This window comes from Parasteatoda tepidariorum, chromosome 8 (genome assembly GCF_982258835.1).
Source record: "Parasteatoda tepidariorum strain Cologne lab strain chromosome 8, Ptep-v5.0, whole genome shotgun sequence".
NCBI classification, from domain to species: Eukaryota; Metazoa; Arthropoda; class Arachnida; order Araneae; family Theridiidae; genus Parasteatoda; species Parasteatoda tepidariorum.
The window spans coordinates 55427130-55499218 of record NC_141762.1 but is presented as its reverse complement, the minus strand read 5'-3'; the positions used below and the strand labels follow the sequence as shown (position 1 = coordinate 55499218).

General features: G+C 30.0%; 4 protein-coding genes across 4 annotated transcripts in view; all 4 read left to right on the top strand.

Annotated features, from left to right (window-relative positions):
• LOC107436559 (cuticle protein 10.9) overlaps nt 1-2971 on the top strand; it is a 7692-nt gene extending 4721 nt beyond the window's left edge. Inside the window, exon 3 of the mRNA XM_016048322.4 lies at nt 2234-2971. Coding sequence (XP_015903808.1) covers nt 2234-2569 — 336 coding nt within the window. The 3' untranslated portion in view covers nt 2570-2971. The remainder of the gene's footprint in view (nt 1-2233) is intronic.
• An 11018-nt stretch (nt 2972-13989) lies between these two features.
• Nucleotides 13990-21468, top strand: LOC122270808 (cuticle protein 10.9). Its single transcript, XM_043049629.3, has 3 exons — nt 13990-14127; nt 17768-17821; nt 20841-21468. Exons 1-3 carry the CDS (start codon nt 14122-14124, stop codon nt 21228-21230), a joined length of 450 nt encoding a protein of 149 aa, XP_042905563.1. The 5' UTR covers nt 13990-14121; the 3' UTR covers nt 21231-21468.
• Nucleotides 21469-40708: 19240 nt separating this feature from the next.
• LOC107436560 (cuticle protein 10.9) lies at nt 40709-49261 on the top strand. Its single transcript, XM_043049628.3, has 3 exons — nt 40709-40863; nt 44836-44886; nt 48727-49261. The coding sequence occupies exons 1-3, from the start codon at nt 40858-40860 to the stop codon at nt 49099-49101; spliced, it is 432 nt and encodes a 143-aa protein (XP_042905562.1). The 5' UTR covers nt 40709-40857; the 3' UTR covers nt 49102-49261.
• A 5177-nt stretch (nt 49262-54438) lies between these two features.
• On the top strand, nt 54439-63739 carry LOC122270807 (cuticle protein 10.9). The gene is made up of 3 exons (XM_043049627.3): nt 54439-54651; nt 59686-59739; nt 62302-63739. Exons 1-3 carry the CDS (start codon nt 54646-54648, stop codon nt 62668-62670), a joined length of 429 nt encoding a protein of 142 aa, XP_042905561.1. The 5' UTR covers nt 54439-54645; the 3' UTR covers nt 62671-63739.
• Nucleotides 63740-72089: the final 8350 nt, after the last annotated feature.

The window sequence follows — 72089 nt, the reverse complement described above, 5'->3', positions numbered from 1 at the left end:
GCGAAAATTTCAAATATGAAATTAGTTTTGATCTGAAAGCTACAGATAGATGTCAAAATTATATTTTTAGTTTAGTTAATTTTTTCTGTTTATAAAGAACGTATAGGTTTATATACATACATATACACTTGTTTGCTTATGTGAAAATAAAACTTAACAACTCTATGGTCTTAATGCATCAGAACTGAAATTCAGAGATGTCAACTTGCTCCGCTTTGTAAAAAAGTATTTTCTTGCGGCAACGAAATTTAAATCATTTTTAATTTAGTATCTTTAATTCTAAGTCATTTTTCCACTGCTACATATCAAAAACTCGAACTATCACATGAAATACAACTTGGTTGCGTTTATCTCGGGATTACCCTTTTTAAAGTAAGCGTAATTATTTCTATTCCACAATTGCTACTATCTAACTCTCTTTCAATTTATTAAAACTTTTCCAGAAAGCGTAGCAGTTAGCATCCCTGCTGAAATGCTTCCTACCACTCCCTACGTAGCAGAAAAGTGGGAACACTAAGTATTTTTAAAAATCCTGATCCATAGAAACTGCATCTTATAAAGAGAAACCGATTGCATATCTGAAATCAGCGGGGCGAAACTATTTTATGTTTCACGGTGAGAGGGGGTGATTAATTTGACCCCCTCTGTTTATTTATTAATTTTACCCCCTCAGTATTATTTGTATATCAAGGTGGACAAAATCATTTTAAATTTCAATTTACAAACAAAAAATAAATATTAAATATTCATTTTACCACTAATAAAAAATTAAATCCGGCTAAAAATTAAAAGTTAGCACCTATGTACTTTCAACAATATATATTTTTCCGCCGAAATCTTATTTCTCGAAAAATAAATGCAAGATTATTAAATATAAATCTGGTTATGACGCTTTCTCATTCCTATACATTTCATTTAAAACATTACATGTAGTGGTGGCACCAAATGCTTTAAAACACCGACATTTGCTTCATTTTCGCTACAACTTTTAACCCTTTGCCCTCCACTGATACCTATAGCAGAGATGCCATGGGCAACTAAAAATGCATACCTGCCAACTTTCACTCCTTCCTAGAATGGATTTTCAGAGTGGTTGTAAAACAATAAACGAAAAACAGTCTGACTCAAAAATATATTTATATTTTGATCCCGTTGAAATTCGCTTGAGTAAGGATTATTATGCTTTCATATATTTATTGTAATTATTTACATGTAGTGGTGGTCAAACTCATTTATAATTATCATTATAATTCAAAAAGTTAATTGGAATAACCAGTGTATTGCTACCACTTTAAATATGAAAATACAATCTTCAGGAAAATCCGGAAGAGTTGGCAGGTATGAAAATGTAAGAAATGGTAGATACTCTTTTACATTTTCATTTATTTGATCTATTTAATTTTAAAATCAAAACTACCACCATGACTTACACTGCAAATTATTCATATTTAGAGCGTTATTAATATTCTTTTAATAGTAAACCGAAAAAAATATGTTAAAAAATTGCTAATTTTAATATCTTTTAATAGGATTGTCCGCTTTATTAGTCCACACTATTTATATTTTTATCATCTGTCGCATCTATGATATATAGTGACGTCGAATGTATGTGTCAATAAATGCAACTGTACCTCCTTCTCTCTAACGTAACTAGTATGTTTTATTGATAAAAAAAAATTATACTAAAACTAGGCCTCATACAACAAGTTAGATTTAACATTATTTATTTATCGGTACATTTGTTTGGCTTTAAAAATGAAATGCTGACTGGTACACTTTAAAGCTGCTGCTGCTGCTGGTAAAGTAAACTAGAATGACACTAATTATAGTAGTACCGATTGTCAACTCAATCGAGTCCTTCTACTATTTTGAAATTGTAAGCTAAATAAAATTTACGATTTCCAAATTTATTTAGGAGCTGTAAAGAATCTGTCATGCCACTACGTCATGATGACGTCAAGTATAGAGGTAGTTTTTTTTTCTTTTTTGACCGCAAAACGCGTCTGATTAACCTTGGAGATGGCAAGACGTTTATTTTTGTAGGAGTCTGGGACTCCAAGGAATTATTGGTATTTATACTGTGCGGCATCACAGTTGAGAAGACGGATGCGGTTACGAGTATACAGTTGTATTATCTTTTGACCGTTACTTAGTCAATTGCAATGAGTATAACTGACACATAAAATTTAATGCTACTTATGAAACATAAATAAATACAATTCTCTCTTTACAGGGTGATGAAAGTCCAAAGCCATATTCCTTCAGTTACATTGCAACAGGTGACGAAGGCAGCAGCAGTCATTCTGAAACAGCAGATGGATCCGGAACAGTTCGTGGATCTTATTCACTCAGCGACGCAGACGGTCGCAATCGTGTTGTAGAATATGTCGCTGGAATCGATGGCTTTGTTGCTAACATCAGAACAAACGAACCAGGAACAGATAACGCTGCACCCGCTGATGTTACTATTGAATCCACCGCTGATGGAGCCAAGGCTTATGCTGCCGTTGTCAAACCTGAACCCAGACCTCAACGTGTTCGATACGTCCTTGTTCCTGCAACAGATTAATAACGGCAATCTTAGAATAAAGGATCTGAATATTTTCAAGAGCTTTTTATGAAAAAAAATCATTATTTTTAAATGTTTTTGGTTGATTTCGAATTTCTTAAAGAACTATTATATATTTGTGACTAAGTATAAAATAGTTCTTTACAATCTCTTGCCTAGAATCTGGAATTTTTCTGCTTTTCATTTAACAACTATCATTGTTTCTTTGTGATTTTGAATTGTCTTTGGGAATAGGGTGATTAGAAATCTTTGTTTCAATTTTTGAAGCTTTCAAGTTGGAAAAGGTGCATCTTTTTATCCATAAAAATCTTCCATAACATATTTTGTTGTCAAATTTGAGTTCCTGTTTGTGTCTTTGTTACTTTTCGGAATAATAAAATTATATCTATTATTTTACTAGAATTTTGTTGCATCTACATTTAGTAATGAGAAAAAAAACATTTTTACATTTAATGATTTAATAATTTTACCACTTTTCCAAATAATAAAATTATATTTTTTTATTTAAATAATTTGAGTATTGTGAAGGTATATTAATATACATTGCAAACATTTTATCAATCTATTGCACAATTCGAGGAAAGAGTTTTTAAAAAGTATTTTTAAAAAATAAAAATATCTTTAATCATGAAAAACAAATTTAGTAAGCTAGTCATAATTATGAATTATTGTGTTTTGGAAATAAAATTGAAATTACATTACATATTGATATCTATGCTTTTAAAATAATTGCGTAGTATTTTAACAGCCTATTTAGAACACTTAATACGTTGCAATAAATTTGAAAACATAGTGTTTTCTTAAGAGAATCATCTGTTTGGCAACAAAAAAAGTATGCTTTCCATATCTTAACATCCTCTTCCGATTTTTGTTTTATTTTAAAAACTAAATATGAATATCTTTTTCTACAAATAAAGCGGGTGCAATGTCATTCCTATAAGTAAATAGTACGTTACTGCATTGTTGCTGCACTCATTCAATAGCACATGGTTGGTTCATTATTTTTTTTTTATATGGGTTGGGCAAAAATGCAGAAACGCTTCTAATTCAATATAAACAATCCTTCTTTTAACAGAAAATATTTTGGAAGATTTTGACATGGCAAAACTCTGTTATAATTTGAAAGATCACTTGACCCTTATTTGAAATGGTATCATTTTTAACCATGCAAAATCTGGGTCGCGCTAAATGAGCGGAAGCAATTAATAACTTTTTTTTAGCTTCAATACTAGCTATATTTGTCGCCGTTCTCAAGAATTGCGATAATTATGTAAGAAAGCTTTTAATATTATAGTGATATCAAATAAGAAAAAACCTTTTAACTTCCTGCACTCATTTTTATAGATAAAAATTTTGCATAGATAAAAAAAAACGCAATTTCTAAACGCTTCAAGCATGTTCTTTCAAATTGCGCCAACAGTTTTGTCACGTAAAACCTTCCAAAACATTTACTTACTAAAAGAAAGATTTATTTTACATGGAGTTAGTATAGAAGATTTTTCATATTTCTGCCCAAACACTGCATGCATACACAATTTTTAAGAACTCGGAAAAACACAATTTCTTGAGGGAAAAGGCCCAATTCTTTTGTTAATTGTAGACTTATTTAAATGATAAATTCTTCGTCATTTTTAATCTATTGCAGTTTAGCTTTAAAATGAAATAAATAAATTAATAAACCTTCACAGCAATAAAGAAAACTAAAACTGGGTATAAAGAAGTTATAAAATGCATTGAAAAATTCACAATTTAAAGAATCCATATAAAAAAAAAATTCAAATTGCATTTATTTTGCACTTCAATATACCAAAAGAACATTGTTCTTTCGGGGCTGAAAATTAAAATATAAAACTAATCTTATTACTGTCAGTTTCAATTTTAATTTGCTCTAGAAATAGTTATTTATCTTAATATTTTAAAAACAGATATTTAAATTTACATCAATCAGCATTCATCTAACCGGTTTTTTTAGCTTTAAGTAATTAAAATTACTTTTAAGCGATCACTCTCGAGATTTTTCGTGTTTCTTTTTCTAATGATTAATTAATTCTATAATTAAATAATGATTATTTGGTGGATATAATAGTATACTTCCCGTCTTAGCCGGTAATATATGTGTCAATACAAAAATTGTTTTAGTTTGCAAAAATATCCTCAAAACAAATAAAAACAATTCATATTAGGGATATTATAACTGCAACAACTTCATTGAACGTGATTATATACGATATAAAGCAATTTAGGCTGAATTAGAGAGTTCATTTTTACTTGGAAACTTTCTTACGCTTTAGCACTGTGTCATGAGCAGATAACGCATCAAACAACGTAAGAATCTTAAAGCAATTTATATTCCTGAACAATACTTTTTAACTAACTCGTTCTTTTTTTTGAAATTGAAATTGTATAAATTAAACCATAGGTGTAACCTTTACTCATCTTACTCTCTTAACTTTCAGAGTGAAAGTGGTGTAAAGCATTGAAACTAACCACACGTCATTAAACCACTACTCTCACCAGTTACAATACCCCGCAGCATCAGTCTGTGATAAGAAAACTGGTTGAGGTTATTTACGATACCTTGTAAAGGTCAAGCGGTTAAAAGAAAGAGGTTTCGCCCATCTCATAAGAAGTCAATGGGTTAAAATATGTATCCAGCCGTGTCCACACGTTCGTTGAATAGGCGTGTAATACGTGACTAGAACTACGGTAGACTCAGCCATGTTTCGAAACAATTAGTTCCAGACTACAATGTCGATTGAATAAAATGTTATTATTAAACAACTCAATGCTTATAGATGTTTCACACCAGATAATGTGGTGTCGATGTTAAAGAAAATGTAATCGATATAAATTGCGGAAGAAACTTTATCGTGCATAAACCAAAATTTTTATCGCAGCTGAAACAATAAAATTTACAAGTAAACAGATGACAATAAAAAAATTATTTTTTAAACAAAAAACTTTTAAAAGTTAAAATTAATTTTGTCTAGTTTATAATTTTAAAATACTCTCTCGAATGGCCTGGTTTTGGTGTCAGCTTGTAAACGTGCATAAGGAACTATACCTCACCTGTCTAGATAACACTGTCAGGAGCATAAATATGCATGGCGGTTTGCCTCAAGTCAAAGGATTTCACTTATTGCACTCAGGAAATTTATCTCAGAGAAACGAGTCGTTGGTTTTCACAATAATTTTGCATCAATGTAAGCGCCTATATTTTTTATTGTTACGCATACATAAGTGTAATAATAATAAATATGCTTGTGTGCTCGATAAAAAATGCCTATATTTTGATCAGAAATTGGAAGGATGCGATGTATTTAAACAAAAGTTGTAGCCAATATTTCAAAATATCATATTGGACTAAACATAAATTCACTACTACTTTTTATTTTTTTTTAATCAAAATTGCAAATTTTTACCTCTCTACAATATTTAGCATTTTGACAACGGTGGTCTGAAATAGTTTTAAGTAAAAATATTAAACTTTTTTCATACTAGTACTTTCTACTCTAAGATATGTTAATGGTTTTAATATAATTATATTCCTCCCTATAAAAGTCTAAAATTAACTATTTTTACCGGAATTTTCCAGCTAAACAACTGAGATTTCATTCCTTTATATTAGGACGAGGCAAATTTTATACTTTGATATTTGATTTAAAATAGTTTTGATTATCATGAAACATTTCACGCAGACACATAAGAAACTTATGCGCAACTTCTGCTGTTGTTATGCTCTTGGGAAATTGTAATTATTACATTCGCTTAGTGATCATCAGTGATTTATTTCCACTGCAAACGCTATGGAATGTCAGAACTTCCGGGTCGGAAGTTCTGATTTTATAGATTTTTAAGGTAAAATTTCTTAAATAAATGAGTAAAACTGAAAGCTGTAGTACATTTAAAACGGAAAAGTGTACTATAAAAGTATTAATTACTATTTAAAAGAAAATTATTTACTTACAACAGGCAAACAGTGAAAAGTATAAGCAGAAATCTGTAACTGGGTGTCACACAGGCTATTTAAAGCCCTTTAAAAATTCATTATAAAGATATGAGAAGCAGAATGGTCGAAAAACAAAGATGTCTACTGTAGATGTAACTGTTATTAAGATGATTGTTAACTTGTTTAATATTGCTTCGCTTGTATTTAAAACCGCAACTGTGGAATTATCAGGTCTTATATATTTATTTAAATTGTTGATATGTATATAAATGTTCAAAATCGTTAATAATCAAAGTTATAATATGAAAAATACATTTTAAAACATAAATTTTTTACTGTTTTAAATGTTGATGAAAACATTTTCCACCAAAAGCGGGAGACGTTCGCAAGTATGATGAAAAGTGAGGTTAAGTAAATGAAGATAACTCATAAACATTTCAAGATCCATGTACTCGGAAATAAAACTTCAAGATCCATGTAGTAATTAAAAATATTTAGAATATGTGATGAGCTACAATATTCTATATTCAAGAAATATTTAAATTACGTTACATACGTCAAATAGTGAAGAATTTTCACTGTTTGATTGTTTTCTTAAGTTTTTATTTGTAATGGTAGTCATAAATATATCGATTCTCTATCTGAAGTTGAAAAATGATAAAGCAATTTTTATAACATTTTTAATTTGAAAAAGCAATGTCTTAAACTATCAGGACAGCTATCAGGCTATACTAAAGTGACGTCCACTGCATCATTCAAAGGTCGTTAATAGTTCACAACGAAAATAATTCTAACTACCCCATTTTCTCTGCTGAAGATTTTATAAAGAGAAAATAAGCTCAACCATAAAAACAAGTAGAAATTTGGCTTATTTCTCCAGTAAAAAGAAACACAATTTAAGTGAAAAAAATGGCATTTTATATGAACTTATGAATTGAGATGTGAATAATGGTCAAAATAACTGTAATTTAACTTTCTAAACCAAATACCATACAATCATGCCCTCCAACTTGAGAGGCTCTTGCTAAAAAAAATTTCCATTCGCAGTGAACGATAACTAAAATTTTTTAAACAAATTAAATATTCTTGAAATTTCAAAGAGACTTTTACCAAAACATAGGAGCATGATCTTCACACAATCTGACTTTTTATATATATGTTTATATTTCTAATAGTATTGGTGGACAAAGTCCTTTTTAATTCTAATTTATCTAAATTCTGATCCATCTCTTTTGTAACTATTCGAAAAAATTTTTAATTGCATAAATAATTGCATTCCTACATGGCCCTATATCACCCCTTCATATTAACTCATAATATTCAAAATTGGCCAAGTACTATATTACAAGGTACTATAGTAGCATAGCAAAGAAAATTATTTCAGGCTAATTAGGCGGCCCACAATGCGGCACTATATGTAATTACGCACATACATATTTATAATGGCGTGTTAAATAGCGTTAAAATTTAGAAGTTTTTGCTTAATATACTATATTTATACATAGCCCTCCCTTTCATATCTTATCTAAAAGTGGGAAAATTCCGCACTGTTCGAAACTAAACAGTGCGCAAAATAAAAAACACAGTTATGAAATTCGTCTATCCAAAAAAAATTCTATACGAAATATAACTTTTAATGAATACCTATTATTTTATTTAATAATAATAATAATAATAATAAATTGAATTGTAAGGTATACAATTCTTTTTCATCGTTTTAAATAATGTAATTTTTAAATGCAAAATACAAAATTTGAACAAATTCGATCTAACAGTTCCTAGGAAATCGATTTTGAAAATGATCTTATTTCTAAAACTCAATTTCTCAGGAACTATTCGACCGATTTCTCTCAAATCTCGCATTTCGCCATGTAAAACTGCATTCTTTCAAATAATGTAGCAAAATGTTTACCTTTCCATTCAGAATTTTTCGAATACTAATTAATAAAAAATAGCAAGCAATAAATATATACAAAAAATTATTTTTGGCATGAAATTATTAGGATAAAAAAGATATTGTAATTGCGTACAAAAAATTTTCAATTCACTTAAAAAGCTCTCCAAATATGGTGAAATACACAAAAAATAAACCAACATTAAGGGATCCAAATTTTGGGCTGCTGACCAAACTATATTTTGGGGGTCCATATATTTTGGGGGTCGAAAATCCGAATCATGTTTCTGTGAATCAGAATCAATGAAACATGGTCTGATTTCATTCATACGAGTAGATAGATATGCTCTTCTTTGAAATTAAGCATTAAATATATTCCGAAATAATTATAAAAAAAAGTTGTATAAAAAAGAGCTTGGAAGATTTCTCCACTTCTCAAATAATTTGTTTTCTTTTATAAAACAAAAAATAAAAAATATATATAGAAAAAAAGGACAAATAATTATTACAGTTTTATTCTGTCCTCTAGACATTTTGAAAAATGCATTGTCACTTTCAACAAGGATTTTTTGTTTACTTTATTGCTGAAAGAAATAGAATTCGCGTCTTTACAATTAGATAATTCATTATAATGGATTGCCAAAGAAAAAAAGGTGAAAAGGTTAATAGTAAAAGGAAAGTAAGTAGCTTTTCTGGTAAGTGCTTTTTAGAAACTAGATTACTAACAGTCGCTGTAATTATATGGAAAATTATTCTTTTTTGTTATGTTTTAAAAATAAATTCTGAAGTATACATTAAGAGATAAAGCTTTTCAGGAAAAGATATCCTTGTTAAGACCCTTGGCAACAGTTTCCGGTGTCGCCAAATATTGTGCCGATCTCGCAGTGTTCAATTTCTTACAACATTAACAAATAGTAAATAAGAGAGTGAATATGACCTTAAAAATAAAATCAGAATATTTTAAAATGACGTTTTTAGCAATTTTGCAAGTTGAAAATTTCCTTACAATTAAAAAAATAATTCTAAAATTTAAATGTACGTTTTGCAGAAATCCTTAGATGCCAAAATTTTTGCGTTAGGACTTTAATAGGATTAAACGTTAGGATTTGTGTAAGGGCAAAAGTTTAGGATTTAAATTTTGATTTTTTTGCAAAATAAAGTTTGTTTGAAAAATTCTGAGCTTTAAAATCTGTTTACAACCACAATTGTTATTAAAAAGTAAGGAATTTTATTTGGTTTTATTTGTAAAATAAATTTTTTAAATACTACAAACTGCGAAAGGAATCATACATATTATAACTTGGTCACCAATTTTATTCAGACCTACTTCATCACAGCTGAAGTTCAGTTTAAGAACCGGCGTTAAACAGCAGAATGTTCAACTCTGTAGCCTTGTAATTTAAAACCCATTCCAAAAAACAAGGAAACTTCGTGATCAAGCATTGGGAAAAAATTTGCATTATTGGAAGATTTTCTGATGGAACAAACCCGAATTTACGTTGCATGGAGAAGAAAACCATGAAAAAACCCCACGTTCAGCCAGACGGCAATAGGACTCTAACGCATTCTCCGTCTACCAATGAAGACGTTTTACGTCAGTACTGGGGTCAAGACGAGCCGGGTGCGGAATCCGTATCAACCAGCCATCATTAAAATACGAACCTGGGACACCTCATTGGAAGAAGAGCACTCAAGTCCCTGAGCCACCATAGCTCAGATGAAACTATAACAAAAGAAAATCCAGATTATAACTGGAGTGATGAAATATTGTATCATGAACTTTTAAATTTGCTGGTAAATATACTTACCACGGCTTTAGAAAGGGTTAAGTACGGGTGAGCAAAGGTTTGAATCAGATTTTTCCAACCTCTGGCAATATTTGGCTAGATATTTTTGCAGTTATTATTTTTTAATGTTTACCAATTTGATACTGATAAATTTTAAACTTAATCAACCACTTTTTATCTTGAAAAATCTAAATATAAAGCAAATCAATTCATTGCGGTTATCCATATTGATGTATGGGTTAGGGGCCGCTGCGCGCCCCAGGCACCCAATTTTTTGATAATAAATGCAAACGCGGTTATCCATACGACTCAAGACGGATGGGGAAAGGACTGCTAAAGGCCTCAGGCGCCCAGGTAAAATTTGATGATGATGATAGTTTTCCCTACGATGAACAGAATAATCTTTAAACCCATCTCAATAAAATTTTTGATTTCAAATTTAAGCCTAAAAAAAGGAAGGATGATCCCGTAAAGGGTTAATCTCTTCAAATCCAAGGTACACTTTACTGCTACTTAACAAATGATGAGTACTCGCATCCTGAGAAATTAAAGAGTGGTGACGAACAGCTTGAAATATTAAAGTAGGTAAATCGGTTTAAAATTTCATAAAGTTAACTTCAAATTTAGTTTTATAAAAGCAATTTCGAAGCTTTTACACCAACCTAAACGAAAATAGTTTAAGCAGGTATGAATGCTTCAAAAGATGTATAGTTTTCAAAAATTTAGTTACAACTTTAGAAAGGAGAAAAAATATTCCCGGTCCTGCTGACGCCAAATATATCAAGTCTAATAAGGCTAAAGATGAAATATCTGTAACATTTGTTTTTATTGAAATTACATACTTTTGCAGGCTTGGCTATGAACAGATAGAACAGTTTAGAGAAGGACATCACAAAGAATACATCCAGGGATACGGCTGGATTCGAACTTGCCACCTCCATGCTTCGCCGTGCGTTTGGCGGGCGATTCCGCTCTGCCAAGTCACTTTTGAAAAATCCTTCCAAATTTATGATTTTTACGAAAAATACTATCTAGTGGTAAACAATTTTATGATTTGAGATATATTTGGTGCTAAGTTTAAAAATTTTGTTTTAAACTTATACTGGTCATTACAACATAAAGAGTTTTAAAAAAGATATTTAAGAACACTGAAAAGTATGCCCTGCACACAGGACTTCAAGCTCTTAACGCTTTGGAGGAAAAAAATTTCTAGAGGTAGCTAAGCTTAGGTATTAATTTCTGTCTCTTTGTTTTGTAAATTTATTTGAAAGCTATTTTCCACACAATAATCTGAAAATTATTCAAAAGTACATATGGGACGACATTTTGATCGGCTCTCTTGAATCACCCTACTGCATGTAACTATACAGTCAGAAATCAATGATCATCTATCCACATGAATGCTTCATTTGCATTCCACCACCTCATAGAAACACCATAATATTCATGCTAAAGATGAATGGGAAAAGGGCCGCAAGCTGCCTCAGGTGCCCAGACTTTTAATACAGTTCAGTTCAGTGCGGCTCTCTTGTTGGGAGGCTTTTTAAATATTGCATAATTGCCAAAAGTTTTGAAAGCATTAGCTTTTAATTGCGTACCAATCAATGAAATTTTTGAAATTAAAGGTACAGATTGTCAGCTTTAAGGAATAAAAGCCTGGGAGTAGAAAAAAATTGCTAATAACTTGAGGACTTTCACTCAGCTATGAGTTATGACCCATTAAATTAGTGGCTCAATTAATAGTATAATAGTATTAGTAGTGAGGGCTGATGTTTTGGCAAAGAGAGGCACAAGAATTCTCCAAGCTCTTAGTAGCCCAGTCCCCTTCTCAACTTTAAAAAGGATTATTAGATCAAAAATCAATGGGGATTTCCATCATCAATTGTCAGAAAGGGTAAAAACCAAAGTGTGGAGAGATCTTCGACAGAACACCATTCCAGACTGACCGTGCCGCGAAGCGGTGGCACAGTTTCGACTACATACTGGATATGACTAAATATCCGCGCACCTGTTTCGTTTAGGGCTGGCACCTGATCCCTATTGTTCTCTGTGCATGAGCCAAGCTGTTTTGGATGGCAGCCACATCCTGTGCTGCAAGGCCCTCCGCGGGTCGTCGTCTACCGTGCGATATTGGGAAGCAAGAGCGCTCCTGAGGAAATGACTTTTTACTTTCTTGTTTTGTTCCTGTGTTTTTGCTTTTTAACATGTCAATCCACCTCTGCCATTTGAAATAAATAAATAAAATTCCTAGTGATGGTTCGTTAGTTCGTTGTAGTGGAACTGGGCGTCTGAGGCCTTACGGCCCTTTTCCCATCCTAAAATTAGACTAAGAAGCATACATGACAAAAATAAAGTTTGGGTAGCAAAATGGAGCTCATGTGAGGAAAAAAAATGCACTTTGCCATTATTAGGTAATTACAAAATTACAAGTAATAAAAAAGTACGTGAAAAAAGGTAAAATTGAAGTAAAATGTGAAAATTAACACTAACGAATATTTACAGTATTTACAGTTTGGGAATACATACAAAAAGGAGGGTGAGTTAAAGAAATGTGAGGATGTGTGTATATGTGTTAGTAAGTGTGGCTCTGTTAAAATAGAGACCCGGCCGTCCTGGTAATTACCACTCGTGACCGATTGCTCTCTACACTTAAGTTACAGGGATTAGCTTACCCCTGATCAGATCTCGATGGGTTCCTACTGATAGATGACATTTTCAGAGTTGTTATAATCAGGATAAGAAGAAAAAAAAATGTGGCTTCCGAACTATTTTAATATGATTTATTAGAATGCAGGACTAACAATTTTTTGGCTTATTTTATTTAAAACTACTTAATTTCAAATAAAACACATGTAAGCATTCTCAAAACTAATGTGGGTAAGTTATGTTAAAATTAAAGTGAAAGCAAAGAACAATTCTGTTACATTAAACATACACAAATTGATCAGACTATTTTATGTTATTTTTCCCTTAAAAAATATCCTGAAAATATAAATTACCTGCTTTCTCCACTAGGCTCTTCATATTCAACCGTAAATCAATAAATTTTAAATTTAATCCTGCATGATTTTTTTATTTATTTAATTTCTATCTCAATTCAAGTATCATCAATATCTAATCAAGCAAAATCATTCAAAACTTTCAAAAATTTGACCCATATACATGGCTAATGGATACAGACATCACAGTATCAGAAGCATCATTAATCAGCGACAAAATAGATTTTAACTATTCATTTAATTCCTAAAAAAAAATATATATACGCCTTGAGTAAAAGATTTAAATGATGCAATTTTTCTTCTTTCTTCCCTCCCCCGATTTCAAAGCCTTGACAACTGTCCTTAATCAAACGCGCTTAAAAGAACAGTCTCATCCTCAGAACTTTGACGAATGGTTGCATTAATAATAACAAACCAAAAATTGAAACTATTCAGTCAAAATATAAAAAATTGTTGTCGGCCGAAAGTGATTTGTGACCTGCAGTAGTCGGTGTGGTTGACAATAAGCTATATTGCCTTTCGCAAATATGCAGATGCGATACCGAAATCCATAGTGAATTTCATCTGTCATCTACCACAAAGTGACTCTTAGACGTGATCGGAAGTGGCAAGTGACATTTCTTGATACGTATTTTCCCTTTGAAAAGGGAAAAAAAAGAGGGCAATTATAATATGGGAAGATGCACCATTTGACCTCGCCCTATAAGGACGACACATGATTTTTTTTTTATCGAACGACAAAAGGATTATATTTTGTAAAAGTAATTAGTATTCCTGGGTGATTTTTGCTTGTTGACTTCAAGAACATGGGTTGGGTCTCTATTAGTATATAAAGTAGGGATTGAGATTAGTTAAAGCTACAGTCGATAATTTTCTGCTTTCAAGAAGTTTTTGGAATTGTCGTAGGGAATTTTACTATCACCATGAAGGTAATGTTTTCGATATTGATACGTAGTTTACATGCTTTTAAATTTAGGATTTTAAGTAAAATTATAGTTCTGAGTCATTTTATATCACAGGCATTTTTTGACTTTCGCTGAGAAATATTTTTATTGGATTTATTTTATCTTTATAAGCAAAATATTCATTTTTGAATAATCATAAAAATTACATAAGGAAATTTTTATTTTATCTTAAAAATCTATTCAAGTTTTAGCCCTATATTTTAAAAATTATATATACATACAAGTAGTAGTTGAGTTTTTATTAATGCAATTCACAAATGCTTTTAAGGTTTTATTCAAGTTGCTATTTAACTTTCACTCTTTTTAATCTGCATTTAAACAGCATCGATTTTTTTTTTAATTGCTGGATTTAGCACTGTTTCTCTAATTGCAATACCAAAATTAGAAAATTGTAGTAATACTTGGCATAAATTGCAGTAAAAGTTGTTCTGAATATGGTAATTCTTCTCAAATTTTTTGAAATTTCATCTCAGAAAATTATAAACCCGTAATATTGCTTCTTTATCTCCATATTGATATGTTTTATAAAAAAGGGTACAATTGGTATTTTTCATGACCCTTACTAGATTCCTTTGCACGGATCACGTCATTATATATAGCCGCTATATTTCTTATTGGTCGAATATTGGAGGAATCGTACTGGGAGGCTAGAAGCCGAATGAGATTTTTTTTAAATTCTTTTTATTGTTCCCTGTTCTTTGTTTTACTTGTTACATTTTTTTAAGTTCTCTGCCACTAGAAGTAAAAAAAATGCATAGTAAGGGAATTGTAAAAATTGTTTAAACCATAGTTGTTGTACTTGGCACTTTTATTGTACTTTTGATATTGAGCCATAAATCAATTTAGTCACAATTCAAGGCTAGGAATCAAAAGTTTTGTCTAAACAATAACCATTTAAACAATTTCTATATTACCCTTATTGTTTTCTCTTTTTTTTGTCTTTTTTTTAATATTTGATTTTTTCTTTAAATTTTATATTGGAAAAAACGAGTAACGATTTAAATTGGGCTCAAAAACTCAAATAATCGCATTGAAACACTTATTAAGGCTAAATCTGTTAAGAACCGGGTCTCAAAATAAGCAGTATTTAGGTACCATTAAATATTTGTAAACTTAGGATTTGATTAAAAAATATCTATTGTTTTTAATCACTTGTAATTGTCAATTTTCCTGTTATTTTTATGGGTTATCTTTTGTTCCCGAATTTAGTTCGCATTCTTCAGTGAATTATATTGTATTTAGAATTGAAGTTGTAAATATGATTATACCGCAGTAAAGAGTTTCGAATAAGTTGGTTTAAATGTTCAACGAAAAAAGCACCCCAAATAAGTTTCAATTTTGCATATTTTTATAAGAATATGAAAATATTTCTCACCTGTTTAAATTATGCATTTTATTTATGTATATCCTATATATGTATATATATTTCAAAGAATTTAACTTGTATTTAATTATTAATAAGTATATTCTGTTCTTAATGAGCTTAATTAACTTAATTAATTGCATTAACTTAATTAATTGCACTTAATCTAAAAAATATTCTTACAAATTTTCCTTTTAATTATCACCTAAGCAAAGTAACATTTTACAAAATTGTGCATAACATGATTTATAATTTAACTAAACTTTAAACGTGTTTGTTTCCATATAGCGTTTCAAGTTTAGAGTCCTTGTATAGATTTAAGGAGCTTTTAAAATTACTTTGATTCACATAGTATGTCTAGACTAATTGCCAAATCTAGGTAACATTTTAAATTTAACTCCTAATTAACAATTATCCTTTCTAAGGAATAGTATCATTGTAGATGATCTGTTCAAAAATTACAATTTTAAATAATTTATAGCAAAATTTAAACACGAGAAGCATTGACAGCGTGGCATAAATTTAAAATACTAAAAATAATGATAATAATAATTTTTCTATATTAACTTTTTATATAAAAGGGTTTTTAAAAATAAAAAAAAACGCTTTAAAGTTTACGATCAGTAAAAATGGTAATAAAATGTCTTACTTATTATCATCTATCTAAGAGGAACCTAAACATAAGTATATCCAATAAATTATAATAGTATCTAAAATTTGTGAGCTTTATAAACTTAGTGAAGTCTGTATTAATGTAAAAGTCATTGATTTTTAATGTTAATATATTAAGGGAACCGGAAAATAATGTCGTTTCGATGCATTAAATATTCGTTAGTCTTAAAAACCAATTGACGTTTTTCGATCCATTTCGATTCATTTTCAATCCGGCATTGAAAGGTTGCTGCTAACGAAGGTGAATACATTATTGATTAAAAATGAAATCTTGATAACAAATATTAAACGCACAGAAACGACATTACTTACCGGTCCCCCTAATATCTCCAATTGGTCCAATTGGTTCCAATTGGTTTCCTTCTCATATCTTATAACCATGGATTTAAAGCTAGTACTAAAGTGATTATGTGTTTACAGTTAAGGTTAACAGAAATATTTAAACTTTTTCAGCACTTAATTATTAACACCATGAATATTAGACTTCATAAGGGTTGCCACGTTCGACAATAAATGCAAAAAGAGGTGACTAATAAAATTAAAAAATTTATTAAAAAAGATTTAAAATTAGCAACTTTTTATACCACATTTTTTCAGTTTAAAAGTTTGAAAGAGAAAGTGCGGAACTGAACTGTAATGAACATCCGGGCACCTGAGGTCGCTTGCGGCCTTTTCACCATTCATCTTTAACTTGAACTTTGTGTTCTTTCGATGAGGTGGTGTAATGCAAATGTTAATGATTTAACCATGAATAATTTGAGTTGTAAGTCCTAGTAATAGTTTACTATTGAATAATTAAGAGATAATAAATAAACAAAAAAGAATTGAGTTTCTACTTAATATATATAATTCATTCTTAAATAAATATATATAATTTCAAACATCATTCTCAAAAAAAGTAAAGTTTTAGATTTGAAATCCCCTGACCCGAATTAGGTAAGATCAGGTACTTGTGCAAATGCAACAGAAAATTTGTTCCCTAGTGTAATTCTTGCTTACAATTGTAAAATCAAATGTTATATATCTACCATTACAAAAAATATTAACCAGAAAGTGTAAAAGAACAGCAGTTTGGCCTCTCCGATGGTAGAACATTTTGGAACAAAGAGCTATAGGCATCGTGGTCATTCTACACCCGTTTAAGAAAAGGAAATTCTTTAAATCTCTACATTTTCAAAATTTAAAGCACTTGATAAAGTACTTACATTATTATCAAAAATAAATGGTAAAACCGACACCCAGTATTTAAGAAACTTTGTAAAAAGCTTATTAAAAATAGCCCTTTATTATAGACTGGCTACTGTTTAAAATTATTTTAAAAAGTGTTTCAATGAGATAGAAGATGCAAAATGTTTTAAAAATTTCCTACCTACCAAGAGATATTTCTAAATTTTAAAACTGATTAACTGAATTCTTAAAATAAAAGTAATATCAAAGCCTGTAACATTTCAAACAGCTTCGTAAAACAGTTGTCTTAACTTTTTTAAACTTTTCTAGACTGTGGCCACCTGTCTATGACAGTTTGATGATAAATAATATTTTTTTATTCATAAGATTGTTTCTTTATAGTGCTTTATCATATTATCTGTGATGATTGTTGCTATTGGAGCTCAAAGGCTTGTGGTGAGTTTTATTTTATTAAGTTAGTTCGCTTTATAATTAATGACTGTCTTTTTGACAAATTATTTTTAATATGCTAAACTTTACAGAATAGTTTTTTTAAATTTAAAAAACTAACTTTATATCTATGTTACTCACACTGATTTTACCTCTTCAATCTATTTGTGTCCGACTGGGCCCAGTATTCATTAATGGTCCTAAAAAAGACTAATAAGAAAGAATTTTTGTTCTGTATTGTGAAATTGTCAAAAGCTGTTTTCAAAAAATTATGAAACTGCCAAAAGAATTTATTTTTTTAATAAAATAAGATTAATTTTTAAATAAAGGAATGTATAAAAAATAAAAAATTGGAAATAAAAAAATGAAGCTTAAAACTTCTGTATTTCAAAACTCATAATTAAGAGAGAAATAAAGAAATAAAAAAACAAATAAACTACTTGGAAAAGTAAAGTTTCGTGCTTAAAAAAAACTAGTTTTTCACGAAGCACTTAATAAAAGGATGAAATTTATGCATATACTTACAAAGGAGCCGCGTAAAAGAGCCCTCTGTTAAATGCAACTGATAATGATCTGAAAACATATAAAAAAATTTGTTTTTGTGATTTTCACCTGCTTTTAATCAGTTAAGTCTGTTAATTGCACTAATTTATAACCTTTTATAAAATAAAAACATTTAAAAAGATGCATATTTGCCAACTTTTCAGGAATTTGTGTAAGATTTCACTTTAAATTTAAAGTACTTCAATTAATTAAACTTTTCTTTTAAATTCTCGGACTTACAAATTTAATTAAAAATGTCTTTTAATGCATTAACTTATAAATAAAATAAATGCATATAAATACATATATACATTCTTATAATAGTAAGTTTAAGCTCTCAGGTAATTTGGTTTCAATTTTGTCGTTGTCATTTCATTACCTTTTTTGGAAATTCACTAACACACACATACACATTTGGGGAAGTGTAAGAGTGGGCAGGTATGTATTAACGAGTTACAAATTTAACCCAGCTTAACTTTTAAAAATAGTACAACTTCAACTACATCTATAGTGACTACTTGACCCTTGATGACTTAAAATTTTTGCAACAATACGCCACTGTACCAAACAGCAAGCGAATTTCATGACATAGAATTAAACACGACGAAAAAGTAAAGACTTATAGCACAACCAGGTTCACCAAAAAGCCTTCCTGGCCGAGCAGTCTCGCCGCTCTACCGAATCCATTGTAACATAAAAGTAACTGATTTCAATCTACTTTGGATGGATCTTTTTTATGTTCTTTTTTAACATATGTTATAAGTTCTTCAAACTTTGATGGTATATGCTCTGAGCTTACAAGTCTTGCCTTGTGAGGAACACAGGCCGGCATATATGTGTGTAATAGTATATAAATCAGGATTACCAAATATTTAATTTTCAAGTGATCATAACGAGAATTTTTAAGACTAGCTGTTGATCAATTGAAAAAAATTATATCAAGTCGTTAGCCTTAAGTGCTTCTCAAGGGTTTGTGACTTACGAATTTACATTCATTTCACCATTTAAAAACAGCTGTTGATCAATTGAAAAAAATTATATCAAGTCGTTAGCCTTAAATGCTTCTCAAGGGTTTGTGACTTACGAATTTACATTCATTTCACCATTTAAAAAACAGACTCTTCCAAAGCTAATTCTTTTCTGGGTACTCAAATACAACATTTAGTAGTATCAAATAAAATGTTTTTACAGGGTTTGTATGCAAGTGGGAAAAAATAATAACTGGTATCAATTTCATTAGAAAGAAGCTGATTCATTTCTCTACATAAATACAAAATATTCTGGTAGCTACAAATATAATATTAAAAAAAAATTATATTGAAATTATGATAACGCTTAAATTTTTTCCAGATGAGTATGAACCCTGTTTCATAAAAAAAGTGGTAGAACATTTGTTTTTTACCCTTTCTAGTGAACTGTAGCCAGTCTGGCAACACTGATTCAACAATGTTATAGATCACCAGAAATATTTACAGCAATAGTGTTGCTATAAACCACTAACTACATCTAAACGCTTAATAACTTCTAATACTTTACCCTTTCTAGTGCAATGTAGCTAGTATGGCAGCACTAGTTCAATAAATGCTACAAACTACTAGAAAAATAAAACTAATTGTTTTTAAACGTTTCGCTACTACTATTTTGTAAAAAAGAAAGCGATGTTTACCGGTTCTTTTAGAATGTACTGTATAAGGTCACGCAAGTTAATGTCCTAACTGACCCAAATTTTTAATCGAAACTAGCTGCTCTGGAAAGGGTTAAACGAAATTGCTATTTCCTATTGTTAACTTCGCTCATAATTTAACACGTTCACGCCGGGGTGACCCACCGGTGGGTCACGCTAAATTGTCTCATCTTGGCAGCGCACCGGAGTAAAAACTGGTAACAATAAATTTCATTTTTTAGTTTTTTTTCCGGGAATAATAAAAATCCATAACTACCAATTGTTTTTAACGGATGCAATTTTTATATTGAATTGCTTCTTTGCCGTGATAAATTTCCTTACAGTGAATTGTTATTGTTGAGAATAGATTAACTCCTCCCGAATATTACGTAATAATGAAATTGTTCTTCTACCAGTATTTTCTCTTTTCTCGTACCAGTATTTTCACTTTTCCCGGCGTGAACGTGTTAAAAGAAGCTACAGTTAAATGAATTCAGATGGCAAATAAGATATTTATGATTACAATATACTCGAAATTTGGAATTTCGAAAAATTGTAAGCCGAATTTCATAATGAGCGCACAAGTCTGTGTACGTAACAATAAACAAATTTAACATGAATAATTAAAACTCACGTTTACACCAAATTTAAACAATGTGATACAATTCTGGTCTTTCCAATTAAGGGCAAGTTCAAAGCATTGACATCTGATAGGTTAAAACGGACATTCTTACATCAAGGAACAATGTTAAATCATAAATTACAGGAAAAGAAACCAACACTTTCAGAATTTGATATAATATTTCTTTTCTTTTCCAGCAACCAGAACAATATGCACCAATTCCCTACTCTTTTAGCTACGCATCAGATCTCGAAGATGGCGGCAGAAATGCACATCAAGAAGAAGGGGATGGCAATGGACGAGTGTCTGGTTCATACACAGTCCAGGGAGAGGATGGTTTGGGCAGAGTCGTCGATTACATTGCAGATGAAAATGGTTTCAGAGCAACCATCAGAACCAACGAACCAGGAACTGCCAATCAAAATCCAGCTGATGTAGTTATTGAATCCACAGCTGATAACACTCTGCCAGCAGTCAGGACAGCACCCATTGCCAGACCAGTAGTACCCGCTCCAGTTGGCAGGCCAGTCGGTGTCCGATATGTTCTCGTTCCCATAACTGATCCAAGAGCAGCTGGTTACTATTAATGGAGAATCCCTAAAACTAGTTCCTTAATCCCAATAGGCATTTTATAAACTGTTCTACCTTTTAATGGTCATTCATTGTTATTTGTTTCGAATTATATACTCATTTTATTCGTTATCGTCGCTTTACGTTGCAAGTTTATCAATAAAATGATGCAGTTGAAATGGTGATTGTAAAGTTATTGGATTGGTGGCATATATGAAAAAATGAATAAAAAAATTAATATGTGTATGAATTTGGCTTAAGGCATTTTCATTTCTTTTCCAATTATTATTTAATCTTTTAATTATTATATTTTACTATTAATTATTATATATTATTAAATATCATTATATATTGTTACATATTATTATTTTCAATTTAGTAAAATATTTTAGTATACGAAATGCCTAATATAAAATATAAGGTAATAAAATTACAGTAGCAATGGCTACTTTGCTGGAATATAGCCTGGTCGGTAGTAATGTCCAAGGGATCGTGAGTTCGATCCCCGCTGGCTGAAGAGGCTGGCCCGTGTAGTAAATGGTGACTGATTCATATACTATATCATAATTCATAACTATTCATAACTATCATATTCGATGAGAAAATAAAGTTTTTAGAATGTAAGACATAATTACATAGCTCAGCAAACTCCAACCCGACATCTCGCTCACAATAATCACACGCTTTAACCCCTTGGGGACGGGTGATGCATAAAAGCATTCGCACAAAATCAGAATCCGGATGTAAATAAATAAAAAACGGTAGCTTAAATGTAGGCGTTGCTAATTTGACAGACTTACTTTGCGTTGACTTTATTATTGTTAGTTTAACCCCTTGGGGACGGGTGATTCAGAAAAGCATTCGTACAAAATCAGAATCAAGTTGTAATTAAATAAAAAGCGGTAACTTAAATGTAGTCGTTGCTAATTTGACAGACTTACTTTGCTTCTTCTTTAATTATTGTTAGTTTAATCATATATATAATCAATGTTAGCTCAAAGTATAATTAAATAATTTTATTTTGACCTAAAGTTATAGTGAATTAAATAAATCCAACAATTATAACCCACAAATAAACTGCTAAAGAACTACTTTGGTTACCAGTTTTATCTTTTTACCCTGATTGATACGGTTTTATGCTGGCGCATATTTGTGACTGTCGGAGAGAAAGGGTTAAATAACCCATAAAACAGGGTTGCTATAATCAGTGAAAAATTTTAAAGTGGTAAGAAGCAAGTTGAGAAAAATATTAAAGTTAAAAGCTATTTATATCTATCATAAGAAAATCCGATTTAAGGTTAACATATGCGTATGTAAAGGGGATGTTAGTTCAATGCTTATGTGGTAAGTAAATTAGAACGTTTCTCATTAGCTTTAGGTAAACTTAGCTAAACCGCAAATTTCTCTCCCAGGTTACTGCAACCTTGCAAATCACATGCATTACTAAATGTTTGAGCAACTGGTAGAAATGACTAAATGTATATAAATCTATGCAATTAATCTAAAAAATTAACAAAATATCCTCTTCAGAGCCAAGGTCACCTCATCCAATATCGAGCACCCACAACCTGGAAAAACTAAATAGCGTTGACTAACTTTTCTCAAGACTCCTTAAAATTTCAGAAAGTTAACTTCCAGTTCAGTTTCATTAACACGTTCACGCCGGGAAAAATGAAAATACTGGTAGAAGAACTATTTCAATATTAGATAATATTCGGGAGGAGTTAATCTATTCTCAACAATAACAATTTACTGTAAGGAAATTTATCACAGCGAAGAAGCAATTCAATATAAAAATTGCATCTGTTATGGATTTTTATTATTCTCGGAAAAAAAACTAAAAAATTGAAATTTATTGTTACCAGTTTTTACACCGGTGCGCTGCCAAGATGAGACAATCTAACGTGACCCACCGGTGGGTCACCCCGGCGTGAACGTGTTAAATCAGTTATGAACGTTTTACACCATGAAAAACGAAATGAAAATATTTTTTAGCAGATATGAATAGTTCAATGCGTGCGTATTCGTCCAAATTTAGCTACCACTTCAAAACAATTTCTAGGTTGAGCTCAGTCAAAATATTTAAAATTACAGAATGCTTTAATTTGTTTCATAATTATTTAATTCATACTTTACTTTAATAGCCAACTAAATTATAAATATTTTTAAAAAAATTTTAAAAATAAGAAATGAAAAAAATTTCGCTTTTTACTTAAAGTAGTGGTAAAATATCTGCTTTGAAATTCCATTTTTGATGCAATTCATTTTGTTTTAAGAGATTTTTACCCCCCTTTTATGTAAATAAAATAAACATATATAAAAGAGGTGTGATATATAAAGGAGGAAAAAGTAAATATTTATAAAGGAGGAGGGATTTAGATTCAGATATTAAAAATTTTTTGCTCCCAATTATCATAGCAATTGTTCTTTCACTGCCAGTAGGGAAAAAAAGTTTAGCTTCTTTCGTTAATTTATCATTTGACTTAAGAAGAATTTTAAATTGTTCGAGTTGTTTAAGTTGTATGTTCAAGTTGTTTCGTACTATGTGGTTTTAATATATATCTTTTGAACGCTTGTCAAAAAAAGAAGTAAAAAAGTACGCACAATAGGGATCACAGTTTAATATTTAATCGAGTGGATCGATTTCTCGAAATCTAATGAATCACTATTTTATTTTATAACCGTTGTTGAACAGCCGACCCGTTGTTGGGCTTACGACTACTAATGTTCAACTCCTTGTAATATTGAATATTGCCTTGCCTAATGCCTTGTAATATTGAAACAAATCCAGAAGACAAGGGACTTGCTGAATCAATTATTGGGAAAAATTTTACCTTCATGGATAATTACATGAAGAACGAAACCACGAAAACATCCCACTATTATCCTGATTGCAAGGAAATTCTAACCCATAATCCGTCTACCACTGAGAATATTTTACTTCAGCACTATGGTCTTAGCGAGCCGGAAAGGAATCACTATGGAGAAAAGTGGAACTTAAACATCAAGATGTGTTTGATTGACGAAAGAAACAAAGAGGAGTTGAAATGTGATTTGTAGAAACAACGCCAACTTTTATAATAAAAAAAAATTAAACTGTTTTTGATGTTTATCATCCTGCCATCTTTTCTAAACGACTTTTCTAAAAGTTTTTTTTGTTCTTAAATATTAATTTGAAACCCCCAAATGTGTATACTTTTCTGCTTCATCTTTCACAAGGAGTCTAAATATACAGATTAGGATACTTCTGTACATGCATGCAACTTACATGTTTTAATTTTTTATGTAATCGATACAGATACTTAAATCAAAGGATAAGCCTCTTTTAAATCAGAGTAGATACATCACTTAAGTTACCTTCTACTATACTATCAGCATTCCCACCAACTCATCTTGATTTTGCGAGAAAAAAAATTGTTATACCTTATGAGGTGGCAAAATTTATTTACTCGCACTTTATCCTTAGTTGAATAACGTGATTTAAAATGATTTTAACTCCTATAGCATTTAAATAATTTAATCAAATGTACTGTAGGCCAGCTAACTCTCTAAAAGTGCATTTAAGGTAATGTTTCAATAAAACACCAGTTTACAATCTCAATTGGAATAGCATTTCTTTACTCGTAAAAGAAACTTTTCTGAAAAACTTAGAAGTAGGCTGGTATGTCACTGCGTTCTCACCAATGTTAGGGCCTAATTTCACTCATGAACTTTCATCCAAGACTACCGCAGCTCTGCTATGATAACTGAACTCTTTTCCGAACTTTTCTCTGAGTTTCGCTCCGAATTTTCATCATTTCAGTTCAGATCAATTTAATAAAGCCCCATTTTGGAACTGGTGCATATATAAATAATTCACATAGACATAAACGCCACGGCATGTTCAAACCTTCCAACATTTAACACTAGATTGCTCAAGGAAGTCATTCTGGCCTATTTTTTAACTGCTTTTTCATTTGCAAAAAATGTACAAATAATAATGCATAATTTTTTTTCAAAATTAAATTTTAAAAAAATTATTGTTAGCATTTACTAATTACTTGTTATATAACGGTAAATAATATAAAAATATAAAAAATTAATTAAAAAACTTTTCTTTACACATTAATTATTCTTTCACAATGCAGTTATTTTGACTGCTTTTTGTCAATATAGGTATATACTAAGTTTCAGTCTTTCTAGTGTTAATGTTTCAGAGAATTATTTTTTTTTCAGTAGTCGTAAACTAGAGCAAAAAAATAATTAAACAAATAGATTTATTATGCAACTTCTGTTAAAATTTAAGAATATGACGAATTTTTTAGCTGACCTTAGATATTTAATTTATGTCTAAACTAATTATATGCAGTGGTGTATAAGAAAATTTATTTCTAATTTATTAAAATATTAATACATTACTTTTTCTTTCACTAAGAAAAGGAATGTCTAAAATTATGGGATTTCTGCTATGGCTAATATGGGCAATGGGCAAGTAGCAAAAGCTGTTTCACTACTTCTCTATAAAACATCTCGCTCACCAAACACACAGCGCAAAAGCACTTTTCTCGAAATCATTTCGAACAAAGATTCAAAATCACAGATGCTCTATAACTTAAAGTGTCACATCAAAGAAACATAAATCACTTTCCGAGGTCACACTGAAAGAATATTAGAATATTGGGATCATTTGTTTAAGAAAAGAAAAACTAATAGCATTCTTTGAATTCAAAAAGAATTGTGGTCGATTCTTACAATTCTTATCTTCTTCCTTCAAGTAGATATCTAGATATTTTTCAAGGTCTAGGATCGAATTTTTTATTGCATAATTTATTTTTTTATATTTAGTGATCTAGATTCTTATAAAGTTCCTTCTATCCTCCAAGGTTAAGAAGCTCTATCAGAAAATAGACTGTCTGCTATGGGGCTATTCATAAGGGATGTCACTTTCCGAACTCCCTTCACACTTATCAACGCTATATTAAACTTATGCTAGCAGTTCAGAAACGCGTTTAGATAATATTTCAATTTTTATTTTTAAGTTTTACGTTTTCAAATATATTGATCAGTTGTGTGCTTATTTTGGTGAAAAACATAAAAAAAAGATATCAAGCAAACAATGTAAATAAATTTAATATACTCGATTTAAAAATTTTGATCAAATATTAAAATGTCACACATTGAGTTACTTCCTCCTTCTTCTTTGTCCCTCATTGCCGAACACCCTCCATTCTCTTCAAGCGTGGCATCATTTATGAATAGCCCTTATACAATACATGACTTAATATTTTATCTGAATGTACCTTTCGATGTATAAAATCCTTTACACAACTAGAGAATGTAATATGATGTACTATTTATAGATTATATGTTAGATTGATTTTGAAAACATTGGAAAAGTTGAAATGATTTTGTTGCTTTTTATTAGTTTTTTTTTTAAATACGAGTAAATATGTACTTAACGTCATTACAAATTACATTAAATATATAATTAATTAATATATAAATAATATATATAATTACAAAATAAATATCACAAGTTACAAATCTATTACAGCATTTTTTTGTCATAGGGTGTTCAAAAACATTATTTTTCGTTTATAATTTATTGTCTGTCCCTCAAACTTTTGAAAACTTTAAACTTCATTGATATATATGAGAAATCGCACGATCTAATAATTTCTAATAGTTACAAAATAATTCTCTCATTATTTCTGGATAAATCTGAAGAAATTTATTAGTATTGAAGTGTTTCCATTATTTTGTCCAACCTCTGTACATAATTCTTCGATATTTCGGAACTGAAAATGCCATTTTGAAAAACAACTTAGTTTACGAATCAAAACCACACCAGCCAATTTTTACTCTCATCAAAAAGTTTTTCCTAGTGGTAGTTAAATAACTAATGATGATTGACAATTACTTAGTTCACTCTTCCTCATCACCTAGTACACAGAGTTTGCATGCACCTGGAAATAATTAATAACTGAACTGGTATCAATTTTGTCATAAAGAAGAAGAAAATGTCTTAACAAATTGCTGACCGGCAACTTTTCTGAAAATAATCTTATGTGCCCGGCTATTGTTTTGAAAGCCGATGTAGAAGTAAAACAATATAAATAAACTTTAAAAATTTTTAATTTTTAATGCCGTATGATAAAAAGTATAACAATCACCTACGTGTAATGGTACACCTACTAACTATTCAAGTATTTTCGGAGTGCCTATCCTAGGCGGATATCTGCTCCTTCATCGAGTTTAGGTAACAGGAAGGGAATGGAGGTGCGGTACTTAACATTTGTTAAATTGCATACCTGCCAACTTTCACTCTTTGCGAGAATGGATTTTCAGAGTGGTTGTAAAACAATAAACGAAAAACAATCTGACTAAAAAATATAATTACATTTTTAACCCGTTGAAATTCGCTTGCTCAAGGATTATTATTTTTTCACATATTTATTGTAATTATTTATATGTAGTGGTGGTCAAACTCATTTATAATTATCATTATAATTCAAAAAGTTAATTAGAATAACCTGAGTATTGGTACCACTATAAATATGAAAATAAAATCTTCCGGAAAATCCGGAAGAGTTGGCAAGTATGAAATCGCATATAAATACAATTGGGAAATCAAATCTGGGTTAAGTATGTTATATATATGTCACAAAGTGTACAGAAGATGTTAATGGTACCCCTCAAGTTTTGCAAATAATTTCATAAAATTATAATAAATTGGTAGAGAATTAAATAGTAAAACTTGAAAAGTTAGGAAAATTACGCCCACTTTTTAAAATAGTCACCTCGAGATCACTGCTAACATGATTGCTATGACTCGTGACTGGTCATTAACGCTTGCCCACGAAAACATAGGTTCGTTAACTCGTGATCGGTCAGCAATGTGTTAACACTACCTTCCATTATCATAATAAAATTTTATACCCGCCACCTTCGGATCTACTTAAAGATTCGTCTACTTAGAGAAAATAAAATATTCTGGCTGCTGCAAACACAATAATATAAAAAAATTATGGTAGTATTACTACCACTTTTTTTATTTTTTTTCTTAGTGCGTATGAACTCTGTAATGCAATAAGATATAATTTTGAATCAGGCCTGAAAGCGAGACGGAAAAGAGGAAAAAACTGGTAGTAGAACCATTTCAGTAATAAATATTTTTCGAGAGGATTAAATCTGCTCATAACAATAAACAATTAATTCTTATTAATTTTTTGTCGGACTTGGACTAAAGTATTATTCAGAATACCTGTCTGCGAAGCGGACAATTGACTCTGTCAGACGTAATAAAGCAGGTTATGGTAAGAGAATGGCAAAGGTGGTAGCAGTCATAAGGCTAAATATTATGGATGGGGTATTATTTGGTCCGGGCGTCTCACTCCTTCATCTGATGATGTGATATAAAAATTGAGACTAAACGGCTTTGGCAAAGAAAATTATTCGTGTGTTGGCTGTGAAGCCTCTGTTAAATTACAGTCAAATCGGAGTATTTATTTGGTCTTTGCTTTTATTATCCAAAAACTGGTTACATGGGCCGCTCAGCGGCCCATATCCCATACATCATGAAAATTGATTAAAAACATAGTATAAAAACATTTTGTGATGAGCATTATGGTAGCAATTAAAAAAGGGGTTCAGACATTGTTAGGGGGATTTACAGTTGTAGGTTGTATTTACAAAATTAACAATTCTATTGAAAAATAATTCTTGTCAAATAGTACATTAAATATTAAGAAATTTTATTGAGTAAATATTAAGAATTTTTAAAGTTCTTTGAGAGTTCAGAGTTTTGATTATATTTTTCCTTCTGTTCGGTAAACACTATGACGATGCACAATAAATTGATGATTCACAGGATGCGTTGATAAGCTGATGATATTTACAATGATCGATGATTCTATGCACTATGCTATGTTTCAGATGATTTTTATGAAGTTTCGAAAAAGTGACATCAGATGAGATGGAACCAGGGAACTTTGTGACTGTAGGCGGTTTGCTTCTATTGATGATGGTGGTTTATTTGGTCTTGAACTGGTGTTTCTAACGAAGTGCCTGTCCGTGAAGCGGACAATTGACTCCGTCATATGAGCTTGAGCCCGTGGGCGCCTGTAATGGTGACAATTTATTAGGTCCAAAAGGAAGCAATTCAATATATAAATTGTATCCGATTAAAAAAATTGGTAGTTAGAGAAATTTTATTGTTCCCGAAAAAATCTAAAAATAAAATTTTTTTATTAACAGTTTTTACTCTTTTTCGTCTTGATATATATGGACTATCAGCCCTGCTTAAAATTGTTCAGATGTCAGCCTCGCTACCGATCCTGATATTTCCGGTCAAAAGTCCATCAACGATGTTGGAAGCCGAATTCGAGCAAAGTCGGACTCTTGCCTGACCCGTGGCATTCAAAGGTGATGCTCTACTGATGTCCTCTTCTCCCTTGTGATGCCGGTTATGTTGAATTGATGCTGATTATCCTGAACTTTACAAGGTGAGTGATACTGATTTTGATCTCGTCAGATTCTGGAGTCGGGAGAGATAATACTGTCAACTAGCCATTTTGATATCTGGATTTTGAGCCCGCCATTTTGTTTTTTCAAATCATGCCGTATCATAAAACAGCTCGTGGTAGAAAGGTCTCATTCTCTGTTCGTAATTCACCGTCGCATTGCAAAGAATCCACGTCATTAGAAGAAATCATTGCTATCTGTGGGATATCAAAAAAATACTTTCCACCAGTTGAACATGAACATATTGACGATCTCGTAGAGTTTTACACTCAGTTTGATACAGAGGAGCTGATTCGTTTAGATAAATTATTTAGCAAACTGCTCATTCAAATAAGATCAAGTTACCCTGGAGATTACGAATACTCATACTTCCTAAAACTGACAAATGCAGCTTATCACGTCAGATGGAAGAGGAAAATTCAAGCAAAAGAAAACAAGGAGATGAATAAAAAATCCATTCAAGTCGAATCAATAATGTCTGAAACTAATCCAAGCACTGGTGACATAACCATGGAAAATAAAGATGAAAACCTGAATACAACACCAATTACAGAAACTGACACGGACATCAATATTAACAATAATACAGAACCACCAGCAAAGAAAAGAAAGAAGAAGAAAAAGCAAAATGCAGTCAAAACAATTATAGATAACTCTACACTCATGTTTACAAACAGCTGTTCTTCTTCTAGCCAACATATCTCAACACATGACGTCACTATCTTGCCGACAACAAAACCTAAGGAGGATACCGACAAAGTACGGGATCCGCCCAGCAAACCCGAAATAACACCGCAAGTTAGATTTATTAAGGTTTTGGTTCGTGGCCTGCCTGTGGACTTTGATACAGATGCCATCAATACAGAATTACAGAAAAACAACGTTGAAACCTTTAAAATAGTGCAGTTTAAGAAGAGAATGGGAGAAGCCTATCGGCTCCTTCCACTCTTTCTCATAATCCTAACATCAACGACGAATCACCAAAGAATATTCGAAGTCAACAACATACAGCAGATTCCGATCAAAATCGAAAGATTTCGAGGAGGTCGAGGTCCTACACAATGTTACAACTGCCAAAATTATGGACATACGCAAAGCCACTGCAATGCGCCTGCAAGGTGTGTAAAATGCGCTGAAAACCACGGGTCTCATGAATGCAACAAAGATAGAATAAAACCTCCAAAATGCTGTAATTGTTACAAAAACTACACAGCCAACTATACTGGGTGCGAGACCCGCCCCAGCAGAAGGAGCCCTCGAGCAACATCAAATTCAACGCCTAAACTTGCTCACCGATTAGTGTCATTAATCAAAGAATTACAGGAATTGCTCAAAAATGAAGAAGTGCTACGTCTTCTGCGGGATATCATCGGGGAAACATCTTAATCACAGTGAGTTCTATTTTTATTTCCAAGACTCTCAAATTAAATGCACTGAACTTTTCACAGTATATTTTTACTTATGTTAAATTAAATTACATCAAATTTTATTTTCTGAAAATATAGCCAATTAATGCATATGTATTTATCAACTTATGCACGTTAAATTCTTTTGCAAATTCTATTGTATTTAAGGAACAATATTTCTCTAATAAAATATATTTACTGCATTTTCTCCAAATATGTTATTTTATCATGAATCAAGGTATAATTTATCTATATTCATCAATTACGTTTTTCATTTTTCAAAAATCAATTATTGTACATATCAAATCATGTTATATCTTCATTTTAAATTAAAGTCTACAATCAATATTTCTAATGTTATGTAAAAACGTCAATTTGTCATATTGAATTTTTCATTGTTTTATTATTTCACAAGCGAACGGCTTGATTTTTTTTATGGCTACCACAATGTATTCAAATTAACTTCAATGTATGTCATAATTAAATATGTGCTAGTTAAAATATAGAAATTTAATTAGTGAAATATGTATCAATTTATGTTAATATTTATTTATGTCAACTTACGTATATATATGTCAAATTATGTTTATATTTATATATGTCAACTTAGATTCGATGAATCAGATATTCAAATGTTATATTTACTCAAGCAAAGTGCTTGTTTTTCTATTAGCTACCACATCGACTGCTAAATTCAAAATGTTATTACTATAAATTTTCTGTAAATTTCTAGATGTATGGGATAGGGGCCGCTTAGAGGCCCAGGTGCCCAATTTTTGTAAATAAAAGTAAGTAAGTTAAAATTGTTCAGACTACACAGTGCCATCCCTAGTGATTTCTCACTGATTCATCGGTTCTGACATGACTCAAGGAGATAAGATAACGAGCCGATATTCGACACGTTTGTTTAAACTATTTCAATGTAATGGTATTTAAAATTATGTAAATCAATTTTTGCGATTGAGTTAATATAATTTATTATTTTTATTTGATTATTGTAATTTATAATCATTCAAACTTTTCAAAACAAGAATAAATGCAAAAATGTTTCTACCACATTAAATATAAAAAGAAAACCGAGCTGAAAATTTAGAATAATTCTTACATAAACAAAATTAATTTATTTTCGAAATTCCTTAATTAGAATATATTAAGAACTTAGTTAAATGTGAATAACAATATGATCATCTAATTTACTTTGTAGTTACAGCTGACGCTTGCCAGCTTTTATTGAGATTTAAGAGTAGATCCTGAGCCCAAGTCGTCAGAAAATTGAGTTTACAAGTAATATAAAATTTATATAATCTAGTGGTAGTTTTATATCCTTCTTTTTAATATTTGTTTTGTTTAATGACTGTTGATGATGATGTGGGGGGGATCTCTGCTGCTCGCTTTTATCCCCCTTGCATTGTTTAAGGAAAGATAATAATATAAAAAGGAATACTTAAATATATTAAAGAGCTTGTGTCAACCCAATATTAATGGAAACTACGAGAAATTTCGTGGGCCGGGATAGCTTAGTTGGTAGGGCGTAGGGCCCATGTCCTAGAGTTCGTGGGTTCGAACCCCGCCTACCGACGACTCTCCGTGTAGTAAAGTGACTGATGCTCGTTAAATCTGTCGAGTCGCAAAAGTCCTCCATGTTCCCATATCAAATCAATACCTCTGGTTATACTTGGATTGGAGATCGATCGCTCTCTGATTCAGGTCAAAATTACGATCGGTGGATGAATGAATGGATGTATGAATGGGTCCGCCCTATAAACGTGTGCACGTATGGTGTGGCAGAAGTCAAATTCTTGACCATAGATGGCCCCACTGGGAAAACAAGAACAATCGCACCCCCTCTGCCTAAACAGGCATACGTCAACAGCAACAACGAGAATTTTCGTAATGGTGGAAGGGCACAGGATTCACTACATATTGCTCATTTGGTGAAACAATGACGTAACTGATAATTAGAGTAATTATCAGTTACGTCATTGCTTCACCAAATGAGCGATATGAAAGAGAAGCTAAATAATTATTATTTCTGACTTTCTTTTTTTTTTTTTTGTTCAACATGCAGTTCAATGATTTTCAACTGAAACCATTCATTTGAAAGGGCAGTAAAAATGACAATTTAATGCCTTTTATCCTCTTTAAATGTAACAAAAAAAAGAGCAATACAATACTTGTTCAACTGTGTTTTTCAAACTAATTATTTTTATTGTAATGCTCTTTATGGGTCATTCTCACTGAAAAGGTATAAATAGACTAAAAAAAATTCTTAAATTAAAGTAATTAAAAAAGTGATAAAAGTTACATAAATGCCTTTATTTATTTTTGTTATATGTCCTTATAATAATGGTCAAGTTTTTTATTATTTTTTTACAAGATTTAAAATATTTTAAATTCTGCCTTGTCCACGGAGGAGACGTAATAGTCAACGGAGGAGACATTTTATGTTATAAAATATAAAATGTCAATGAAGACTAATTCATTAATTATTGGGTACAACTGATATGAGTTCAACATTAATAAGTAAATAATAAAATATTTTATTATTAGAGATAGAGCTACTTCCGATTAATCATGATGCTATGAAAGGAAACATCCATTTTTAACCTAGGTGTGCAATTTTTTAAGTAACTCTTACTGAATATTAATAAATTAAAATGTAAAGACTATTGAAATAAAAATTCAGACTCCACATGAAAGTTGAGTGGTGAGGGTACTCTTTTATGAATATTTTATGCAAGTTAAACATACTGTCATCCAAATGAAGTTTTTGTTTTTTCTCTTTTCTTCTTGTCATTGTTTCTTTTTTCCCTAGGCACAAACGGCTTGCTCTATCAATTTCTAGAAATTTAAGTACATTTAATCACGATTTTTCTGTTAAATCTTTTTCTGATAGAGATTTTAAAGTTTCTTGCTCTTTTTTTTCTTTTTTTTTTACTTTCTTCAAACAATATAGGGTTTTCTTTTAATTTCTGTCTAGCTTGTCTCATACTAAGTTTTTTCTGTTACCTTCTCTTTTGCATTTGAACATTTGATAGCTTTATTTCTTACATTTTGGTTTTGACATTTTTTTCCTAAAATTTGAAGAGAAAAAAATGTTAAACATCACAGAAATTATTTAGAAAAATTGCCAATATTTACTTCTCCGATAAGAAAAAATTAAACTTATTTTATTTTCTTTAAAAATACAAACAAATTAACACATTTGTTCCATTTTAAAAAATATCAATTAAAAGAAAATAGTGTTTTAATTATTAAAATTCTATTATGGTTATCTAACATATTATCTCTTCCATTGACTGTGTCTTCTCCTCCATGGACTTGTTATGTCCACGGAGGGGACGTCCAGACAAAAACTGGAGTCCGGAGACAAGTCCGGAGACAAAAACTAGTTCTTGAATTTTACTGATTTTTAATTTTAAAGTTACAAAAATGGGGCAGTTCTTTTTATTAAATATACTGTTTTTGCAATCTAAAATTCATCTATCAAGAATAAAATAATTTTCTCTTACCTTCTTTATGATGTCCACGGAGTATACGGTGAGAACTTTGCCAAACCACAGTTGAACACAACAATCCAAAACTGACAACAAAGAGAACAAAAATAACTGATAGTTAACATTAGAAAATGGAATGGTTACCTTTCCTAATAGCTGTCTTATAGGGATTTCGCATATGCTGCCCTTTATTGCATATTTACTGAACTATATTAATTGTCCATGGAGGGAGATTTCATTTTTGATGGACAAAGTTTACTAGTCATTTATTTTATAAAAACAATTTTCTTAAAAAAAATATCAAAGAAAAAGTTACTATAAACATTTAACTAGGTAAAACTACAAAAATCATTAAAATAACATTTAAATTGCCTAACAGCCATTAAAAAATATTTTGTGTCACAGACGTAGGGACGTCCACGGAGGGGATTTTGAAGTTATGTTTATTAAAAAATAAGAATGAAATATTAAATACATTTAGCCGAAATGCATATGATTTGTTAGTTAGAACTTTACGAAAAATGATGAGGAAAAATATTAAGAAATCTGCTGTATTTCCTAATATTTATTACTCAGGGACTTAAAAAATCACCTTTTTGTGAGAATGACCCTTATACTAAAAATATTACAATTATTCACTATATAATTTTATAAAGTTTTCTTAATTTTTCAATTGCAGTATAAATTTAAATCATATTTTGTCAATATTCTGAATATAATTGTATATGAAAGTTACTAAGGGGATCGAATTGTAATGAAATTTTTAGGAAACTCTACAAAAGTTTACTTTTATAAAAATGCGTTTTGTTTCTATTATTCCAACAGAAAGAATTAATTTTATGCTCAATTACCCGGCACGAGGGGTAATTACCAGGACGGCCGGATCTTTACTTTAACAGAGCCACACTTACTTACACATATACGCACATCCTCACATTCCTTTAACTCACTCCCCTTTTGTATGTACTCCCAAACTGTGAATACTGTAAATATTCATTAGCGTTTATTTTCCCATTGTACTTTAATTTTACCTTTTTTCATATACTTTTTAATTACTTGTAATTTTGTTATTACCTAATAATGGCAAAGTGCCACTTTTTCTTTCTTATCTTACGAACTCCATTTTGCTCCCCAAACTTTATTTTTGTCATGTTTGTTTCTTAGTCTAATTTCAGGATGAATGGGAAGAGGGCAGTAAGACCTCAGACTCCCAGTTCTACTACAACGAACGAAAGAACGAATTTTATGCTGTATGTATTACGTAATATATAGTACACAAAAAAAGTAGTAAAGAAGTTAAAGCATTTAGTTAACTATACTTCTGAACATTTTAAGTTAAGAAATCAGACAAAAAAACGTAATTCGCTGAATAATCATTCTTTTTTTTTTCGATTTCAAATCATCAAAATGTAGGGAATTTGCGAAATATGGTCACAATAGTTTTGTTAGGAAAATGGTTCAAAATTTGGGTCCCCAAATTACTCTAAGCGAATTGAAAAAAATTTTGTACTCAAATATAAAATTCATTAATTCAAAGATGATTCCATGCAAAAAAAAATAACGTTCAGTAAATATTTGTTATTTTCTGTTATAATTTTATTTAAAAATTTTTGAATTATAAGGTATACAATTTTCTATATCATTTTAAAGAATAAAATTTTACAAAACAAAATACAAATTTTTAGGAAAAATCGTTTGAATAGTTTCTGAAAAATAGTTTCTGAAATATAAGATTTTTTAAAATTCAATCTTCTGAAACTGCTAACTTAAAATATCAAATGGATTAATTTGTTGTTTCCTTCTCTTCTCAATTGAAAGAATTTGCATTATAATATATTTTATTTATTAAGTTCAAAGATTTATTTCTTATACTATACTCCATTTTGAATGTTCAGTTATAAAAATAAGATTATTAATCTTGATACTGCTAAATTAAAATATCAGATAGATTAATTTGTTTTACAATATTTAGGAAGACTCTAAAAAATGTTTAGGGAAACTCTAACTTAAGGCCCGACTCCCGAAAGTTTGACATTTATGCCCCTTGCTTTTATCTATTTATTTATTTGTCCTTATAAAATTTTCTTTTTCTTTTTCCTTGCTAAAACGTAGCAATTAAATGTTTCAAAAGCACTAAGCTTATTATATCAAAAATATTATGACTAACAGCTTGACATAAAAATAACCACTCGCCACATGGCGAGTCAACAAAATAAAGTAGCGATTGTCTTTTATAATTAATACAAGCCTGCAAACTTTCTACGCTTTTTGGAAACATTTCTTAAAGTAGTAACTAACTTCATGGTTTAATGTATTATTCTTTATTTTATAAGTTTAATTTAAAGTTGTTTTTCGCACTACGACTTGTAAATGATTGAAAATCTTATATTAAAAAAAAAACATTCTGTTACCGTCTTCTCGTGGTGAGACTTTTAAAAAGTTGGCAAAATTTCCAAAATTTCTGAACGCTTTAATTTTTAATTGATTACAACTTAATGCTATATTTTGCAAAATGCTTAGTAGTTGACAGTCCTGATTAATAACACCGACGAACAAATTTTGTGTTGCATTTGATACAAATACTTGACTTAGCGTGATTCGGATGTGGGGATTTCAAATCTGAAATTAGTTTTGCTATGAAACTACAGATTTTCTTTTTAAAAAATTACATTTACAGTCTCTTTTTGGTTGAAATGTAGAAATTTAAAAACGTAATGTGTAATAGAGGATTGGCGTACAGTGGCGCTCACGTACTTAAGGACATGTCTTTATGAGAAGTAAAATCCAAAATTTAATGTTCACGCATAAGTTTCTTGAATTGATAATTACGTATTGGAACAAATGATTTATTTTTAATATATTTTCAGAATGAGAATCATTTACCTAACTGCTATACTTAAATTATGAAACATTTTAGGAAAAATATGCATTCCGCATACTTAAAGGACAACAAAATAAATATTTCTTAATCGTTAATAAAATTAATAACAATGCAAAAAGTGTAACAAAAAATAATGATTTGGAGCTAGTATTTAGTCGGTAAGCCTTTTGTGGCAATTACTGCTTCACATCTACGAGGCATAAAATCTACTAATCTTTGACATCGCTCAGGAGTTAAAGTTGCCCAGCCTTCTTGGACACATTTCCATAAATCACCTAAATTTTTTGGTTTTTGCTGTTTCACATATTTATCCACATCTATCCACAGCATCTCGATCGGGTTGAGATCTGGTGATTGGGAAGGCCGCTGCAAAACCTCAATTTTCTTACTTGACTAGAAGGCCTTCGCAGTTTTGCTCGTGTGCTTTGGATCATTATCGGCTTGCATGATTGGTTTTCTTGAGCGAAGTTTCCTGTAATAAGGCAGAAAAACAGTCTTAATAATGTCCACATACACATGCTGATCCATGATGCCTTTGATTTTGCAAATTGGACCACATCCTGAACGTGTTATGACACCCCACACCATCACCGAGCCGCCTCCACCTTTTATAGTTGATTTTGTACACCGCACATTAAATTCTTCACCGACTCGACGGCTCACATAACTTTTGCCATCTGAGCCCATTCTTTTGAACTTCGACTCGTCTGTAAATATAGCTCGATTCCAGTCAGCCGATGTCCAGTTTCGGTGTCTTTTTGCAAAAGCTAATCGAGCTGCTATATTCTTCTTTGACAACAACGGTTTTTTCCTACATACTCAACCCATAAGCCGAAACTCATTTAAACGCCGTTTGATGGTATTATTGCTTACGTGCTTGCCTGTTAATTCAGCGAATTCTTTTCTGATGTCCGGGGCGGTTTTGTGACGATCAGCTTCAGAAATTCGATGAATAATTCGATCTTCTCGTTCGGTAGTTTTGCGAGGACGTAGGTTTCGGGATGCTTTTTCAATACTTTTGGTCACTTGAATAGATTTCAATGCTTGGAAAACTGCTGTTTTTGATAATTTTACCCACCTACCAATTTCTCTAATGCTTAAATCTTCTTTTCTCAGAGTATCTATTCGACATCTCTGTCTATTGCTAACATTTTTTCCTTTACTCATAATAATGTTGAAATTTGTACTAAAAAAAAAAGAAAAATAATACTAATATAATGTTCTAAAGCATCAAACTAAGATAATGTAGTAAATTACACTTACATTGATCGATAAATTAATTGTAATCATTCAATAACTCATGATTAGACAAACTGTCCTTAAGTACAAGAAACTTAACAAAATACTATATTTTTTAAATAAACTTTTATGAAACACTAGTGAACACGAATGAATAATTTGAGGATTGAAGTTCAACTAAGGTAGAATTCGTCATTATAGATATCTTGATCAAAACATAATATTTATCCAATATAATGACGCATTTATTTTGAAAACACAGTCCTTAAGTAAGTGAGCACCACTGTACATGTTGCTACCAACTTTTAAAAGAGTTAGGGCACATCTTCAGGATAAATATTAATATTGCATAGGAACACATGCAATTCGGAAATGTTGGTGTACGCGGCTAAGAGCTCTTCTTTATTGTGAACTATTTAGATGCACGTGAAGACACGATTCATAATAAGAAAGCCCCTAGCGGCGTATGAGGACATCTCCGGGCATGGGTCTCTATGCACTTTTAATTGTGACGATGTACCCTAAATCCCCTAAAAATTGGTTGCAACATTTGCACAATCCCCTGTTATACATAACTTTTTAAATTTTTACTGCGATAAAAAAATAGACTGTACTTTTAATTTTTAAGAAAAATTTATAGAGTAAGAGCGAAACTAATATCAACTTTGAGATCTCCACAACCGACGTAAGCTAAATCAAGTATCAAGTATTAAATTTGGAAATAAAACACAAAAATGTACTTTCTCTGAATAAACATATAACGTTTTTCACATATCCGTAAATGGAGTAAATTAAGATAACCATAAACTCATTCAAGAAAGCAATACCTAATTTTTCTCCGTTGCTAAGCAGCCAAGTTGTGACAATAAAAAAGAAGGAAATAACTCTACTAGTTCTTCACTGAATATTTTATAATTGCTCGGAAAGGTCATTTTATTAATAGTTAATGTTTCAAGGTAACAGATATTCATTTTTTGGGCTGATTTCTGACCAATTCTTTTTAATCTGTTTTATAAGTAAAATTTGAATCGATTAATAAGTTATTCATGATTTTCTAGGATTTTAGAATTTGAACACGTAATAAACGATAATAAAAACTTCATTAGTTTAAAAAAATGAAGATAGAAATAAAAGTGGACGTGTTTCAAGCGCGCAAAAATAGGCATCCGTTGTCAAGACTTGTCAAGTGAGAATGATTTCTGACGTGAATTTTTGAACACTCCAAACATCTTCTATCATCATCATCTAATTTTTAAAATCAATGAAGTTTTTATTATGTACGAACAAGTAAGCAACTTTCCAATATTTTTCTATTAGCATGGGGACTAAAACAAGCCCCTGTGATTTTTCAGTCAGTATTAACTTATCTAAATAATTATCTTTAACTATACTTTTTCAATGCGCATTAAAATGAATTCATAAATAAGAAAAAAGTTGAATAATGTTTAAATGATATGTTGTGCTATAAATTTATTACTTATTCTTATAAAGTTTTTTAATAAAAAAAATTTTTATAATCGTCAAAATATGATTATATAAATATTGTATTATTGTTTTTGAGAAAATAAATAAAGATATTATTATTTTATATTATTGAAGAATTGTTTCCTGTAAGACTTTATTCCTTTAAAAAAAAAATAGTTCGTTTATCCTCCTATGTATAAATGCCAATAGCATTAGCTGATTGCATTGCTCCAATTCTAATTTTAAATTACAACTTATCAATTAAAGAATATCTTTTTTCTATGCATTCGTTTTGATATATTTTTCTTATTTTTACGCCGAATTTCTCACCAATCATCACAATTACGTGTACGAATTCACTAAGAAGCTGATAGAAACGAGTCTTTTCAGACAATATAAAAAATTTCAAGGAGAGTATCAGGAAAAAAAACTTAATTAAAATCGTTTGGAGACGGAATGAAATAAAAAAAAGGGGGGACTACCCTTACGTTTTCTACAATTACTCCATATTCTTTGTGATAAAAAAAATTTAGTATTCATCCCGAGAGTAATTTATAGATCTTTAAAAAAGTATATAAGCCCTGTGCTTTAATTTAATTTCTACCACTTCTTTAAAGACAGGCTTGGTAGGACAAGAAAAAACTCTGTATCAATCATGAAGGTAAGTATCAATCATAATCATTCTAATCAATCATAATTCCGTATCAATAATAAATAATTTAAGTGTTTTTTGTCGGCAACTAGCCATTATCTTTTAAAAAATTCCAAAAATGCTTATGTTGGCAAACATGAGTAGATTATTAAAATCTTTAACCAAGTTAAACTTAATTTTGAAAAAATTATAAACTATTAAAAATTGATAGTAATAAACGATGAAAAATCACATTTTATAATGTTTTTCAATACTAGTGTATTTTAAAGTCAGCGGTTTCCGAATGGTGTTTCGCGGCACTTTTTTTAAAACCAGTTATGATTTTTAAAACATGGTATTAGATTTATAGCCAATTAATTATACACTATTTATAATATGTTTTTAATATTTTTTTTATAAAAAATTATTTAATTAAAATGCTTGTGAAGAAATTAAATTTTAAAAATGTTTTTTTTCTAATAAATAATAAATGAAGTTAGAATGTATATAAAAAAAAATTGCATCAGTATTTGATTGGAGCTCTACTAGTTAGGACTTTTTTTAGAGAGTTATGATTTTTAAAACCTGGTGTTTGAAGTATAGTCAGTTAGTTATCAGCTATTTCATTATTTCATTTACTCTTTCCATTGTTATATAAAAAAATAATTTTATTTAAATACTTGTGAAGAAGTTAAATTTAAAAAAGGGTTTTTTTTTTCAAAATAAAATAGATGAATTATGAATGTTCATGAAAAATTGCATCAGTTTTTTGCATCGAATTAAAATTACCAATATTCAACAATGAAGTACATATAAGTTAATTTTTGTCCTTTTCTGTTTTTGATTTTAACGGAAACCCTATTTCAGTTCATTCAATATCAACTTAGGCATGCATTATATTAAGTAGTCTAGATGCCTTTCCAGACCTGTAAATTTATCGGTCTGACTCGATTTTTAGACTAATATTGATAAAACGATATGAGGAAAAAATTTCACTCTTCATTCATTAGTGATAATATTTTCAAAACAATTAACAAAATATCGATCAATACAATTTTTAAAATAAATTAAGGGCGCCAAAAATTGCGCTACTTGTGACTTTAACAAACTGCTAGATATCGATTTTATCGAAAACAACAATATTTTAGCCCGTATTTGTAGCCAATATTTACAACAATATTAATTCCTTAGCGACTGCCTTCCCTCAAAACATTTCAATTTTCCTGGACAAACTTTGCACTCTGCACCGATGAAGCCCAGCTACGGGGGGAGGCGAGGGAGTGCTAAGGGAGTCCAACCCATTTGCAAATTTTGTAAATATTTTATGTCCCTTTTCTTTCATTACTGTATTATTATTGTATCAATTGCGACTTATTATAATATTTCACCCGGATTTCAATTTGCTTACACATTTGAACTATCTGATATTTAAGCCTAATGTTAAGCTCAGCACCCCCCTTCCCTTCCTCCAATTTTAATTCTACTGAGATGAAAGAGCAGATATCCTGAATTGGATGGGAACTCTGTAACATTTTGATTAGTTAGTTAGTTAGTTTAAAATAAATATTTATTAAGTTTCGAGATGCTACTAAAAGAAGGTCAAGTATTTAGGAGGGCACAATAAAAAATAATAAAAAATTGAGCACCGCCGCTTCAGTAAATACACTTAGATATACGAAATAGAAGAATTTAATTGTTATGTTAAATCTAATAATAAGAATCATTTGGCTTTTTTAAACCAAAATTCATTCCATTTTTTAAGTTTCTTCCAGTGCGTACAAACCGTTTGTTAAAAATAAAACATTAAATATTTTCTAGAACTGATATGTTTTTTTTTTTTAAATAAACTAAATTCTTCGAATGTTAATAAGAAATTGTAACACTTATGAAATTAGATGAAATAAAACAAGACAATTATACATGAAAATTCAAATTTTTTTTTCAATAGAGCTCTGTAATGTAATGTCGCAAATAAGTCATTAAGAAAAGTTTTAATTATCTCCAAAAAGTAAAGCTCCATATCGTAAACAATTTTCAAAATACTTAATATATTTTAATAATTCATAATTATATTATTATTTAACTGCATCCTATTTTATTTCTTACTTATAACTTATTTAAGAGATTTAAATAAAATATATTATAGGACATCTTACCACCTCCTCGGTCAGTGGAAAATGTTTTATGAAGTGGCAGTGAAATAATAAAATTATAATTAAAGTATAAAGAATTTTAATTAAGCGACTTCTTTGAACTTTAAACATACCAACATTTTAAAACATAAGTATCTAGTTAATAGATTTTATATATATATATGTTTAAATTATTTATTTGTTTTTACGGACGAAAGAATTTTTTTGAAATTTCAAAATCCAAAGTAAATACATTGAAACATAAATGTAACTATCAGTTGGAAAAAAACAAGTGGACAAGCATACGTATTGTAATATGACATGTCCTTGTACTCTTGAAATGTTTTTTTTCCCTATAAATTCTAGGAAATTAAAATAAGGAATAGCTAGCTACATTTTATTCTTTACATAACCTAGCCTTCAGAAAACATACGAATGCATAGACACAGAAATCAGGGCTGTTTGTGTCTGGAAAGGAGTAAAAACTGGCAGTAAAACCATTTCATAAGTATCTTGTTAACGGGGAAAGTAAAGAACCCTGTCTACTAGGACTTATTGAACGTTAAAAGGTATATACCAGACAATTTCCCCAGTTGTAAATAGGTGTTTATATGTCCTAATAACCAAAAGACCTGCCGGCTTTTACTCTTTTTGACCAAGTACTTCCCAATTGCTAAAGTAAGATTGATGAACTTAAAATAAAATTTTCACAATTGCTATGAGATATATTGATTTTCGCTTCTATAACTGGCTCTTATACATAAATAATTATTTGCATTCAATAGAAGTTAAAAACATAATAACCCTTTAATGGGCCCTTTACTTCTAGTAAAGGTAAATTAAAGTATTTTTGGAATTGAAATTGTTTTAAGAACAGTAATTGATATTAAAAAAAAACTCATTTAGTTTATAAAAATGCCATTTTTTTGGTGGTAAATATATTTAACATGACCTATTAGGAACTTACTGACTTTTATTTTTCTTTATTTATAAAATAAATTCCTTAAATGCTACTAACTTCAAAAGGAATTATGTATTTTATAACTTTTATACGTTTTTTAAAAGTGACAAATGGTTACCAATTTTATTCAAACTCATTTCAAGAAAGCTGAACTTATTGAAAAATGGAAACCTAAATTAAAAGTGGTAAAACGTGGTGGTAAGTATACTTACCACGGCCTTCAAAAGGGTTAAATTTATAAATTCAAGAATTGAAAAGAAATTTATTAGAATCATTGCCATTTATAAATATAAAAATAAAATACTACGGGCAACCCATAGCTGGCAGCTATGTATATATTCCTTGCGAATGCAAGCTGGAAATAAAATGATTCCACTGCCATTTTCTTCTGTTTTCCCTGACAGAGCTGTTTTTTCTTGTTTGTTGATGAAAATGTGTGCCTTAGATATCTGAAAGTTCTTTTCCTCATCTGAAAATTTTACTTTATGTTCTTTATGTTCGAAATATATCTTGATATCTATTTATTATTAGAAATATATCTCTTAGAATATATTAAGTTAGAGTTTTACTAGAAAGATATCAGAATTTTTTTTTCTTTTTTGTTTCTCATTTACACTGGCAAAAGCCAACAGTTTAAATACGTTAATAGCATGATGTAAATATAAAAAAAATATTGATTTTCAATACACTTACTATCAATGTAAGCTGAAAGTCGGTTTTAAGAAATATATTGAGAAATGCATTGAAAACGTGGGAAAATGATAGTTTTTACTGTATCAACTATTATTTTTCTAGCTGTGGTAAGTTTTTTTGAAAGATAATTAAATTTGTCTTAATACAATAGTAAAAAATCATATATGTATAACTCCTCTTTCCTCTGAAATTTAAAAAAACATCGCTAATTTTTAGGTATTCCTGGCATTTGCTGCATTGATAGTTGTTGCGGCAGCTCAAGTAGGAGTAAGTACATTATTTTTATTAAATTATTTCATAGTATAGGTATAGACATTTGTCATATTACACTGGTTGAGGGCAACATTTTTCTACTATTTCGAAAAACATAAACGGCTGTTACTGGTTGAAATGTAAAGAAGCGGTAGCCAAAGTTTCATCAAAACTAGCGCAAACTATAGCTACAACTTCAGTTTAATTCTTTTTCTTTAGAATTGAGTTAATGAAGAAGATCTAAGCTTCTCGCTTTTATCCTCTCTGTCTTCAAAGAGCTTAGATTAAGACTAGACAGTCGTCGTGACAATAGCTAAGAAAAGAAGGAAATTTCTTGCTGGGAGAGCAATGTGAAAAATCGCAAAAAAAAAGGGAAAAAAATACTGTTCTTCTCACTACTATGCTTTTCCTTAAGATTTTAGGGAATGGTAAACCCACTTATATCTAAGCAGAGATGCAAACTGCTCCATATTGGACAAAATATTTTTAAAAAAAAGATAGAAAATTACACAACTAAAATGTGTAGAATTTCGATTAATTTATTAACGTTACACTTATTACAGTAAAATGCGGCTGAACCAGAATAGTGGCGTATTACACAAGCCTTTGAATTATTCTGTTTTAAGATACTACTACTCGAAAATATTCAATGGCTGTCTGGTGCACGTTGGCATCTCTGTCTAGACAGAAAAAGTGGCCTTTATTAATGAAAAATTGCTATCTTGAATACATATATGTTTAAACAAATGGGATATTTTTTTTCTGTTATCTACCACTTTAAGTTTCAAAAAGTTATGAGCCTTATCTCAGATCCAATAATAACGTTTATATTTTTAATGCATTATGGTAGAGCGTGCTACTTTGTTCCTGCAAAATACATCCTAGCAATGAACCACTTGACAAACCACTTTTCTCTTTTCTGAAAAAGGTAATTGTCTCTCTTAAAGGGATGTTAGGCCCAAAAAGTTTAAAAACTGAGGTTTCTGTTACATAGAGGCATTTCACATGAGCTTTTGAATGTGTGGCAAAAAACTTTAAATCGAATTTCCAAAACAAAGAATTAATTATTAAAAGCATATATTTAATCACCACTAGAAATTTTTCAAAAGCGTAGAAATTTGCAAGTCCAACAAATATGGTACTTCTACTTCTTTGGAGGGCATAGGAACTATAAAACTCTAAGTAAACCTAATCTAGCTAGAAAAAAAATAAAGTTTAAATTAATCCAGTACCAGCCCTGTGTGGTTTATCTTTGATTCATCGGATCTAATATAATTCAAAGAGATCAGATAATGAATTGATTAATGGCTAAGTATATAGTCGAGTATATGGTTGGCACAAACATAAATATAGAAAAAATAGCAATATACGCTCACGGTCACAGGGCCTATCTAACCACGGCCTCTGATTTGTTGCTCCCCAGTTACAATATAAATTGGAAAAAAAAGGATATGTACAATATTTTCACTAACATATCAAAAAGTCATAGGTAATAACGAATTTGGGAGTTTTAAAAATTTTCTACGATCCCTAAAAGTTAGTATAATTTTTTATTTTTCCGTAATAGGAAAATTCTTGTTCGCCGATACGCATGGGTTAAGAGTTCAGGCCTTTACCAATCTAATAACTGCAGCCGTTGAGAAATAATTTTCTTAGTGGTAGCGACATTAACAGTTAGTCGTAATAAATCTTGAAGTTTAAATTTTAAAAAAAAAAAATTTTAAACTACCACAACAAATCAAACATTTTAAAAAGGCAAGTAGATAAGATCAATTAGATTGCCAATTATCACAACTTATGACTGCATCAAATTTAATACCAATCAATGCTTAAATATCAATTGTGCTTTTTATATTCACGAAAATTTCTGATTATTGCATAAATCATGACTTATATTAAATATCAAATCATGTTTAATTTATCAAGCAAATATGCTTGATCTTCTGTAATGCTACCTAAAGGCTGCATAATTCAAAATATTTTTTAATTCAACTTGTAAATACTTCATGATGAATGGGTTAGGGGCCGCTGCGCGGCCCAGGCACCCAGTTTTAGTTAAATAAAGAGAAAAAGAGATTGCCAATTACCTCGGGAGGAGGCGAGGCAGTCTGCCACAAAAACCTCTTCTCTCTCTTAAATTTCTTTATTTAAATCTCGCCATTTCATTTTAATTTTCATGCAGTAAATGTTACTGAACCCCAACCTTCACCATTCAATTGCGCTTCGGTGATTTATCATACATTCCCACTCAGATGAATTAGTTAGAGCCAGTAGCGGGACTGATGCTAATATAACTACAAGGTATGAGTAGTTTGCCAATTATACCCTTGGATGTCGTAATAGCATTGTTTTTCAGAAAACTCTTTCAAACTTATAATAGATTCATTACCACTTCGTAGAATCTCTCTCAACGACCGCACAAGTTGGCAGGTATGCTCGCATTTGAAACAAGGTCTTAAAAGTTGTTATTTAGTCTTTATTGTCAGTTTTATCGTGATATATCAATATATTGCTCTTAAAATATAAACTAATAGAAATGTTTGAAGAAATTTATTTTTCCTTCATATAAGCTACAAATGTCCTCTTAAATTAAAATAGGTTGTTTCTTCTTTATGTGCTCTTCAAGTTTTTGTTAGCTACGGGGGGTGGACACGCAAAATGAAGTAACTAAGTCATAACTTTTGGTTTCAGAAAAGAATGGTCTTGTTTTATGAGGACAGTTATGATCCCTGTTTTACTATGGTGAATACTAATGTCTTGGATCTCTTATCTAAATGCTTATAATGAAGCAAACTATCACTTTTCTCTTTTCGTAAAGATGAAAGTTACATTTGAAGAACTTTTATTAAATGAAGAGTTAAAAAAAATCGCGGATGCGTGAAGAGTGCCCTAATTACAAACAGTTATGGTTAATAGCCACGAACAAACTTCACTGCAATGAGATAACTTTACTCAGGGGCAGTGGCGAAGTTTTGAGGAAAGTTTGGGGGACAAAAACCCCTCCGAACCCCATTACATGATTAATTAACTATAGTACGGTATAACTAGATTAGGGTGTGGATATAAAAAAAGTTTTCATCATTCATATAATTTTAACGTGTAGAAAAAAAAAGAAAAAAGTTATAGAAAGATATAACCCGCTCGAACATACATTAAAACTACGTCTCTGCCACCTACATAATCCTACATGTTTATGTAGGTAACCCTAGTAAATGTTTCATAATTATTATAACTAACCTGATATTGTTGTCAACCACAACATGCAAACAAGGCTACCAACTTCCTACGCTTTATCGGAAAATTTTTCCTAGTGATGTTTTATTGCATGTTTCGTTGTTTTTAAATTTGTTTTCAACCACATCACTGGAATTAAGTGATTCAAAATTTCATATAAAACGTCTCATCCCTATTTCACATCCGAAACTCAAGCTGTTTAATATCAAACATAGTTGCCTTCAGTGGCTACTTATTCAAAAAATACATTATATTCGGCTGATAAACGTGAAAAAGTATGGGATTAAGTGTTTGAAGATGAAAAAAAGTAGTACATAATTCTTTGTTTTAATTAATTTCGATTGAAAATTTTAATTCCTTACAAATAAAAAATTTTGCTGCCAAAAAAGAGTCTTGTTTGTAATAAATAAAAAGCAAATATAACTCTGCTTAATCAATTTGCGTTTTTAGGTTTAGTAATTGTTTGGTAGTAAAGTGTGATGTCTTCGTGTTACAGTATTATCACAAATAACTCTATTTTTGAATATAGTTCGAAAACTTATAAAAATGATAGCATTCTGAAAATTTTTATGCGAAACATAGTTTACTAAACTTTATTTTTATTTAACTTTATTTTTTCAGGAACAAGTTGTCCCTATTCCTTATTCCTTCAACTACCTATCAGAAAGTGAAGATGGCGGTCGCAGTACTCATCAGGAAAGCAGCGATGGTTCAGGCAAAGTAACCGGTACCTACACAATCAACAACATTGAGGGACATTCTAGAGTAGTTGAATACGTTGCCGATGAAAACGGATTCAGAGCCATCGTGAAATCAAATGAACCAGGAACCACCAACCAAAATCCAGCCGATGTCACAGTTGAATCCTCTGCTCCTGAAGCAGCTGCAAGTCCAGTTTTCAATGCCGCTTTGCCAGCAGCCCCTGCCAGAGCCCCTGTAGCAACACCAGTAAGAAGGACTGGCGTCCGATACATTTTAGTTCCAGCCACCGATTAAATAATGGGACTAAATTCATTCTCGACTAGGAAACGTTTATTGGCCTTTTTCTTGATGGAAATAAAATTAATGTAAAGACAATCTATATAATTAGAAAAGAATTATTACTTTGTTGCGATTTTTTAGATTTAATAAACAAATTTTATTGCTTTAGAAATAATGTGCTAGATTTTGTTTTATTTCGGTAGATATTTTTTTACAAAAACATGTCTGAAAATAAACTTAAATTAAGTTCAAGAATACATCGCTGCAAGAAAGCAATTTTTATTTCAAAACAATATTACTATACAACCAGTCTTAAATGACACAGCTAGAGAAAGAAATGTTTGATTACTGAAATTAATACCAATCAAATTGTCTTAACACATTCACGGCGAGAAAAGTGAAAATACTGGTATGGGAAAAGACAAAATACTGGTAGGAGAACTATTTCAATATTAGATAATATTCGGGAAGAGTTAATCTATTCTCAACAATAGCAATTTACTGTAAGAAAATTTATCACGGCGAGGAAGCAATTCAATATAAAAATTGCATCCGTTAAAAACAATTGGTAGTTATGGATTTTTATTATTCCCGGAAAAAAACTTAAAAATGAAATTTATTGTTACCAGTTTTTACTCCGGTGCGCTGCCAATCTAGCGTGACCCACCGGTAGGTCACCCCGGCGTGAACGTGTTAAAAATATTCAGTTTAAAACTACGGAAATCTATGAAAGAGTAACTCTTTATTTATTATTTCATGTTCTGCAGATGATTAAAACGTTAGTATAAACCTTTAGCACTCCAGTGACACCTATACAATAACATTAAAATTACTTAATTATTTTGGTATCTTAGTTTTTCGTTACAATATTATGTTATTATTAATAATTATATAGTACTAGCTGAATACATGTTCTTCGCACGGGGTTCATAAAAAAATAAGTAAAGAACCAATAAATCAGAGTAGAGAAACTCTACGAAATCGTGCACATAATTGAAAAGCTTATACCGACACAATTAAAGAGTAAGAGTATGTAAGAGCCAGGTAAGTGAAATTTTTAGGGGAATTAAAGAATCACTGCTTTTGCCTTCTTTTAAATCTTAACTAATCACATAAAGTTTTAGATTGCATATTTCAAATTAGGCAATAGGGTTTTATTTTTTAGTTAATCTGGTTTTATTTAAAATTAGAAACAATAAAGCAAAGAATTATTCTTCCCTTCTTCTACTAAATTGGTAATAAATAGCTCGGATACAACTTTTTTCTAAGTCTGAAAATGTCACTTACTTGCTTCTTCCACTAAGTTTTTCAATTCATATAACTGGAATAATTTCAATTTTTTTTATATTTAATACTATTTGCTTCCCTTTTCGGTGGCTTAACGTTATTTAATAAGTAAAACTTGTTTTTTGTAGTTCATTCCAATAGAATAAATATAAAACGTATTTAGCATCACATGGCATGATGTCCAAACCATAATAGTCAAAATTTAGCACTATCAAATACTTTTCTCGAGTACATATCCCTTACCTTTTAAAACACTTCTTTCTAAAGTATCGGTATTTAAACTGCTTAGTATTGGTCCTTTTTTAATCATCACCAAATATATTATTATAACATTTTATACCTATATTATCATATTTGGTACTTTATTACATAACCCTTCAACATTTAAGTCTTGTTAAAAATATTTTTTCAGTGACAGCCAGCTAAAGCAGAATTTTTTTTTTTTTTAAATATTAAATTCTTATTAGAGCTTGATAATGATTTTGGAGCATGGCCATTTGTCGATCTAACCTTTAATTTACTATCAAAACATTTAGTAGTGAAAGAGCAATTTCTTTTAGTTCACATTCATTAAAATATTAATAAACTATCTTTGCTACCACTAGAAAAATATTTTCTGAAACTACGGAAAACCCGTTGTATAATTCTTATCAAAACTGAACCTGTTAGTATACCAGTAGTACATATTACAGACAATAGTACACAATATTCGAATTGTTCAACTGATCCTTCAGTCCTAACACCTTAATTAGTTTTAAACAATATATTAACCAAATTTTTCACCACCTAGCTGTTGCTACAACTTTGCCCGCACGGAAGTATTTCGATTTCAATTTTAACTATTTTGTAGAAATGTCCGCGATATTGTCAAAGTTCCTTAAATATTGTATTTTAGTAATAATTTAAATTCTCTCCCGCAACCATTAAATCACACAAACTACCACAAATATGAGATCAGGGCATTTCAGCATAGTTGGCAGCAGAAGCATTAACACTATTACAGATTACTTAATATAACGTAAGAGAACCCAACAAAATGAATATAAATAAATACTTAACTTATAACTTACTTTTCTGACACTACTTAAATTATTACTTGGGGTGGTGGCTCAAACTGTCCTTAAGAAAATAAAAAAGTTGAAAATGTTAATTTAGTATTAAAATTGCAAAAACTGTAACTTTATTACTAGATATGATTATTTGGAAAAATTAGGCGTAGTTGTGAACACAAATTTATAAAAGTACATTTTATTTTCTAAATTTTGCCACCACTTTTAAAAATTTTTAAAGACTCAACGAACCCGGATTAACATAACCTTACAAATTCAATAATAATTATAGTACTACTACCAATACAAATAAAAATACTCGAGTTTATAGTATAACATAATATATATATATATATATATATATATATATATATATATATATATATATATATATATATACAGAGTTATTCATAATTCCCTCCGGGCAGAAACTGGACTATCGCATTGATGTATGTCGTGTGACCAAGGGTTCACACATAGAGCACCAGTAATGTATGTAAGTAAAACTTGAATAGTTTCGGAATAATTTCATATGCTTCTCTTTTTCATATTCGTCTTCCTTTTTTTACTGTAACGCTTCGAAACCCCGGAGGGAATTATGAATACAAATTATTAAATATAAAATTCGAAGTTGCGACAGCCCCAAGCTGTTAATGTCACAACTGGAAGAATATTTGAAGAAAAAGATTTTAAGAGGAAAATTATTTTAATATTTTATTAAAGAGGGAAAAAAAGTATTCATCCAAATCAGTTTAAGAATATAATCATCCAAATAAAGATATTCAAATTTTAATGAACAAAAATAAGAGATCTGCTGAACAAAATAATTAGTAAGCTTTTTCGGGCAAATTTAAAAAATCTGTTCACGCTTGTCCCCTTTCCCTAACAAATTTTTTAGTCAATTTAATCAAATTTTTTAAATTAATTTTTAAAAGAAAACAACATAACTTTGAACGAAATCATCTCAATTGTTCTTGAGAAAATTGAATTGTTCTTCTTCAAAAATTCGTATTTCTAAAATTAATTTTTCAGGTTCTAATAGATCGAGTCCGTCCAAAATTTACGCTTTATCAATTAAGAAAGTCAAATATTCGAATACACAGTATACTGACAGAAGAACAAGTTAAACCCAAAAATATTATTTATTTTTATTATAATAATAAATGTTATAAGTTATTTTAAAGCTATTGTTTATTATCGATATATATACATATTTCAGAGATGCCAACTTGATCCGGACAGCAAATAGATATTTTAATCTGGTAGTTTATCAATTGTGATTCTTGGTTTAATAAATTCTATTTAGTAGATTTTTATCTACCACTATTTCTAAATAATTCGTAGGCTTATATAATTCACCACTTTATAGGGCTTATGTCGTGTTATACCTGTTAAAATACAAGCAAAAACAGTCAAATATTTTCAAAATTTACTTTGAAGTTATTTACCGTTTTTTTAATTATTCTGGCGTGTCCGGAGCAGTTGGCATCTCTACATATATATACACACTCATGGACAAAGAAATTAGCGCACCAAGAAGGAGTCGTTAAAATGAAACGAAATTTTGCATACGTAATGACTACTTTGATATAAGTAAATGATTAGAAAATCAAAGAAAAACGATAATCTTTGATTTTCTAATCATTTACTTATATCAAAGTAGTCATTACGTATGTTAAATTTTGTTTCATTTTGACGACTCCATATATATATACGTACGTTATGAGTAGTAAATAGACATTTTAAAACCTGGATTACTAATTTTAGGATAAGGCAGAATACTGGCAGTAAGAAAATTTCCTTTTTGCTTTTTTTTTTAGACAGGAGTAAATTAGCTGCAATTACCACTATTCATTAAAATTTATAGCGTTATCGGAAACTGCAGCGATTCCGCAGGCGACTAAAAATGAAAAAAGCGATGATTAATAAATATAACAAAAATCTATAACACGAGATTAAAATTAGCCTCTTTTTTTAGCGTATATATTTCATTCTACTACAGCGGATAATAACGAAAAAAATTTATTTTAAATATTGGCAAACTATATAAAAACAAATTGTGGCCACAGCAATGATATATTTTATATAACACTCACAAATTAAATTATTGACTTTAAATATTAAATGGCGGGAGAAAATATCAAAGGACGAAATATCAAGAATCTATTATTATAATATTATACAAATATAATAAAAAATGAAAAGGGGGCAATGCCCAAGAATAGCCGGTTTAATGAATCAGGCTCGATAAAATAATAAATATGTTCGCTCCAGTCCATTTCCTCTTTCCTCAGACTAAAATAGTTTATACATTTAAAGAAAGAATGAAATATCTTAAAAAACCCATAACATAGCTCAAATTAAAAAAAATTTTAAAAAAAAACGAATGAACAAATTATCGTACCAGAGCAGTTAGGAAACGGTTTTCGGATAATCGCTTCACTTTACAAATGAAATATTAAACTTTTTTTTAGCAATTTTAGAATTCATTTAAATAATTTCTTGCTCAAATATGCAAACCCATGCTTTAAAAGTTTTTTTTAAGAAAGTGAAGTAAGTGGTTTGAAAGCAGGAACTAAATGTTCGGACATGCCATAAATCTTCCCTTGAATTTAAATTTAAGAAGAAGAACAATACTAGATGATCTATTTTACTTTCATTTTAAAAAATTAAAAACAAACAAAGTTAAGTCAATCAAAATCTGCGCTAAGAAGCCATACTTTTTGACAGAAAAGAAACATCTTTATAATTATTTATATACGACGTACATCATGGCCGTTTTAGAACTCCACAAATCTCATTTCGACACAAAAGAAATCGTTTGTTCTCATTAACGGCTAAACTATAATGTCTTTGCTTCATTTCATTTCAAATGATGAAAAGACTCTTTCTACGTGACCGGAGTATCTCTTTCCGTTTTTAAACAAAAAAATATATGAATGTGATCTAGATATGCCGAAAAGGTAGAGAAAACAAAAGACGGTCGTCTTTTTTCCAAGGAGATGGGTTTTTTGTCAATCTTCGTCCATCGCCTTAAGGTGTAGGGAAGTGTATACACTTTGACCTTTAGCAAAATTAACATGCGACTCATGTAAATTAGAGTAAAAGGGAATTGTGGAGCGCCCGTGGGATTTATATATAAAAAGTCCCGAGACAAACTCAGGACACTCGCATTGTCATCTTCTTTTCCAAATCATCCTACAGTTTTAACTCAACTCCAAAAATGAAGGTAATTTCATGTTCTTTTTACCGTTTGTGATTATTCTATATTAAAACATAGTCACTCATTTATAAACTATTAAGTATAATTGTTACGAACAAAGCTATTTATTACAAACTCATTAAAGCATATTAAGTGCTCTCGATGAATTAACTCAAAATCTGAAATTGCTATTTAGACTATTTATTTACTACATTTTTTAGTTACATTGATATGTAGATACAACAACATCTAAAAATATGGTAAACTAAATGTTAGTAAATTCATGAGTTATTTGAGCTATTAATTATGAATTGCTAATTTATTCATGGAATATCTCTGTAACGTTATGTTTTTAAAGATATAAAAAAAACTCTAAATTTTTGAAATTCAGTCTTAAAGTCGTGAAATTTTTCTAGTTTTAATATAACAAAATTGCTGTAAGAAATAGCGAATAAGAGAGAAATTAAACGAAAATATTCTCAAAACATTATAATGTTTTAATAACATTGTTTAATAAAAAAAAACACTGTAAGAATTTGAATTGAGTATTTAAAATTTAATCTTTACATATTTAGCTTAATAATTATGTAAATATCTAACTTTTGAAGAAAATTATCAATTTCAATTTTTGATAATATATCTAAATAAAACATTTTGATTTACATAGAAATTTTGTTGCTTATATTTTGTTATCAAAATATAATTCATAAATAAAATTTTCTCTAATTAAAAAATATCTAAGAAATAGTTAAATCTTGATAATTTCTATTCATTTTTAATTTCTTTTCACCATTTTATAAGAGAATCTTTCAAAATCTTTGATTGTTATAATCCTTGAGGCAATAAGCAGTTTAAATGACAACTATACATACGAAGCATTTTGTGGTCTCGAATTTCTTCATTTCATTTATGAAAAATACTTTTAAGCTCTAGTTTTGGTTATGTGTCCGCAAAAAATGAAATCATTTAAATAAAATGTTATCGCTAACTGACAATTTTTCAAATTGTAGAAAACATAGCCATGTACAAATAAATCAGAACTGAGCTTCCAAAATAGAAAGTGATAACTGAAGATAATTATTCTGATTTTTCTCTTACTGGTTACTAGGTTCCTCTTTAAATAGATACATCGAGAAGATATTCATTTAAAGCCTTTTAGAATTTATCAGTTGTATTATTTTGTGGAATTCACATATACATCAATCCTTCTCAGCGTTATGCAAATTATGAACAAATTTCATTACAACTCTCAATTTCAAAAAAGCACTGTTCGGATTCATATGAATTTCCATTACTCCTGAAGTTTCCAGATTATTAAGGAATTTTATTACACACACATATAATGAAGAAATTTTAAATTATGTACCAATTACGAATTTCAAGTTACCTCTCAACCAAGTGCACGGGTAAATGGTTGTTTCCCATTAACATCTAATTCCTCATTGCACGTTTTTGACTGTTTTACTAATTTTATTTTCATTAAAAATTAAATATAATTCAATTTTCAACAGTTGTCTTATATTCCATCTTAAAAAAATATTAAATTTGTGTGTAATATGTGAAAAATAATTGGAAAAAAATACCAATGTTATATAAAATAAAAGACATAATACACAATAAGTAAAAAAATTAACTCACTATTTCTCTTCTTTTCAATATTTATTAAAATGATGCATGCACAGTAACTTATATAAATTTATTCCAACTGTCTGGCAGACGAAAGTGAGAAGAGAGATTTTTTTTTAAATTAATTTATTTAATTTGTGCGATTAATACTTTGATGTTGCTATTTGAAATAAAAGTTTACAATTTTTCTTTTGTAAATATATCTCAATCTGAACTTAAAATAGAGTAAAATATCCCTGAAATTAAAGTTATTTATAAAATATTATTTATTTAATTAGAAAATGTGCATCTACGTATGAGTACTATTAAATACGAAACTTATCATCAAAAATATTTTTTGAAAATTTGCTTTAAAAATAAAGTTTAAAAAAATATATAGATGCGGGAATTTTTTTCACATGCGTAAAGAGTGATCTTTAATCAAAACAATCAAGTTTTATAGAATATCTATCAATAAATTAAGAATTCTTGTAACATGCTTAAACTTTCAACCATTTCAATGGTAACAAAAATTAATGTAACCCTAAATGGGACTTACAAATCACAGAAACCTTCCGGAATAGGCTATTTTGAGCAATAGAGTAAAGCCGAAACTCTTTTAGGCATACCAACTAAATGGTTTATATTCTTACAGCGCAACTTTCAAAGATACCAAACACGTCGATTTAATTCCAGAAATTATATAAATGCAAATGGTTGTTACGATATAATAACTAAAATTATTATAATTTCAATTCTCCTGGCTATATCGGTTTCAAAAATATCATATGATTGCTGCCTTTTGACATTTAAGAATTAAGAATTAAATAGCTATTCTTCGCTGGAATAAAATAAATAAAATATCAAAACATTTGGAAGAATATCTAATCTTCACACCATTGAATCGTAATATATTTTGAAATATTATTAACAATTTATTTGCAATCTACAAATTTCTCGGTATAAAAATTTTCATAAAACTAATAATTTTTCGCATTAACTAAAAATTTAAATAAAAAATGTTTTTGTTTGTTTTTTTAAGTCGTATTTCATTATTTTTATTTAAAATTTTAAAATATGTCTTCATTATAATTTTCCGTTACTTGTTTTTCGTGGATCCATTTTTCATTATTATTTAAAAAGCATAGGAAAACAAAGGTGATTTTAAATTAGAACTCGGAAGAAAATACTTAAGTAAACATCATTCATCACATCACAGTTGAGCAAAAGTCATTATTATCTTATGCTATCTAAAAGATGACCTTTTGGATTTCTAAATAAATAAAGTTTATCCAGCTCTTGCTAACATAAAGTCTGATCACGAACTTCAAAGTTGGAATTGAGAATGGTTATCTTTTTGAACTTTATCACGCGTGTAAACTAGAACATACTTCTAAAAAGTTTAATTAAACAAAGAACCATTAAATATTTTGTTATAAATGAACAATTGAAAGATTTAATTTAAAAATTTATTTTTTAATGACTTATGTTTTTTAATTTTTGTATGAAAAACTATAAAACGGACTTCTGATAAAAACGCAAGGTCTGCAGAAAATTTCTAGTTTTTAGTTGTCCTCTTAAATTTTCTGAAATATCATATTTTTCATCAAACTTTTTAGTGATTGTGTATGTGTATTAAATTCATATTAACATTAAATCTTATCTGCGCCCCATTTGATAAATTATAATAAAATTCTAAGACAACATGGGTTTAAAAAACAGAATTATTTCTCGTAACATGAAAAAATAATAAGCCGAAAATATGAACGATGAAAAAATAAAAAACTTACTGCCGTATAACTGCAAGCTAAATTTTTCACACATTGAGAAACATTATAGATTTTTCAGGAAATACTCCTTAAAAACTACAATGTATAAGGTTACAATTTTAAAAAAAAAGTCCTTCAAAAATAAAGATCCATGACTTAATCGTAATAATCTCAGAGTTTTCATTACGGAAATTTATTTACATTGTGGTTTTAAAACCACATGACTTTTTTTTAAAAAAATTATAATTAGTGAGATGCACGATTCCTATGCATTGAGCACATACAAATTTAATTACGGATTTACATTTCATTTTAATATTTAAAGTAGTTGCTAAATTCTTGTTTTGTTTTTCTTCCTTTTATATGATTCTCAGATTTATAAATTAATTCAAACTAGTTCTGCTCACCACTAAATATAACAAATTTAAATATAAACAGGGTTCCCACAGCCTGAAAAAAATTAATGAGTGGTAGCTAAGATTTTTTGTGAGAATTGCGTAAATTTTTCTTTCATTAATGAATTAAAAAAATTAATCACAAGTTATTTTTTTCTCCCATATATATTTCCATTAATCTAGATATTTATTGATAGCTTTAAATATCTATATGATCACTTTCGCTACCACTTTAAAAAAATTATCCAGACAGTGGAACCCTGATGCATAAAAATATTTAGATTAGCTAATTTATTGACAATAAGATAAAATAAATAAAAAATTATGAAAAAAATTTTCGATCACTGGGTTACCCATACGTCAAATGCTTTTTTTTCTGGTTTGACTCCGATAAACGTCACAACATTTCAAATCATGGGTTGTAAAAACTGTCTCAATTGATGCTTGTCGTTGGATTGGTTTTCAAATCATGGCTATATACGTGTTTCAAGACATCACAAAATACCTTTCCTTATTCAATATTCATATTTATATTAAAATCACCGTCAAGTTAAGTTAATAATAAATAAAAATATATAAGCACTTTAAATTATTATTATGTAAATACATTAAGAATGACTGCTGGTGAAAATGAAAAGAAAAAAAGAATTCTAAAAAAATTTTCAAACAGCAGCGGTCGCCATAGCAACGCATGCAATGACGACGCATGCGCACTGTTTACTATTACTCTTGAACACAGTGGAAAAGTGTGATAAAGTTCAAATAAAGTTTGTAAGCCATCATGCCCAAAACAAGACCCATTTTGCCAATGGGTAACAAAATTATATGTGCCTGAAACTGCAATTCAATTGTGAATTCCTTTATAGTGGTTGCGAAATAATATTTTAATTTCTTAAAGGACTCAAATTCGTAGAGAATAGTGTTAGGTCGATCATATATTTATTTAAATCATATACAGAAGGATGGCAAAATAATCCGAGCAGAATAAATATAGGAATGTTCGTTTCATTTTTGTGTCGTGGCCTCCAATATGAACGCAAAATCTCGCAACAAAATCGGGATAATCAGTCTCTGCAATTAACATTTCACAACCACATGGAAAAACTTCTCTCGGAAACAGTTAAGAGTTGGCACGTATAAATACTGTATTCAAAAACAGTTTTCAAATAAAAATTATTTTATTAGAAACTGTGTTATATTTTTTCCATAATATACCTTTTGAATGGTATTGATACATACAAATAGATGTTTCCAAAAATTTACACTTTGTAAAAAATAATTTTTTTTCATAGGTACTCATCATTTTATCCGCTTTAGTAGCTGTCTCCTTAGCCCAATATGGACTAGTAAGTATTTCTCACTCTTTTTTTAAATTATAAATTTTTAACCTCTTCGAGACCGGGGTATCATATATGCAGAGATGCCAACTTGCTCCGGATAGCGAATAAATGTTTTCGATGTTGTCTTTTATTGTATGATACTTAGTTTAGTAAATTCAATTTACAAGGTTTTTACTCACTACTACTTCTAAATAACACAAAGACTTTGTTTTGCGCCACTTTGTACCATTATTCGGTCAAATTATGTTTATATTTATATATGTTAATGTCAGCTTAGATTCGATGAATCAGATATTCAAATGTTATATTTACTCAAGCAAAGTGCTTGTTTTTCTATATTAGCTACCACATCGACTGCTAAATTCAAAATGTTATTACTATAAATTTTTTGAAAATTTCTAGATGTATGGGATAGGGGCTGCTACGAGGCACAGGTGCCCAATTTTTGTAAATAAAGTTATAAAAGTACCATGCAGAATTCGTATCGCCCAGCCGTTGCTTTGAGGCGAACGCATTATCCCCTGAACCACCACGGCTCTTTTGTAAAATTTATATTACTTAGCAGTTTTTAGATTAAACAATTGAAGTTATAAGTATTCAATTCCCAAATATCATAAACATAATCACCCAATCATGGCCAAGCAGCTACCCCTATTTTTTGGACCCTATCTTTGAACGGCAATGATAGGAGAGTCACGCAATTTTGGTCAGATGACGTGGACAGCTCCTGAGCTTCTCTCTAAACATCCCACGACAACCAAGAAATCTCAAATATTAACAATAGTTATTGTTAAATTCATTTCCCTAAGCACTGTAAACGAATCAGAGTTTTACCCATTAATGTCCGAATACAGAGGCAGAGTGACCAACGCCGGGGGACTAAAATTAAAAGGTGGTGACAAATGTTTCACGAGGTTGGTAAAATTTTTCAAGGTTTTATGACGAGGCTCACAAGCTGCAAGAAAATTTTTAATCGAGGCAGTAAACTTACGAGAAAGTTAACGACATAAGTGCCAACTTGCAAAAGTGTTTTTCTTTACTTTAACGCTTACTCTTAATTTTAAAAATTAAATGTTAAGTTGGTTTACTTACCATGACGAATGAATAATTCAAGCATATGTGTATAAAATGGACTATTCCTTTAAGACCTGATGCAATTTGAAAGAAGTTATTATTTCTTGTATAAGTAACCCAAATTAGAAGTGCTGGGTAAGTTATTTTCTTATGAACATTAATCTAAGAAATTAAAAATAATCCATTATTATTATAATACATTATTAAATTCAAGATCTAATTTTATGTTATAGTTCCTTAATTTCTAATTTTATTACCTAATTAACGTGCAGGCTGGGTCTTAACGTATTTGTTAGACTAATGTTGTTCTAAGTGTCACAAAGTAGCTTAATTTTCAGAAAATTCTTAATGCTTAAAAGTACTATTGTAATACAAATTTATAAAATCGTTCCCAACAATTGTACAGTTTCTCAACTATAAGACAAGCATTTCTTTTTTTAAGATACTTAAACATTTGGAGATGCGGTTGGTGGAATGTTTTATACAGATCGTTTTCATTTGAAAAATAACGTATGGTTGAGGTCACATATTAAATAATCAAGGTTCATCTTGTCGAAACTTTTAAACTTTTGTAGATCAGTTGGAATCTGTTGTTGACAGGTATGATCTAGATCAGTGGTTGCCAACTGGCTGCCCGCGGGCCGCATTCGGCCCTCGAAGCCTTTTCTGGTGGCCCGCGAACCAAAATATATTAGTTGTCATTTATTTGCGAACAGTTTTCGTAAAAAATCTATATAGGTTTTAAATACTTTTAAGTTATATATCTTAATAATTTGATATATGTTGCACATTAATTGTTTAATACATGGGGCACATTAAAGTTATTGTAGCCGGGATATTTTTAAAAATGTACTTCTTATTTTAATTTGTAATTCAATACCTTTGTTTTCTACAACTTGATAAAAATCTGACAGTAATATTTAATGTTCCTTCAAACATAAAAAGAGTCCTACATAAAATTTTTATAAAGTTGCCGCCCGCCATTTTAATTGCGGCCCCCTGCCTCTTATAAGTTGGAAACCCCTGATCTAGATACATTTCTCTCAATTTATAATTATATTTCGGGAGATAGGAATTAGTGATAAAATTAGTTTTTTCAATCTTTCTCTATTATTTTTTAAAACATTTTCTTGGAACCGGAATGAAAAAGTAATCTTATTATTAGAAACAATTATTTGAAAAAAAAAGTACAGTAATAGCACATATTTGTAGACTCTAAGTGGATATTTCTTTCTACTGCCCACCCAATTGGTTCGGGAAAAAAAAATTTCAAACTAAGGTGGTAGGTAATCTAAAAGAAATATAACTATTTTTCGAATTTTTTTTCTTCATATAATTATCACATTCTTTATAATACATACTGTCAGAACCTTCTTCTGTATGAATCAAATAATTATATAAGAATTCTGCATGAATGTTATTATATTGGTTCTGTAGAAAAATGTATTTGAAACTAATGCGATAAATTAACATTTTATTATTTTTAATTTGCAGGAACCAGTGGCGGCTCCTATTCCATATTCTTTTAATTACGAAGCACCAACTGAAGATGGTGGCAACAGTGGACACCAAGAATCTGGTGATGGTGCCGGCAGAGTGTCTGGATCCTACACTGTAAGCAACTTAGAAGGACACACCAGAATCGTAGATTACGTTGCTGATGAAAATGGATTCAGAGCATCTATCAGAACCAACGAACCTGGAACCGCTAGTTCCAATCCCGCTGACGTCACTGTTGAATCTTCAGCTGCAGAAGCTCCACAATACGCTCCTCAATACGCTCCAGTAGCTCCAGCAGCACCCGCAAGTCCACGTTACGTTCTAGTACCAGTTGATGACCCTAGGGCAGCTGGATACTATTAAATTTAAATTAATTTTATTATTAGTGTTTCGTTTTCGTGCTATTTTACTGGCCGATGGAAATCTGTTAGCTTTTCTGAGAAACCAAAAACTTAAAACATGAAATATTACTGTTGCTTTTCTGTTACTCTGTTTTTCTAGCATTCTGTCTATATGTTTAAATATTTTTTTCCTTTTGTTTGTTTAAATATTTTTTTCCTTTTTTTTAGATTTGTACAACAACTATCTTATCAATTTTTTCTATTTTCTTTTAACTAAACATAAAATATCTGATATAAATAAATTTAAAACACCAGTCTTAGAACTTATTTTTGTTTATGCCAAAGATAAACACATATTTTATATTAAATTTAAAATATAAATTAAACTTATGCTCAAAAGATTATTTACTCTGTTATCTTGTTACAATACACATTTTTAACGAAAATTTCTTCATATTTTTTATTATATAAATTATGTACGTTACTTCAACGATATCTAAGTCAATGTTCTTTCAAACCAGATTTCAAATGTGTTTTTTTTTAATTAATTAAAGGTTTAAAATTATATATTTTTTTAAAAAACAGTAAGTAAATAAATAAAAAAAGTAATAAAACTTGTCACTTTTAATATAATATTCCATTTTCTAGAATATTATTTAAAAAAAACATTTTAGTTTAATTTTTAAATAGGTATTAAAAATAAAACTAATGAAAACAATTCCTCTATAAACAATTTCTTATTATTTCTAAAGTAATCGTAAAATTATCTATTGCTGTTATAAACTTTTCAAAATTATATAAAAACCATATGAATAGATGTGATATGAAAAATATGTTGCATTCTCTATTCTTTTCCAACATCCAGATTTAAAAAATTTCCACCAAATTAAATATAAATAAAACACATGAAATCTAGTTTGTTTATGGTGCTAGCTTGCCGTTTTATTTGCTTTTTTATGTGCTGTCTACCTGCATGAAAACTGCTCTGAACAAAAATATTGTAAATAGTGTTAAGTTGGTTAAAAAGTTTTTTCTACTTTTCTTATTTTAGATTATCTGATGAACAAAAATAAATATTTCACTTTGCCTTATTTGAATGATTTCTTGTTTTTTCATCTTTTGTAACTTGATTCGAACTTGATTCTGAATTTGATTCTAAACGACGAAAACGTCGAATAGGTTTGCAAAAAATTTATGCTTTACCAATTTATTGTTGATTTTTAAAAAAAAATTATCAACAACAATTTTAACGTATGAAACAAGCATCACAGTTTTCAGTCACAAGACATAAAAGAACTTGACATAGATATAAGACCTAATACTTGTGTGATGGGGAAGTATCCTTGGGCCCTCTTTGTATATTTTGTTTTGATCAGATTTCCCAAAGAAGAATGGAAATTCCAAACATCTAACTACTTTCTACGCCGATGACACGGCAGATGTTCAAAACTCCTTGAACCCTGATTTTGCCATTTCAATACTACAAGACTTTGTCTATGAAATTGAGGAGTGGTGCATGTATTGGTGTATAGCCATAAATGCTGATAAAAACAATTTATTATTACTTAAAAACTCCAGAATTAGTGCAAATTCACTAAAAGCGTACAAATCTTCAATCAAACGGTTCTAGTGGTGCAGAGAGCTAAATACCTTAGCCAGACATTAAGTAATAAACTTACATGAAATAACCAAATAAAAGACATCATCTCAAAAACCTGGGGAACGCTCAAAGCCTTAAGACCACTCATTGGAAAACACCCCACCTAAAAAAACTACTAGGCAAACTATAAGACCAGAGTTGCCAACTGCTCCGGACATGCCAAAATAATTATAAAAAAACGGTAAATAACTTCAAAGTAAATTTTGCAAATATTTGACTGTTTTTAGCTTGCATTTTAACAGGTATAACATGACATAAGCCCTATAAAGTGGTGAATTATATAAGCCTACGAATTATTTAGAAATAGTGGTGGATAAAAATCTACTTAATTGAATTTATCAATCCAAGAATCACAATTGATAAACTACCACTTTAAAATATATATTTGCTGTCCGGAACAAGTTGGCATCTCTGTAAGACCAATAACCACTTTTGCTTCACCAGAATCGTGCTTAGCGTTAAATAACTTACTAAATAAACTTTATATTGTACAAAAGCCATTACAAAAGCTTCATACTACGTTAAGAATCAAACCTTAAGAGATGACATGAATCTTTTAAAACGCTAACAGTACATTGCTCAATTGATAGCAATTTTTTAGTAAAGCCGAAAGATGTGAAAAGGCAATTATTATGATACCTTAAGCTAAGAATTCTTAAATGAAAATATCGCGCACAATCAATGGACATCTTCTTTCTTATCTGATGGTATACTATCCAAGAGGTATTGCAAATAGTATAAATATTGTACACAATCTTTTTTCCATTTTATTATCATTTTTATATATCAGACTGACGTAATCGGGGAGCAACCCACCAGAAACTGCGGATAGCCGCGGGGCAGGTGGATCCACCGGCCATGCACCCGTATTACCATTATTTTTTCTTATATTAATGTTTTATAACCGTTGGGAACAACCGACACAATTTTGAATTTACGACAATTAATGTTCAACTCCGTAGCCTTGAAATTTTGAGTCCAATCCAGAAGACAAGGAAACTCTGGATCAAGTATTGGAAGAAATGCGCCTTCGTGGAGCAATTTTTGATGAAACTAACAAGCATGTATGGAGAGGAAGCCACGAAAACCTCCCACAATTATCCTGACTCCAAGGGGACTCAAACCCATGATCCGTCTACCACTGAGGATATTTTACGCCAGCACTGTGGTCGGTGCGAGCTCGTAGCAGAATTCGTATTGCCCAGCCATTGCGAGAATTCGAACCCAGTTCACCTTATTGAAAGGCGAACGCTCTATCCCCTGAGCCCCCACGGGTGCCGCCCGTATACTCCATCAATATTTGATTTAACTCTCCTATTAATTTCCTCCTTTCCATATGCAATTCATTCTGCCTAGGCTTGTTTCGACAATAAATTAATTAGAGTCATCTACAATCGCCAGTTAACATTTTAGCGCATTATGGAAATTAACTTAAGGCAAGTTTTCTTGTTAGTATAAGCACAATCAGTATAGCTCAACTCTTTCTTACTAGAAGCAAAATTAGTACTTGCATCCAAGACTGAATGAAACCATAATACATTTTCTTCTATCATACAAAACATTCATTATAACACTTCGTATACGTACGCTTTGTATTACTTATGGAAAAAAAACGAAGGGAATAACAAAAGCAGATTGACTGTAAAACTCATGAATGGGAAAGAAATTGCTAGAAAGAAGAACAAACAAATCATACATATTCAAACAATAAATAGGGTCATTTCAATCTTCAGCAAGTCATGTCCGCAAAGATCTATCATAATCAAGTATTCTCTTAATGGGGGCAGAGAAATTTCAATTTAATTAAGTAAAAATAGACCAGGAATAACTTTTGACTTTCAACACGGGCTATTAAGCTATTGTTATCTATCATAATCAAGTCTTTAACAAATAGGGGGCCGTGAAATTTCTATTTCACCATCAATGAATTTAAAATAAAGACTTTTTTTCATTCCCTTTCATGCCATAAAGAATAGAATAAAAGAAAAATTAAAAGAAGCAGAGGAGAGGAAGACTGGTTTAGACCATAGAGTTGAAATACTGGCTACTATTTCAACTCTATGGTTTAGACATGGGGCTAATGTAGGTAAATGGAATATTTATGTTCAAAATTTTTCAACAAATTTTGGCAAATTGGCAAAACTGTGTTATTCTGTCTAATGCAATTTACAGGACATACCTTTAACTTTACAGGACATACATATACCTTATAATAAACAAGCAAAAGTAGTCAAATATTTTCAAAATTTACTTTGTAGTTATTAACCGTTTTTTTAATTATTTTGGCGTATCCGGAGAAGTTGGCATCTCTGAATATAGCCTTTTTCTATCGAACAAAAGCGCAGTATATCAAAATTGTCCATCAAAAGAAAAGACAATGTTCTAAAGTGTGTGTTTTTTTTCACATTAAAAAAAAGATTTTTTTTTTCGGCCGGTTTTTTTTTTCTTTAAAAAATCTGTGCGTTAAGGGGTTAACAAAATAATTTTTAAATATGTATTCTAATTATTATTACAATATAAATTACAATACTTATCATCTAAGTTTTAATTTTTACAGGAAGCAACAAAATATGGGAAAATTTCTGAAACTCTTATTAAAAGCATCTCTAAACTTGATTCGAATAAAAATTGAAAAAATGAATTGAGAGAGTACAGCGAAGAACAAAAAGCAAATTAAAAAATTTTATGTAACTTAATTACAGACTTAACTGAATAGGGATTTGTTCCATTTTTTTTAATAACATTGCATAAAATTCAACTTAAAATCAAACATCACAGATATTTTATGCACAATGGTATTTCGAAAAAGCGAGTTCACACTTGGGATTTAACCAGGGATCAGGTAGACAGCAGGCGGGTGTGCTAACCACGGCAGTTCATTACTATTTATGTTGATTAAGATGGTAAGATGCATCAGATGAAAGAATTGCTGCTATTGGTCTAAGTTGTTGGTCTTTTTTGTAGTTCTCGAAGGTGAAAATCTGATTAAAATTCACTGCTTCACAATTTACTGCATGTTTGAAAAAATCTGCATTCAGCTTGTAGATGTGTTCAGAAAGAAGTGGAATTTTTAGATCTCTGTGTATGTTTGAATTTCGGATAAACCATCTGGCACGGGTTATTTTTCTTAATGTTTTGTTCTGGAACTGATTTACTTTTCTCATCAGGTGATCGGGTATAGTTGACCAGGCAGGTGAGGCGTAGGTTAAAATCTGTCTCATCATAGTGGTGTACAATAGTTTTCTGATTTTTAAAGAAATGCTCTGATTTTGAATTAGTGGTTGAATGGTGTTGACTGCTGCGTTTGCTTTGTCTATAACATGTTTAATATGGTCCGACCAGGAGAGTTTATTGTTTATGATTAGTCCTAGATATGTTGCTCTCATGACAATTGGAATGAGAGTGTTGAATAGTTTTACGGTAATAACTAACTAACTAATCAATTTTTTCAGAGTACCTATCCATGTATGGATATCTGCTCTTTCATCTAAATTGAATAATATGTGGTGGAAGGGAAGGGAGGTGCTGCGTTAACATTAAGTTAAATCTCAGAATGAACAATAATTGATAAAATCAGGTCTGAGTCATACATAAAAATAAATCGCAAGTTGATACATTACGGTAATAACAGAGGTGCCAACTTGTTCCGCTTCGTAAAAAGATGTTTTCTAGTGGTAATCATATTTAGTTCAGTATTCTTCAATTTAAGTCATTTTTCCACCACAACATGTAAAAAACTCAAAGTATCATATGCATACTTGCCAACTTGCACGGTCGCTGAGAAATATTTTACAAAGTGGTAGTAAAACAACGATTAAAGTTGAAAATATTTTCGAAAAATTACACTAATAAACTTTTACGAGCTTAATCAGCTAATAAATAGATCATATCTACGTATTTTTTAATTATTGATTTGTCGTGGTTGATTGGAAAAAATCTTTTATACTTTAAATTGAAGTTTTAATGCGTCAAAGCGCTATAATGTTGCTACCACTAAGAAAAAATTTTCTCAGCGGCCGTACTAGTTGGCAGCTATGCATATGAAATGCAACTTTTTTTTCGCTTTTACAATGTCGGTGTAGTTATTTCTTTTTTTTACAAGTTTTATTATTCAATTCGCTAATTATATATTAAGAATCAGTTGACATACCTGTAATAATCTCGGTTTAATTACGTTGAGGTCAATCAATATAGTGCAGGTAAATTCTGCTACCGCGTTGGTAATTTTCAAAAAATGATTTTAAAGAATTAATTTTCAAAAATTGAAACTAATCTTAATTAATCATAATTTTAATTTAAAAAAATAATATCCAGTTATTTTCATTTCAATAAGAAGCGAACATGGGATAAAAAATTTTACATGATACTCTATACTCGAAAATTATTTTTCGATAAAAATAAAGATCACGTATTTATATTACACATATAACATTTGGTTTAAAGTTTGGAACAAATTTTAATTCAAGTGATTCGCAAATATTTTTATGACTTGCGTCTGGCAGAGGAAATTATTTAAAATCACTGATCTGCAAGAACAACTGAAACTACTGTTCATGTCTTATTCTTTGTTTCACAAGTTCAATGTCACGAACTGCATTTATTACAGAGGAATATACAACAGATTTACATTCACTACACATCGCATTTCTAAATTAAACGCTTAGTGATTAATTTAAATTTTAACGTATTCTTAAAATTCTTCACACGTTTGGAAGTCAAAATTTATTTCAATTTTATAATCGAAATATTCAATAAATGTCACATTGATCTAAGTTTAGAAATTACATAATTTTACACTGTCAGGGTTTATACGCTTATGGGGAAATAATTAAGAGCTGGCAATAATTTCGTTTTAAAGATGAAATTTTATTCATATTTACCTTTCACTTTAAAATTAATATTTCAGAAATCCTAATATAAAATATAGTTCAATTTCTGAGTACTATTAGCACTTTTTAAGACTTTGCTCATGCGTACGGACTCCGACTGCAGTCAAAGGTTATCAGTTTTCGAAAAATATAAAGTACTGGTAGTAAAAACATAACAGTTCTATCTTTATTATTATATATAATTGTGAACTAATAATATAATTGTGTACAAATAATATAATTGTTTACAAAAATTTTTCAATTCGCTTAAGAAGCTCTCGAGATATGGCGAATTATGCAAAAAGTAAAATTAAAATTAAGGGGTTCAAACTTTGGACCGCTCTCCTGATCAAACTATGGAAACCTTATTTTCCAGATTGCCGCTACCTCTTATATTTTGGGAGTCACAAATCCGAATCCGTCGAAAAAAGATATGTTTATTCAGACAACATACGTTTTTGTGTCTGATTTTGTAAATAAAATATTGTCCACACTAATTAATTATAATATTTGAGTTTAGAAATTCAAAAAAAAGAACAATTAAAGCAGAAAAAAGCAATAAAAATAAAAGATAAGTGTGTTGGCAAGACAGCACTTCATCAGGGGACACACTGCCTGCCAACACACAAGGAGCCTTTCTGTTGTCAGTGGAAAAACCAAAACTGGGGCACTGCAGTTTTTCCACTGACAACAGAAAGGCTCCTTGAACTGCATACAAAACCATGCCCGGGAATACCATCATACGCCACTAGAGACACTTCTTCCATTATGAATTATTTCATCGTATACTGCTGAACAAGTTCATGAATAGGGAAATGCTGTAACTCTTTAAAAAGTTTATTGCAATATTTATAATCAAAATATTTTATTTATGCCATACTTACCAACTATATATGAATGAACGACTTTGAATTTACTACTAGTTATACGGAAATTCCGTAGTTTCAGAAATCTTCTTTTCAGACGGTAGCAAAATTAATGTCTTAATATTTAAAAAAAATTAATTTTTGCGTAACTTGTCCACTATTACTTATAAAAGTGCAGGCCATATGGCTAGATTCTTAAGTTCTGATAAAAGTTTTATGAGAGATCCATTTGCTTTAAAAATTTCTACTTTGGTTCGCTACCACCAGAGATGCCAACTGCTCCGGACAAGCCAAAATTATTAAAAAAATGGTAAATAACTACTAAGTAAATGTTGCAAATATTTGACTATTTTTGGTGGCTTTTTAAAAAGTATAGTATGACATGTGCATTAAAAATTGGTGATTTGTATAAGCCGATGAATTACTTAGAAATAGTGGTGGATAAAAATCTACTAAATTGAATTAATTAAACCAAGAATCACAATTGATAAACTACCACTTTAAAATATATATTTGCTGTCCGGAGCAAGTTGGCATCTCTGTACCACTAGAAAGAATTATTTTCAAAATCCTCATAAGTTGGAGGGTATGTATGTAACCATACTTACCGACTCTTCCGGTTTTTTCGGAAGATTTTATTCTTATATTTAATGTGGTGGCAAAATTTATAGACTCACATTTTATTCTTCATTAAATAAATACTGTTTAAAATTATTTTTTACTACCATTACATTTGAATAATTTAAACACTTATATGATATGCTCTCTGATAATCTTCCTAATTGTGCTCATTTGTGATGTTTCATGATGAATGGGATAAGGGCCATTTAGGCTTCAGATGCCCAGTTCTACAACAACGAACGAACGTCTTTCTAATTGCGGAGATGCCAACTTGCTCCGGACAGCAAATATATATTTTCATACCTGCCAACTTTTAATCCCTTCCATTATCATTTTTCCCAGTGGTATTAAAATGGAATTAAAACTTCAATTTTAAGCAAACAAATACGTTGTATTTGAGAAAACTTAAGTTGACAACCATGATAGTAACGCATATTAATATAGGTGCTTAATTTTTGTAAGAATAGTGGTGATCAATATCATTTAAAAATTAAGATTATAAAAGAAAAAATAGTATATAATTACTACCACTTTAAATATGGAAATAAAATCTTCCGGAAGAGTTGGCAGGTATGTATTTTAAAGTGGTAAATTATCAATTGTGATTCTTGGTTTAACCCTTTCGCGCCGACTGTCACGGATACGTGCCAGCATAAAACCGTATCAATCAGGGTAAAAAGATAAAACTGGTAATCAAAGCATTTCTTTAGCAGTTCATTTGTGGGCTGAGTTATAGTTGATTTATTTAATTCACCATTACTTTGTTCAAAATAAAACTACTTAGTTATACTTTGAATTAACATTGATTATATATATGATTAAACTAACAATAATTAAAGTAAAAGCAAAGTAATTCTGTCAAATTAGCAACGACTACATTTGAGTTACCGTTTTTTATTTAATTACAACTTGATTCTGATTTCGTACGAATGCTTTTCTGAGTCACACGTCCCCAAGGGGTTAATAAATTCAATTTAGTAGATTTTTATCCACCACTATTTCTAAACAATTCGAAGGCTTATGTAATTCACCACTTTTTATGTCATTGTTATAACATTCAAAAAGCAAGCAAAAATAGTCAAATATTTTCAAAATTTACTTTGTAGTTATTTAACATTTTTTTAATTATTTCGGCGCGTCCGGAGCAATTGGCATCTCTGTAATTGTTGCCTAAATGTTTACGAAATACCAACATACAATTTCAATTACTTTTCCCTGCGCCTAGGAAATCGCCTTTTTGAAAAGCGTAAGAGTTGGCAGGTATGCATAACGTTTTATGAACTTCCCCATTTCAAATAAAAATAAATTAAACATTTTGTTTAAAGAAATCTGGAGTTCTGAGAAAGAAACCGATAGCAGATTTGAAATTCCCACACCCTACTTGGGTAATGTAATGAATTTGCATAAATACAACCAAAAATTTGTT

What these genes read in the sequence shown, in the direction of transcription:
- LOC122270808 (XM_043049629.3), top strand. An exon ending in TTGGAGCTCAAAGGCTTGTG is followed by an intron (nt 17,822 to 20,840) that starts GTGAGTTTTATT and finishes TTTCTTTTCCAG; the next exon opens with CAACCAGAACAATATGCACC.
- LOC107436560 (XM_043049628.3), top strand. An exon ending in TTGCGGCAGCTCAAGTAGGA is followed by an intron (nt 44,887 to 48,726) that starts GTAAGTACATTA and finishes TTATTTTTTCAG; the next exon opens with GAACAAGTTGTCCCTATTCC.
- LOC122270807 (XM_043049627.3), top strand. An exon ending in CCTTAGCCCAATATGGACTA is followed by an intron (nt 59,740 to 62,301) that starts GTAAGTATTTCT and finishes TTTAATTTGCAG; the next exon opens with GAACCAGTGGCGGCTCCTAT.